General features: G+C 39.9%; 3 protein-coding genes and 1 long non-coding RNA gene across 4 annotated transcripts; 2 read left to right on the top strand and 2 right to left on the bottom strand.

Annotated features, from left to right (window-relative positions):
- Positions 1 to 9,814: 9,814 nt before the first annotated feature.
- LOC117503141 (NF-kappa-B inhibitor alpha-like) lies at positions 9,815 to 12,222 on the top strand. The gene is made up of 6 exons (XM_034162317.1): positions 9,815 to 10,099; positions 10,722 to 10,827; positions 10,931 to 11,138; positions 11,235 to 11,323; positions 11,435 to 11,695; positions 11,788 to 12,222. Exons 1-6 carry the CDS (start codon positions 9,867 to 9,869, stop codon positions 11,815 to 11,817), a joined length of 927 nt encoding a protein of 308 aa, XP_034018208.1. The 5' UTR covers positions 9,815 to 9,866; the 3' UTR covers positions 11,818 to 12,222.
- Positions 12,223 to 13,295: 1,073 nt separating this feature from the next.
- On the bottom strand, positions 13,296 to 20,315 carry LOC117503281 (proteasome subunit alpha type-6). Its single transcript, XM_034162496.1, has 7 exons — positions 20,144 to 20,315; positions 17,887 to 17,981; positions 17,599 to 17,680; positions 16,672 to 16,827; positions 15,560 to 15,738; positions 14,705 to 14,799; positions 13,296 to 13,485 (listed from the first exon to the last, which is right to left on the bottom strand). The coding sequence occupies exons 1-7, from the start codon at positions 20,217 to 20,219 to the stop codon at positions 13,428 to 13,430; spliced, it is 741 nt and encodes a 246-aa protein (XP_034018387.1). The 5' UTR covers positions 20,220 to 20,315; the 3' UTR covers positions 13,296 to 13,427.
- A 6,364-nt stretch (positions 20,316 to 26,679) lies between these two features.
- LOC117503472 lies at positions 26,680 to 41,292 on the top strand. The gene is made up of 3 exons (XR_004558573.1): positions 26,680 to 26,691; positions 32,645 to 32,646; positions 40,720 to 41,292. It is a non-coding gene; the product is annotated as an uncharacterized LOC117503472 (long non-coding RNA).
- A 14,999-nt stretch (positions 41,293 to 56,291) lies between these two features.
- LOC117503294 (protein FAM177A1-like) lies at positions 56,292 to 58,919 on the bottom strand. The gene is made up of 5 exons (XM_034162506.1): positions 58,776 to 58,919; positions 57,624 to 57,833; positions 57,339 to 57,399; positions 56,579 to 56,676; positions 56,292 to 56,480 (listed from the first exon to the last, which is right to left on the bottom strand). The coding sequence occupies exons 1-5, from the start codon at positions 58,842 to 58,844 to the stop codon at positions 56,301 to 56,303; spliced, it is 618 nt and encodes a 205-aa protein (XP_034018397.1). The 5' UTR covers positions 58,845 to 58,919; the 3' UTR covers positions 56,292 to 56,300.
- Between the last annotated feature and the right edge of the window lie 4,339 nt (positions 58,920 to 63,258).

The raw sequence follows: 63,258 nt of genomic DNA, 5'->3' as shown, positions 1-63,258 counted from the left end.
ATATAATCAACCCAGATGGCGGGAAAAAATGATTGAGGTCATTACAGCCAGTAATGTGAACGTTTTGCCAGAATGTGAACAGACTCATTAAGAGGCAAAAAAAAGATACATTATATCTTGAAATTCATGTATTCACACTGTAAAAATACATAAAAAATATTAAAGATACACTGTAAATGTACCCAATATAATCAACCCAGATGGCAGGAAAAAATGACTGGTCATTACAGCCAGCAATGTGAACGTTTTGTCAGAATGTGAACAGACTCATTAAGAGGCAAAAAAGGAGATATATCTTGAAATTCATGTATTCACACTGTAAAAATACATAAAAATATTAAAGATACACTGTAAGTGTACCTAATATAATCAACCCAGATGGCGGGAAAAAAAATGATTGAGGTCATTACAGCCAGTAATGTGAACGTTTTGTCAGAATGTGAACAGACTCATTAAGAGGCAAAAAAAAAGAGATATATTATATCTTGAAATTCATGTATTCACACTGTAAAAATACATAAAAATATTAAAGCTACACTGTAAATGTAAATGTACCCAATATAATCAACCCAGATGGCGTGAAAAAATGATTGAGGTCATTACAGCCAGTAATGTGAACGTTTTGTCAGAATGTGAACAGACTCATTAAGAGGCAAAAAAAAAAAAAAAAAAAAAGATACATTATATCTTGAAATTCATGTATTAGACACTAGAGAGCAATAAAGTGCTGTGCATGTAGGAGATAAAAATCTGAGTTGCACAATAGCAATAGTAAAATCCATTTAAACAAAAGGTTAAACTCGGTCAATAATTGCATTTAACAAACACTGTTAATCTGTGCAGGTTTTTTTTTGAAACATTTTTTTGTGCAGAGTTTGGTAATTTTTCTTAAAATAAACGTCATAGAAACTACTTGAATCCTTTCAGTAGGACAGGCGGACGTCATCAAACCTTAAACATTAAAAAATAAATACATAAAATAAAATTTGCCTTTGAAATATATTATTTAATTAGCTGTGGTTTGTGTTCCAGCCTCATTGTTTCTGTACTGAACACCGATACACAGTTCACACAGCTGGAAGTGGGTCAGGAAACTTTGCACATTTGCATTTAAAAGAATACAGTATTGTGAGAAATCTTGACACATTTTCCCATGAAACTTCAAAAAACAAAGTAAGAATTCAATGAAGAAAGAATTAAAGACAAAAGGCATGCAACAAAAACAGCATGGTGTATGATGCATTTGTCATTTTAAAAATGTGCTTCAAAGGTGGAATTGCAATTTGGTTTGCAAAATAATTATAATAATTAAAAATAAATTTCTTCTCACAGCTTGTTTTTCCCTTCATGCATGTGCACCCACATGACAGTCACTGTAATATAATGTTGATCCATGACCCCGCGCTTGCATCCACAGGCTGCTTGATGACTCTTTTTGTCTTTTTCTGCTCATACTGATTCTAATACGTCTCCCAACCAAACTCGACATCAAAATGAGGCCATGAACCAAAATAAATAAGTTAAGTTTTTATTAATTATATTCAATTTTATTGGTTATTTCTCTTACAGCATCCAAGCCTTTCCAGCAAGTTTACTTATTTATTGAACACGGTTACTGAAATGTATTTAATAGTTCATACAAAAGCCTTTGTTGGTAATGAAGCTTTAAGATGCCTCCTGTGTGGAGAAACTAGTCTCACGCATTGCTCAGGTGTGATTTTGGTCCCATTCTTCCACACAAACAGTCTTCAAATTGTGAAGGTTCTGTGGATCTCTTCTATGAACTCTGATCTTCAGTTCTTTCCATAGACTTTCTATTGGATTCAAGTCAGATGATTGGCTGTTTCATTATAGCAGCTTTATTGTCATTCTCGGATTGAGATCATTGTCTTGCTGAAATGTCCACCCTCATTTCATCTTCATCGTCCTGGCAGATTTTTTTATTAAGAACATTTTTCCATTCATCCTTCCTTCAGTTATACAAAGTTTGCCAGTGTCGTACGATGAAAAACAGCCCCAGTCTCATCTGACCAGATTATATTCTCCCAATGTTCCACAGGTTTGTCTAAATGTTGTGCAGCAAACTTTAAACGAGACTCAACATGCTTTTTCTTCAGTAATGGAGTCTTGCATGGTGAGCGCGTGCATACAGACCACGCCGGTTGAGTGCACTACTTATTGTTTTCTTTGAAACAATTATACCTGCTAATTCCAGATCTTTCTGAAGTGCATAGTCCTTGGCTTTTGGACATCTCTTCTGATAATTCTTCTAATAACTCCTCTGTCAGAAATCTTGTGAGGAACATCTTGTGGCCAGTTTATGATGAAACGATGTTCTGTCTACTTTCAGATTATGGTTCCAACAGTGCTCACTGGAACATTCAGAAGTTTAGAAATTCTGCTGTAATCAGAAAGGAGCATGAGAAAACAGAGAAGTACCAAAGGCTGAAGGAGCAACTGGAGCAGATAGGGAAGGTAAAGTCCAAAGTGGTCCTAGTGGTAATCGGAGCACTAAGGAGCTGTAACCCCCAAATTGGAAGAGTGGCTCCAGGAGATTCCAGGCACAACATCAGAGGTCCCTGTCCAGAAGAGTGCAGTCCTAGGAATAGCTAAGATACTGATAAAACTTCTGGTAGAGGACCTTGAAGAACACACATACCATCCTCCCCAGGGGTGAGAGGGATATATATATATTATATATATATATGGAGCAAAAACAGTGAAACAAATGTGACTTGATGACACTGAGAGGTCCTCTGCTACAGTAGTACAGAGGAACCACTCATCATATTACAAACATCATGTAGGATTTCTGAGTGTGTGTGAGAAACCCAGGGAAGGAAATTAAGGTATTACCCCTTCTCCGAAAAACACCCACGCTTCCCTGAAATATATGTATATGCACATTCACCACGAAAGCACGGCGTCTCTGAGTACCTCAGCATTTTCACCTCAGTTTCAAAGTTTCACTCACTAGCTTGTGTCACAGATGCAGTTATTCACTCAATGCTTCCTTTGAACCAATGAGAAGAAGTGATGTCATAAAGGTTTGCATCATTCCATCAGGTACTGACCTGCTTCATCAGCTTATCATTTTATTGGAAATCAATGAAATATCACATGATCATCAAGTGTGTTTGAGATGAATCAAAGCACTACGTTCCTCTGGAGACAATCTGTCCTGCATGTTTTCTGAGTCTACCAGCTCCACTCACTGCTAATAAACCATAAGTCAAATCTGCTCAGACGGCCAAGAGCAAGGAAATACCAGACTTGACTCATCAGCTGTGGTTGCAGCAGCTACACATTAAAACTATATAGGGCAGAGGTGATCTCCAGCAGGAGGGTTTGTAGCATAAATCATCCTGTGTATCCAAAAGAAAATGTTTCCACGTGTACCTGCTGAACCCATAGCTGATTAGTTTTGCTCTTGGTTGGCTGAGCACAGCAGACTTATTTAATTAGCAGTGAGTGGAGTCAGGAGAGTTGGAAAATATTCAGCACAGGTGATCTCCAGAAGCAGAGTTGGTGACCCCCTGATCTAAACCTACCGCTCCTCCTGCAGGATGAGGGGTTTCCTTCTCTGGTTGGAAGGAGTGATGACCTGGATGACAGCAATCACGGAGCTCTCTGTGCTGTGCAAGGTTCATTCTGAGCAGGATTCAGCACCGTAGGCTCGCTACTCAGTAACCAGAGCAGGAGTCAACCATCAACCGCATCCTACCTCTGTGAGGACTCAGTGAATGCGAGTGTGAATAATAGCAGAGATTCTCTGTGGCCAAAGTTGACTCTTGCAAAATGCTTGAGTCAATTGACTGGGCTGGTTTTTGGGGCATTCTCAAAATTTGAAAGATCCCCGATAAGGTGCAGGGCATCACAGCCGGCCTATGAACAGGTACAGAGTGGACTTCTGGTCATTGTCAGGGAGGTGTCCTGGCTGGGACTCTGTTCAATGCTTGCATGGACTGGGTGTACCTTGACTTTGGAGACTATGCTGTGAAACAGATGTCATGACTACACCACTTGAGAAGCTGAGTGAATTCTTGGACTGATTTGCATCAGTTGTACATCTGTATATGTTGAAAATGTCAAACCTGTTGATAGATTCACATTTCTTCTCCAGTGACATTCATGCGTTTGTGATCTCAGCCTATGAGGTTGAGAGATGCCTGGTTAAACCTCATGAAGTCATAAGGTTTCTGGACTGAGGTTTTGAAAATTCCACTATCTGCAGCACAATGAAGGTCCAAGTCTGCGGGGTACTGTTGCTTCCAGTTGTGAGACTTGAGACTCTAACCAGTCAACCAACAAAATAACTGGATGTCTTTTATATGAAGACTCTTTTAGAGACGCTTTGGCACACCGACTTTATGTCAAATGTGCAGTAATTTTCATTCATTTTCTTTACCCGCTTACTCAAACTACAGGCTGCTGTCAATTTAAAGTTTCCAGTTCACCTAAACTGCATGTCTTTAGATGTGGGAGGAAGCCGGAGCACCCAGAGGGAACCCATGCAAACACGGGGAGAACACACAAATTCCACACAGAAAGGCCACAGGAGGGAAGCGATCCCATGACCTTCTTGCTGTGAGGCAACAGTGCAAACCAATAAACCACTGTGCTGCCTGTGCAGTAACTTTGGGAAAAGAAAATGAGGCCTACAACGTGCTAGGTGAGGGAGCAGCTGCTACGGCACAATGACCTTTACACAATCCACAGTGCCTCAGTGTTGAGGACTCCATCATCTAGAAAAGACTAAGATGCCCAAGTATCCCATGGATAAAACAGCCAGATGGCTACTTCCAGGGGTTGGCCAAGTCATCTGTCTGGGTAGTTGCCAGTCAGGTCCTATGGTGGTTTCTTAGTGCAGTGGTTGCCACAACGCACAACACTGGTGCATACACCCAGAGCTGACGCAACATTTACTGAATGAGATCATTAAATTTGGTCAAGAACATAAAGGACCTTCAGGTCAGATAACCTGCTTGGCTCAGATGGAAATCAGCTGAATGCCTTCTTTGTCCAGCCAAGATGTTTTCAAAATGCTGTCATAAGCTTTCGATTATATCTATGCTTTGGTTGCATAATTGAATGTGAGTGCCAGTGGGTTATCATGTGAGCTCTCTGTGTTTGGTTAAAGTCACAAAAATGCAAGAAGTTGCAACTTTTTTCTTAGCACACATGCCAACCTCCGCCAACAATTATTTACTTCAAGACAGCCTGACTGAACATTAAATAACTGCAAACCAGAACAAAAATTAGGCAAAAGCACACGCGGCTCACACACACGCAAGCAAGCTACAGTCTTACACGCCGGGCCTTTACCGCCAACTGTCTAAGGATAGTTAATAAATCGAATCCAGGGAGGTAATCTAGAGCTGTTTAATGTATGTTCAAGTAAATCTATATTGTATTATTATATCTGTATCTTGTCTCCAGCTGGGAATATCCCAGCTAAGCAAACACACAGAACCCACATTCTAATTTGTTACTAATTTTGCCTCCACTTAACAAATGCTGTACCTCTCTTAAAACATTTCCTGGTGTGTTTGACAAATTTTCTGATATTTCTCTGCACACCATTATGAGCAGTTTGAAATTAACAGTTTCCCTTAACCAGTCATGTGTCAGCAGTGGTCGTGGTGCTGAAGACAAAGTTATGATACAGGGTTTGCAGATTTAAAAAAATAAAATGTATTTATTTATGTTGTTGACCAAATTCCACTCAATAATATCCAATCCAGTAAAGTTCACTGTAAAAAGAAAGCTCAACAAACTTTTCTATTCCCATAAGTAGAGAATTCTTTGCATTTTTTGTTGTGCTGTCCTGCACATTTTGTCTGTTTCAGATGAACGCTGCAAGCACCATAAACATCTTTAAAATCTTGCACTGACTTGTGTTTGAAATCAGGTCAGGTGTCGGCACCACTAGTCAATGCATGCAAAACACAGTGGTGTTGCCTTGGGTTCTGGGTGGTAGATAACCCGTCCATCTCTAAACTAACCTGGCCCAGCCAGGTGACACATGGACGTCCCCATGACCTTCTCCAACCAGTGAGGTCCTCACACAAACAAACACGGGATCATGCTCAGAGAAATGCACCGCATGGCCAAACTGTTATAGCTGATGTTCCCACACCATGAAAGTGATACTCGTCATCTGAGTCTCCCTCAGTAACTGCTCATTTGACACAAAGTCATTTCAGTGCCTAAAGAGATGTAGAACTAAATGGTAAATGGACTGCATTTATATAGAGCTTTTCCACCTGATTCAGAAGCTCCAAACGCTTTACAGTGATGCCTTATATTCACCATAGTCGCACAAATTCACACGTGCTGTCATGCAAGGCACTCAACTGCACACTGGGGGATATGTAAATATACACAGTGCTGTGCAAAAGTTTTAGGCACATTTAATGCATCATAAAAGCATGAAAAAGTATTAAAACCTGATAAATATTTATTAATAAATGAAATGTGTGATGAATTTCATGTGATTTTTATGGTATATAACTTACACTAGAGTATAAGTCATAGGCCCTTAAAACTATTTTAAAGATAATGCGACTTAATGTACGAGTAATTGTGTTTTACAGTAATTGAAGTAATGCAAGATTATTTGCAAATGTGTTTGTGTGCTCCAAACGCTTTACAGTGATGCCTCACATTCACCCAGTCGCACAAATTCACACGCTAATGTCAGGGTGCTGTCATGCAAGGCACTTAATGGCACACTGGGGGATATATAAATATACACAGTGCTGTGCAAAAGTTTTAGGCACATTTAATGCATCATAAAATCATTAAAAAGTATTAAAACCTGAAACATATTCATTAATAAATGAAATGTGTGATGAATTTCATGTGATTTTTTATGGTATATAACTCACACTAGAGTATAAGTCATGGGACCTTAAAACTATTTTAAGGATAATGCAACTTAATGTATGAGTAATTGTGTTTTACAATAATGTAAGTAATGCAAGATTATTTGCAACTGTGTTTGTGTGCTATTCTACTGGTCAGTACACTTACAAAGAAATTATTGTGCAACAAAAAAAAAAAAAAAAGGAAGAAAAATACCAATTTCGTGTTGACATGCCAATAAAAAGGAGGGTGGAGGGCATCAAATGCCACTTTTCTTATAATTCTGGGATGCCTAAAGCTTTTGCACAGTACTGTATATTTTATATATTTTTTAATGTTTAAGATTTGTACATACATACCTGATTTATGCATTTGAGCTTCTTTAAAGTTCAGTGGCATATGGAATTTTAACTCCTCTAAATAAATACATCATTTTGAAAGGAAAGCCGGAGAGCAGAAGAGCCTGTTTGGAATAGTTTGTGAGTACAGGTTGTGATAAACCCCATGAGGGCTGTGCAGTGACTCATGTACCTGGTGCTTTACAAATATGCAGACAGAGGGCAATGTCGCTCAGTGACGCTGAAAATGGCGTCTGTGCTTTCCCAGTGGTTGCTGCCCATGGCAACCATCAGCAAAACACAAGACAAGTGGAGGCCTGAGCGCTTGCAGAGTTTTACACAAATTTCTCAAGGATGTAAAAAGTGGAAGTCCCACTATTTCTTTGTCACATCTGAATGTCTGGTTATCTTTACACACAGAAATGTTATCTGCGCAGCAGAGGGGAGGAAACCAGGCCGTCTCTGCGAGGACATTTTGTCCCCAGACGGCTCATTATGATACTTGGAGGCGCTGAAAGTATGTGTGGAATTCATGAGCTGGTGCAGGTTGTGTGTGGTGCACAGATCCAACACTCCTGCTGGGTGTGTTCCCACAGTGTGTCATCTCACGCCACAGAGGTGTGACAGTGTTATCGCCCTTGGAAGCAGTTGCTATGTTCCTACCAAGCCTGCTACCTTTTGTCGTGCAAACAGAGGTGATCCTGGGTTTTTCTTTACGTCAAATGTCAAACAGGTAGGGACAGTCATGCACTTTGTCACCTTGCTAATTGAGGAGTTTCCTTAGTTGAAAGATTCCCAAATGCTAAAAGACCACACAGGAAACTTCAACAATCCAAAAATCACTGAACCCACCCAGAAGGAAGGACAATATCCAAAGTTTCTGACAAAAGTCTCATTACAACTGTACATTTTCTGCATGTACTTCACACGGTTGCTTCCTGGTTGCTTTATTCAGGATTCCACAACCTTTAATGGCATGTTAGGCCTTTGCAATGCTTTGTGGGTAAGTATGGAATATCCCATTGTGGAACATGCAGGGCTGCTTTCACAAGGGAGGTATCATGAGGAAACTTTAGAACATCCCCCCCCCCCAATGTACCCACATTGTACTCCAACAGTAGTGTGAGAAAACATGTTTGATCCTGAAGTGCGCGACCATGCATGTGGCATTTAAAAATAAACACATTCATACCTCAGACTGATAACCACACATTTGGCAGCCATCAACGCCGTCTGTCTTGACGGTGTAACTGAGAAAGTGCATCTAAAGTTGGACTACAAATATAAACAGTATATTTAAAAAGACAGTAACGCGATGCAGTACATGTACTCATATGTTTTTAGTCAGAATTGCAGGAACTTAGCCAAAACATTTTTTCAGCCTTCACCACTCTGCTGCACGTACAGTAAGATGATCCACCAAGCTCTATGAGCGACGTAGCTGAAGCCTGACTGACACACATGGGAGGAATACAAACTTTGAAAAATATTCAATAAGCTTGAATTTTAGAGCAGAATGCAGTCATGCAGCAGTACTTCAAAGTCAGACTGTAAAAATAGTGGCACACTTCATCGGAGAGCCTGCTTGGGTTTTCTGGAAAAACTGGCAGTAAAAATCAATGAAAAATGGATCATAAAGATGAAGAAATTCACCAAAATGTATCTGCCAGAGCAGAGAGAGTTTTGTTCCATGCTGATTTTGGATATTGCAATCTGGTTCTGTGATGCATGTAAATTCTAAGCCCAGTGTGTCAAAACTTAAATGCTGGTTTCTCAGAATGCAAAATACAGAGAACCACAAAATACTTTATCTGGGTGGGGCTCAAATCTTCTCAATCGGTCCTTGTATGTCTCTTGATTTGAAGCATTTTTCGACAGGAGGTTTTAACAAACTTTGCAGGAATATAGTCTTGTCTCTATGGCAACCACAAATTTCAGTAATTCCTCTTCAATGTAAGATTTGACCTCTTGCGATATTTTGTTTGAAACCCAATGAAGCACAACAAATTTATCTCATGAATGAATAAATCTGAGTCTCTTCTGGCAAAGATTTGTCATCTCCGTTTACTGCAGAGAAGCTTCTGGAAGTCAGTAAGAGAACAGAGAATAATGTCAAGAACAAACTGCAATTCTGTGAATGAGATAAATTTTGCAGATTACAGATAACCCAGAAACGTGAATGAAGGAAGAGTCAAATTAATAAATCTTTTAAGCGGACAGAGCCGAAAGACTCATCTCTGTAAAAAGAACCATTTTTACCACAGATTTGTCTAATTGGGGCAAAAGTTTCAGAGCACAAAAATGTACTTGGTTAGCCACTTGAAGCAGATAATTCCCCCACGCAGAAGGGAATTCTTCACAATGACTGCCCTTCATTCATGCCAATCATGTCTCATTGACAAATAAATGCCATGGTCCCTGTAACCTACATTACAGGTGAAAATAGGTGTCTAATAGGAAACTACAAGTTTTCACTCTGAGTCTCTTTGGGGGGATTTTTTTTCCTCTCACAAAAGCACAGCTCGATGTGATTTCCCTTCTTTTTCAAAGATAACAATTGGAAATCCCCAACGAAGCTCCGCCCAGCGAGCGCACAAAATTCAAGGCGCCTCCTCTCACAGCAGCATTCTGAACTCAGCCTCGGACGCATACACACACACCATGGACGCACACGGAGTGTCGAAACGCAACCAGATGGATTACAAACCGGGCAACATGGAGCCAAAACAGGGAAAAATGCTCCCATGCATGGAAGACCGCTTTGACAGCGGCTTGGATTCGCTAAAAGACGACGATCTGGTGAACGACTTCGAAGACATGACTGTGACTACGAAAGAGGAGTTTCCAAAGGAGTACGAGCCCTGGAGGAGCGCCGTGACGGAAGATGGCGACACGTAAGTGCGATTTTTTTTTTTCCCCCTACAGCAGTGAAAGCGCAAAGTCTGCAGTGAGTCGGTGGAAACTGCGCGATTACGCACAAGAAAGCAGCGGTATGCGCAATTACGCACGAAAAGACTGGAGTAGCACACGAATAAGTCTTTTAAGTGTTTATGCAAACAGTGTATGGAACAAAGTATAAAACTGCACACGAGTAAAGATCGACGTGCGTAATTACGCACGGGGAAAAAACGTTTTAATAAACTTGCACAATTACGCACGGAAAAAAGTGTGGAAAAAGGTCTGAGTTGCACACAAACAAGTTTCTTTCACAGTATGTGTGCGTGTGTGCGCGGCGCGTGCACAGTGTGTGTGTGTACTTTGGCTGAGAGCGCAGTCTGGGCGGCGCTAAAGCCCTGCGCGTTCAGGAAAGTCCCTGGCGCACTGCCAGTAACTGATAAAGCATCAGATGTGTCAAGCCACAACTGGTGGAAATAACCCGACAAAACTCCATTCTTGCGAAACACTCCACTGCTCAGGCTTTGTTCTTTCTCATCTGGCTGAAAATGCTTCCTTTTATGTGAAATTAAAAATTATTGTAACATACCCTTCTATCTTTTCTCTGTTCTTCCACAACAGGCTTCTCCACTTGGCCATCATTCATGAAGCTCACGAACATGCCCTCCAGATGATCCGACTCTCTCACAAACACCCCTTCCTAAACATTCAGAACCACCAGAGACAGGTAACGCCCAAATCAAGCTGAGGAAAAAAAAAAAAAAAAAAACCCACTTTGAAACACACAGCACCTTCATATTCACTCACCGCTTGTTTCCTTCACTCTCCAGACTGCACTCCACCTCGCAGTGATCACAGAGCAGCCCCAGCTGGTGGAGAAGCTCCTGAAGGCCGGATGTGACCCGCAGCTGGCCGATAACAGTGGAAACACGGCTCTCCACATCGCCTGCAAAAGAGGCTCACTCGCTTGCTTCAGCGTCATCACGCAGAACTGCCAGCATCATCTCGCTTCCGTCATTGCCTTCCCCAACTACAGTGGTGAGGATCAGATCCTTAAAAGTCCACAACCACACTTTGGAAGTATCTATCCCGAGTTTGCTTAACTGATCATTGCTGACTCTTTTGTCTCCTCAGGACATAACTGTCTCCACCTGGCATGCATTAATGGCTACATCTCATTGGTGGAAAACATGGTTCAGCTTGGTGCAAACATAAATGCACAGGTAGGCATTTAAACCCATGTCAAGAAGTCATTTTACGTGATTATTTAAGGAGAAAATACAAAAAAAACAAAACCGTGCCCAATCTAACTCTATCCCTGTGTTATTCCACAGGAACAGTGCAGTGGACGGACAGCACTCCACCTCGCTGTGGACCTCCAGAACCCAACACTGGTCCGTCGTCTACTGGACCTGGGTGCTGACGTCAACAGCCTGACGTACGGTGGCTTCACGCCATATCACCTAACCTACGGGCGCCATAACGAAGAGATCCGCTCACAGCTATATGAGAGGACGGCGCAGGAAATGAGGGCGCTTCCTGAAAGCGATTCAGATGACTGCGACATGGAAGACCAGAGCATCTCTGATGATGAGGTCAGTCTGATTAACAGAATCCCATTTTCTGTGGTGACGAGCGATGGCTCATACAGTCAAGAATCAGGATTAAGTGTCTCATTTTTTCGCAGATGTATGACGACATAAAGTTCGGGAAGTAAGAAGAAAATCCCCTCTACTGGTGGCGTAAATGAACAGTGAAGCTGCTACTGGGATTCCCAGCAGGGCCAAGTGGTGCACCTCCAGTTCAGGAAGTTCACAGGTGCCGCCCGGAAGTGTGGAGCTGGTCCTGAGATCTCATTCAGGAATGAAGATGGCGCCAAGTCAGGGTCACTGAACTTGTGATTTTTTTTTTGGGGGGGGGAAATGCCACCCAAGAGATCCAGAACCACAACACGGCAACACCTCTGCAGCCCTCCTCCATATAAACTATATACTGCTGTGTATATATAAATCATGTAAGATAATGTAAATAAAGAGATTTTTGTACCTGTAAATATGCTGTGTGAATTTAAACACTATTAAGAAAAGACATTTGGGGAATAAAGAGAAATCTAAATATAAAACCCATTCTGTGTCTCTCTCTCTCTGCTTCCACCAACAAACTATTTTTAAAGTCTTGATTGTTTCACATAGTCATTTCTAAGTACGAGGACGTATTATCACCCTCGGAACAATCTGGGATTTCCTTGCTGGGGCGAGGTCACCAGGTCTGAGTCACTGTACCGAAAGTCCCTGAACTGCACAAGAGGAACATGGTACACCAAAGATTCCACTCTAGGCTGTGCCGCCTCCTGATTTAACAGCTACCAAAGTGCTTGTGCTGGAAAGTTTGTAAGGAAACATTCTTAACACAGGAATTCTGGATTCTGCAGGAAGCTGAGCTTAAGTGTTGTGTCACAATGACCTGGAAAGTACAGCACTTCTCCATCAGCTGACCCTATAGAAATGTCGGGAATTTCAGCTTATGAGCAGTTTGAAAGAACTGCTGTGCTTCCCTGTCTTAAATAACCAGAAGTTAACCATTGTTGCCAAGGAAGCCTGTGAGAGCTCATGTTCCAGCTACACTGTAATTACCCAACAGGCTGTAAACATTAACCGGCTTATAGACCAACATGGAACTCTGTGGGAATTCTCCAAATCTTCCTCTTACTCAGGTGACCTGGTTTTGACTAGAAAAAAAAAAAAAAAACTTTATGGAAATTAGATGAGTCTGACTTAATTGTGAATCACAAGAAGCACGTAAGAGTTTAGTCTAAAAAGCCCGACTGTGGCAAAAGTCAACACCAAGCTGTTTGGGGTCACTGACTAAAATATGTAACCACCATTCCCCCCCTCAATTAGGAGGAAAAAAATGATTCCACATTAGCTAAATGAAGCATCCGCATCACAGGAAACCCTTTCTGCCTCAAAGAAACCACTGGTTGTTGTAGTTTCTGAGGTAAGCTCTAAAAATGCACGCACCTGTCACAACAGGAAACGGAGCGACAGCGCTGTGCGTGGCTCCGGTTAAACATTTTCCCCTGCTGTTAAATCTGACACACGTGAGCTACAGGAAATCAAAGTCCACCTTTACCACATGTAGATTTGACAGAGTAAAATCTGTGTGAAAAGAATAAATAAGAAAAAAAAAGCCACCTTTTTCTCCAAAAACTTTTTTTTTTTTTTAATTGTTGAATCAAACAGTGGGGTAAATATACAGCAAACAAAGATAACACCAGCTTCTTCCATCTCGCTCTCAGGTGATGGAACCACAGACGCCGCTGCTCGCTCAGTCCCGCTCCGCCAGAGACATCAGGTGGGCATCCACTTCAGTCTCCGCCAGAATCCTGCAGACACACAGGATTTAAACATCTGTCCTTAAAGATACACCAGCAGCTTCCTAAATGTTTGACTGCAGTATGAAGTGAATGCACACAAAAACCTCACAGACTTTCCTGCTTTCTGAAGAGCTGCAGATTGTGTTTCGTTGACACACTGACATTCAATAAACTGCATTGTTGCAGTAGTTTTTTTGGACTAAATCGCCCACAGATGCTTTGTTCAGGTGGGTGAGGCGGAATACGAGCACTGTACTTCAGCTGATGAACTTCAAAATCTAGCAAATATCCAACTTTGCAGGAGACGTGTGTCCGACCACAATTGTGGTGATTAACACGAGGGACGCGTGTAGTGCATTCAGGAACTGGACCATCAGGCCAGTTTTTATCCCCGGATACTCGGAATGAATTATGGTTTCAAGGTCACAGTGCAGCTCAAATCACAATATAATCCTCTCAGATTTCCTCACACAGATGAAGAATAAAAAAAAAATTAAAAGATGGAATAATATTACTTTGAGAAGTTAAAGTTTCCACAGCCTCAAGATTCTGTCTGAAGAGTTGCAATTTGTTTAATCACATTTAAAATCATGTGCTTACTGTGATGATGTCATTCATAGTCAATGTTGCAAAACTTTGTTACTTTTTTGAAACAGGACACAGACAAGTCACCTGAGGTACAGACCTGGAATCGATCCAGGTCGTCAAACTCTGATTTCATCTCACAGATGATGTCACGGGAGAGAACTGGCCAATACCACTAGTAGTCTACTGCATCATCACCGAGAGTGTGGCCATTTGAGATCATGTCACGTAACACCATTTCCCAAAATATTACTGTAAATAAAACAATAAAAAATGTGCTTTATCCACCACTGGCGTATGTGACACGGGTCTCTCAGGTCAGACGCCATAACTGTAGTTAAAGTCAGATAGTCTCGGATTAGTGGAGGATTCTCATGTTTTAAAATACTGAGAAGCGATAAAAAGCCCTCAGAGATTTAATAAAGAAAAGAGGGGTCAGAATGAGAGTTTGTCAGTTGATGCCAGGTATGAAATAATTTATTTCCTTTTGAACTCCTTTATGAAGCAATACAAACAAGTTGCATAAAACCACTGTGATGTGGTAAGTTTAAAAAAAAAAAAAAAGAAAGATTTAATCAATTAATCAGAGCTCTTCTCCGCTGCCCACCATCATTCCTGTTAAAATGTGTTTCTGCTCTCTTACCTGAATTTGGGGTCCTGTGTTGTGACAACACCCACTTCCAGCTCTGAGGGCTTGAAGTCAATGGAGAGGACAGTAGACAAACATGAGATCGCCGTCTGAGGACAAAACATTTCTTGTTAAAAAAAAAAAAAAACATCTTGTTCATCATCAGACAGACAAAAGGTTTATAAACCCAAAACTAATACACAGAAAGAGCAGACGCTGGTTCACAGCTTCACTTAATTACATCTTAACAACTGCTCCACATCCCTACGATCTGTAAACACCCGGCGCTCCACATCCCAGCAACCGCAAAAGATCCGGCAACCACAAAACCTCCTGTTCTCCCAATCCAGTTGCCCTCAAAGCATCCAGGGCTCAACATCAGGCAACTTCCACTGGAAATTACAGCAGACATAATTTGCAGCAGCCTAAAATTCAAAGTAATTTCTTCACAAATACATGGATGAAGATTCTCAGTCTTCCTGTTAGGAGATATCAGTAAATGTTTCTGAAGAGACATATTTATCTCTACAGAAACTAAAGAGAACATGCAGAACTCCAATCAGGATTAATTAGATGGTCTAACACCGATTGCGGCTACTGTCAAGCTAACTGAGCGCAAGAGTCCACCTGCTGTGGGTAAGCAAGCTAGTGCTAGTTACTGTAATTAAACAGGACAAAACAACCCTCACACCCCCAAATGTAATCTTCCTCCAGTCTGCATATAGCACTGGCACTGTCGCTTCAATCTGCAGCGTTACAACTTTCACATATACAGTCGTCTCTGGTAATGGCTATAAAATTAGCACGGAGCTGGAATTCACCACAGTTCAGAGGTTAGTTTCAGATTCATACTCCGTGACATTTTCATACCTCAACAGTTTGTTCAAAGGTCCAGTCTAGTTTCTTTTTCACTTTCTTTTCCAGAAAGCTGGTGGCTTCTGTCTGCTTGACTCCGGCGGCGGTGGCCTTGAAGCCGCAGTAGTACCCTGCTGGGTCACATTTGTACACCTGTGGGCCGTACTCCTCATCAATGCCGATCACTATCATACCTGCACGTAACGGAGAGGACACAGAAACATCTGAGTTCATCACAACTCAAGAAGAGCTCAATAATGACCACAATCGTATTATAATTACAGCATAACTACAGCAATGTTTGTTTGTTCGTTCGATTACTCCTCCGAGGTCCTTCAGCTGATTTCTACCACACTTACACCAAGTATGTAGGTGTAGCTTTTGTAAGGGATTGCCCTTACAAAAGTACCTTTGGCAAAGATCAAGGTCACTGAAGTCAACAAATTTGATTTTCAACTTGACATGGACGATACGTCGCACAGGAGGGTTTTGAAACTGCTCAGGTTGGGTCAAATGACAAAGGTCAACGTTATGAGTTTTTTCCACTCGAACTCAGTCAAACTCAGACAAAAGGTCACATCTGTGTTTTTGGCGTATGCCTCAGATCCTTTGCTTGACTTCTACAACACTTGGCATATGGATATATGTTGACCCTAAAATTGCTCTTAAAGGGTTTATTTTGGCAACGGTCAAGGTTACTGGGGTCAAGAAATGTGATTTTCAACCCACTTTGGATCAAACCTGGCATACAGATGCAAGTAGATTCTATAACTGCCCTGTCCAGTTCAGCTGAAGGTCTGTCTTTATCACTGGGGTCAAAGGTCAGGCACTGAACTGTGTTGTTTAGAAGGAAATTCCATACTAAACAAGGTGATCACATCCTTATTGATGGTGTACTAATTACCCCACCGAGCTGCCAGTGCCATTCATGGCCACAGGTGCTACTGCAGGGCACTAAATGTTTCTTCAGATAAATCCAAACTCAGCACTGAGGCTACACTTGAAATGTGAAAATTATATATCGTAATTAGATCAGTTAAGACACGAAATGTGTGACCTTGAGGTGAAATAAGACATTCACATATTTATAACCAACAGCAAATAAAAACGTCATGACGAGTACTTACAGCATCCCAGTGGCCGCATCTCAGCATTCTGTGTGTAGACTTGTGAGATATCAGCAATTCTCTTGCAAAGCATGTCCACTGGAATCTCATAGCCGTACTTGTACTGCCAGTTGGCTGCCTCGTAGCGAGCTCGCTGGACTTGGGACCTGCTGTCAGCTGCAGGATGCAGACGGACAAAAACGTTCTTAAATTGCTACAAAGCGTTCCACTAAACCATCCACTCAGCAGCTGTCTTACAAGTTTAAATGGTATGCAGAGAAACAGCTGTTTTTAAAATTATGGCTGCAGAGCACAAACGTCTCAAATTACTTTTTGCTGGACTGACTTGAATAAATGAACCTTAAAATAAGGGGAGGGGGTGCCTCCAAAGATAAAAAATACAAGTAAAATAAATAAATAAATAAAATTAAATTTGGTCACTGCTCAGAATAAAGTTTACGACATTTCATAAGCACCCACTGAATCCAAATGCTTTGTTTGCTGGCTGTCAAACACAAAGCTTCCAGCAAATTCTAAACCACGAAACAATGTAAATGATTATCTCAACTCATTCCTACCACACCAGAAGGTCTGTTGCAGCTCACGATGAGTTTACAAAATGAGCTAAGTGCCCCCTGTGTGCTCCTCCCATTTGAAGTTATTGTGCAGTTTATAAAGCATCTCGAAATAAGAAATATTTAGAAAATTCCTTCTAACTGGAAGTGACTCTTTCACAAAAATGCAGTTGAATAGGTAAATGTTCAGTGTTGTAAATTACATATGGGGGGGGGGGGGGGGGGGGGGGCGCTCAAATCTGCCCTGAATATCTTAGAACAAAGGTAATAAACCATAATCATCAATGGTGTAAATGTCTGCCAAACATTTTTTGTATCTCCACAAACTATATCACAAAACTTCAAAGAGAGGTCTTTTATTATTATTTTTTACCTGTCATTCCAGACATTACACATCCAATATTATCTGTTATTCTGAAGAGGTGGGTCACTGTGGAAGCATCCAGAAGCTTGTCCTGTTGCAAAGAAGAAAAAGTTTCACCACAAAAGTGACAGCTGTTTTTTGTTTTTACATTACAGCTGTATCCAAGGCTGGATTTGACAACACTGTGTCCTGGATGATGGTTTTATGCTGAAGAAATGACAATTCATTAAACTGGGGGGAACCACATGGAAGACACGCAACATCTGAGGTCTTACAATATGTATGTGTATGACTTACCGGCACTTTTTTCTGTGTTACAACAACGGCACAGTCCTTCCCCCTGACTGCGACAGATGTGAGCCCTCCTTGATTTATGGCCTTAAAAGCATATTCTGGAAATGAGAGAAAAGTGGATAACTATGTGACTAACATGACAAAAATGACAAAAATTTAAATTAGCTCTTGCAATGATTTGTGCTTTTTTTTTTTCAAAATAATAAAGCCATTACAGTCAAAATACAGTACATAGCCCCTCAAGAAGCGGGGGGTCGTCAAATTGTTTTTCAATGCATAATTTGAAAACAAACTGATGAAATGATGTAATATAGTATACGGGTGATTCTTTAACTACGGGCACTATTGGCCTTGCAAATGTAATTTCCACCACACCATTGCCTTACAATATAAAGTGCCTTGGGGCAACTGTTTGTTGTGATTTGGTGCTATATACATGTGCTCTGATGTCACTGTTTACCTCCATAGGAACTACCCAAACAATCTTTCATACAAACTGTTTAAAGGGACATTACAGTGTTGTGGTGGAAATTACGGCAATAGTGTGGGATAACTACATTTTGTTTAAAAAAATCACAACAGTTGTATGACACTGAATACCCCAATTATGTTTTGATTATTTTACTGATATTTTATTCAGAGATATCTTAAAACATTAGAAAAAAATGTTTCTTTACCATTCATTTTATCATTGAAGATCAAAAGTCTGGGTGTGGGACAAGCACAAAACGGCAATATTTGCATATAATGATGCTGAAAAAAGGTGAAAAAGTCATCATAGACTACTAGAACAAATTTCTTAACACACTTTCATTGTAAAGATAAGTATAAAAGTGTGACATTTCCCCTTTTTTCTGTTTTTCATACAGTATGATCAAAGGACATAAGTGCCCGTAGTCTAAGAATCACCCATACATTTACCATCATGGACTTGTATGTATTGGACTTGGGGGAATTGGATTCAGAACATAGTCTGCTTCTGTGCATCCTGAAGTCTTGTTCAAATTTGCAGACTTTTCACTCATTTCAGAGAAATAAAATCTAAACCTGAAGGATTTTAAGAAGCAGTCAGCTGAAAGACTGCTGGGCAGCTGAGGTGTCAGTTTCGAGCCTTGCTATGAATCTAGACACACACACACACACATACACACACACACACCCCTTCTGGAAATGATGGTCAGTTTTAGAAGTGCAAAATATTCAGAGGTTCTTCACCTTCACCTGCCGTGAAGAACATATATACTTCAAGTCAGGTCATTCCACAAAAAAACCGCTGTTCCACCATTTGTGAAGTTCCAGTTATTAAAAATAAATAATTTTGTTCAAAACAGAGGATAAAAATACAATTAAAATTTCTAAGAATCCAACAGGAGAAGATGTTTAAAAAAATATTTTGCCCAACCAACAGTCAAGTTTATCCAGTTAAAATATACTTGAAATTGGTTTACAGGTGTGAAACAAGTGTATTTGATTTCAAATAATTACAAAGTGGGGATGGTCTTGTAGTTTAGCGTTGGGCTGGAGACCAAAGGATCTTCGGCTCAAACCCCAGCCTGACTGAAAAATCAGTAAGGACTCTTAGGCAAGGTCCTTAACCCCCCAGCTGTTCCCATTGTGTGGTGAGCCCCTTGCATGGCAGCACCCTGACATCGGTGTGTGCCTGTGTGAATGGGCTTTACAATGAGACATCACTGTTTAGCGGTTTTGATGTTCAGATGGAAAAGTGCTATATTTACCAATTTTTTAACACACTTGAAGTTAGTTCATTCTTCAAGAAAAGATTACACAAAACTGAATTCATCTCAAATTAGAAATATTTAAACCAACTTTTAGCCATTTGCCACTGCTTTAAAGAGGTATAACAGTTCAAATCTCTCTTTTTGCAATATCTTATCTAATAAAGGACGGCAGGATAATAAAATGGTCACAAAGTTCGTTATTTAATAAGTTTTACAGAATGTTTAGCTGAGACAATGAATCAGCTTGACAGCAACACTAACGAAGCTAGCTGCTGGCTAGCCACGTAGCACGCTAGGTGTTGAGATTTAAGAACAGCGTTAAAAAGTAGGCGTAAAACTAAAAGTCGCATGCAAAAAGAGAACGTTTCAGCGTTCTTTAAAAAAAAAAAATTAATCCTACTTTGGCTTTGCCGGCGAGCAGTTTTATCAGAGACAAGCTAAAGTGAAACGAACCATGACAGAGCATTTAGCATGCAGCTAGCACAGCCAGCTACTGTGTAAGTTAATGCGATTGTACTGACCCACTTGATAGAGTCTTCCTTCAGGAGAAAAGATGGTGATGTGTCGATCGAACCCTGCACTTGATCCCCGAGACATTTTAAAACGTTAAATCGAGCGAAAAGTTCGTCTAAACCAATTTCCAACAGATGTTTTACTTCATGCACAATATCTACACCGGAAGCGAACGGCCGAAAAAGCAAGTTCTTCCGGTGCAAAGTCAAAACGGTCAGCGCAACGCTGAAAAAACAAATAAAATGAAATAAAAAATATTAGTAATAATATGTATGAGCATTTTTACATAACTTATTGATGAACACACAAAATACAAATAAGGTACGTTCATTAAAAACCATATAAAAGGAAAATGAAAGGTTAAAAATAGAGCATATTTTATACAATGAAAAAGAAAATGTGTGATTAATCAATAAAAATAGGAAACGCATGGATGCTTCCTGTGTGTACCGTTATGTCTTCTGAAATGTATTTTTTTTTTTTGTTAACGTCAAATTTATGACTATAATAAGGCCATTTGTAAACTCCCAAACCGAGTAACAGAATTTACAGATCAGATATTTGCACATAGACAACAAAATCTGAACAGAAAAAAAAAAAGCAAACTTGAAAATGTACTAAACAATCATAACAATTAAAAAAAAAAATCTATAAATTAAAAAGAAAAACAAATGTGTATTTGTGCAGTTGATTACAAAGCAGCATAACTCAGACTTACAGTACATTACATTTTTCTCAAGGCTTTGCAAAGCCTTGTGGGAAATCCTGAGCATGTACACTGTAAGATGCAGCAAGTCCATCCACTCCACTTTATTCACATAATAAAAAATAATAAATGTAATCATATGATAACTCACTACATTAAAAGAACATATAATCCAAAAAGCAACATTGATTTTCCTATGCAAACAGCGGTTGGTGGATGGATGGATGATGGACATTAGGAGCAGGTGTGGTTTTGTAATTACACATAGCTTCAAATTACTGAGGTCTGGTGGCCACCAAAAGTAATATTGCTCTGGAACATTTACATTCAAACCGTTTTATGGAAACTTTTTCTCAAATTTGACACCTGAGGTGTGATTAAGATAAAAAAAACTTCATCACTTTATTAAATTCAGATTCAGAGAATCCCTCCCAGAACTTCTAAATGTGACAAAATTTGTGTTTTTTAAAATAAGTGCATGAACAAACAAACTGATTCATTAAATGTCTTCAACTCATCAGATTTATGTCAAATTTCCAGCAAAATATTTGCAGAAACATTCCTCACATTATTGGTTGTTGTCTCATTTAACATTCCACAACATGACTTCACATGATCCTGTTGAGTCATTTATTTCTTTTTTATGAAAGTAATCAAAGCTGACTTGAAAACCTAAGGACTAATGTAGAGCGTCAAATATATAATGTGTGTGTTACATTTTGGTATTTTCTGTTTTGTTTTAAGGTGTTACAGAAAATGATCGTGAAACCAGATGATCAGGTTACCAGCAGCAGAGTGTTATGATATTCCACCGCATGTACCTTATTCCTCCTCAGGTAACAAGCTCACTGACAAACTGATATTAGGAGGTTATATTTTTAACAACATTCTATAAACTCCCGACTCCTGTTTCTGTGTTCATGAGAAACCCTGCAAAACTGCATGCATCATGGTGGGAATTTTCTTTTTCTTCCAGGTAAATAATACAGCTGGATACATGCTGTTTATTTCCTCTTGATGAACACATGCTGATGATTCATGCAGCCACTCAGCATGTTGTCACCATCAGGCCAGCAATTAAAGCTCAGATTTGGTGCCAGGAAGCATCATCAGAAAACTTTTATGGTTTTATGTCAGAAAGTCCCAGATGTCTTCTTATCGTGTTGCACACATGCAGTCAGTGATATAATTACAGGTGAAGCACAGTTGCTGCAACTGCTGCAGCATGTTTCATTAGGCAGCAAATATGACATTTAACACTAATGACCTTGACGTTCACACAAATTAATGACTTCTGGTTGACCTTATGAGGGCAGTTTTGGAGTTCACAAAAGTGTGTGTCACATTTGGCTCAAATCTGTTTGAACATGAAAAAATAATTCTTTAAAGGGCAATTTTGGGGTCAACCCTCACCGACATGCCAAGTTTTGTAGAAATCAACAAAAGAACATTTGGAAGAGTTGACCAGCAAACAGAGAAGAAGACGTGACCTCCTCCTGTGACTGACCTTTGACTATTTTGACCTTGCTGGGCAACTGGAACCCATTTTTGGAAATGTTATATTTTGCCTTTCGACCCCACGACTGACATTTGGCAAATTTGCCCTTGCTTGGCCAACTGCACAATCCATCTTTATACATTTACTACACTAGATGACAATTGAACTGAAAAACTTGAATTTTGACCTTTCACCCAATGATTCACACTTGGCAAATTTGACCTTGCGGGGCAGTTCCAGAACCGCTCTCCATATGTGTGCCAAGTTTGGTGATCCCAGTGACCTCAACCATAATGAGTGACCTTTGGTAAATTTGATATCAGTGGCAAAATTGACCTTTAATCCATGTGAGTTTAACCTTTACCTAAACAAATTTGATAAAGCTAATCCTGGGCTTGACCATCACATAACAGAAAAAATATTATAAATTATCCTGAATTAACATCTAGTAAACTATTAAGTCAATTTCTGCTGATTCAAATTTTTATTACTATTTTTTATTTTTGCAGGGAGACATCCTGACAGGTCAGGCTGAAAAAATGAATGATATATTATGCAATAAGACACTTTAACTGCAGCAAATTATAAAAATAAAATCAAAAATTTGTTTTGCAAAGAAGCGTCTCCGTTCTTGCACAACTGCCAGCTTTCCTTCTCTCATACATACAAAATCCATCTCATACATGGATTTTGCAACACTGAAACTTTCGGTGAAACTCTTTAAAAATGGAAAATTCAAACATCTTGCATGCACACGTGTCCACTTTTGCAGAATGTTTGACAGTCAATGTGCACGATCTCAGCTGAAAGTGTGAGACATAAAATCAAGTTTTAATGTTTCAGCTTTGGATTGATGTTTTATTTCTGCATCCCCCCCCCACACACACACACACAGGCCCCTCCATTGTGATACCTCTCACCTTCCTCCCCCTTTCCTCTTCCCCACCTCTGCTGTTCCTGTCTGGGTGAAGACGTGGCTCGTTCTTACTTTAGCAGCATTGTCAAAATGCAGTCACATGTTAAAGCAGAAAGACCCCCACCTCCACATCTGCTACCAGAGGTGTGGGCCACAAATCTAAGAGCTGGGGGTGGGGGGGTTTCTGTGGTATCCAAAAAGACCTTCTGAAACTGCAAAAAGAACACTTTTGGCTCACATTTTCCAAACACTGAAGTTTAGATGTTAGACAATTCTTTGAAATATCAAAATTAAACAGTCTGACTCATTTTGTGGGAAACACTTTTGTGATTGTGTGTGTGTGTGTTTTACTGCAGGGGTTGCGTGTCAAAGACAAAGCTTCAAATGTAGCAACACAATCACCAAGAAATGAGACTTGAACAACTTCTAAGAACATCGTGTCTCCAACACAAAAGTGATTCAAGCCCAAAAACCACATCTACAGTAACACTGTTAGTTTATCTTAAACTGCAGATATCATCTTCAGAATGCTGCTGTGTGTAAATGATCCAATCATGCCATGTCTGTGTTGCAATCTGTGACTTCACCAATCTTTGAAATATCTTACTCTGTTATGCAACATGAAAATATTTGTTAAAACAACTTGAATCAGAAGTGGTTGGATCTTCCACTGGAAACCCAGAGAACCAGTATAAGGGCAGTAAAATATTAGGTTCTTCATATAGCCAGTAGGGGGCAGTAAATATTCAAATCAATATTTACAGTATTGAATTTAAGGGCCCTATCTTACAGCAGGAGCAAAGCAGTGCAACATGTGGCACAGTGCACATTTTATTTAAAAGAAACCCCGCTCATCTCTGCACACATGGGTGTGTCATTCTTAAAATAGGGTGTGGCCAAGCTCAGAATTGGTGCATTGTTGTTGTGATGCACACACACATACACACACACAAAATAAAAGGAGAAGAAAAAAGACAACCTACCCTAAAGTTCAGCACACAAGGTTATTTTTTATTTATTTTTTTTTTGGGGGGGGGGGGAGTATTTTTCTCAAGCAGTATGCAAATACGCCTTACACAGGTGGGTTTGCCAAGCATGCGTACTCTGTTTACACACACAGAGATACAAATTATCTTATCAAACTGCAATGAAACTTTATTGAAAACAACAACAAACGTTGACAAAAGTAAACAACCACTGACAAAAAGTAAGCTCCCTGCTTCACCTCAGGGATCTTTGGTGGCTGCTCCCATAATTGATTTGTTTGTGTACATTGACACTTTGCACATAGATCTCTTTCCTCGTGAGAAAGCCTCTCAGTTTAGTTCATTTAAATGGTGATGTGCCAGTTTCCAGCACAATCGGCTCTGAAAGGAACGATGACATCAGACAAACTAAATACTTGTATGAGGAATATTTTTTCCACAAGTCCGGGGAACGCTGAAATATTTTTTGGACTTTGTTGATCAAGAAACAAAAGCAAGGTGGTAGAGTGGTAAATCTGTCTAAATAGACAGTTCTCAAAAACTGAGTGATTATGCAAGAAGACTAGTGAGGAAAGCCATCAAAACACTAGTGACAAATGTGTCTGGAAATGGTTGTTAAAAATGGCTGTAATTGCTAAATGGTCATTGTAATAGTTTTGTTAAAGCAATTGAATTAATGGTTATATTTGACACTATGAGAAGACTGTGCAGAATTCCACACATCGTATCATTGTCCAAATACTTATGGACCGGTCTGTATTGTTCCAACCCAATCAGTGTGACACGGTCAGTGTTAAATTAATTCTGTTTCAGCTGATTTTTAAAATTCCTGACTCTTAACTTGGTCGACTGTAAAATGCAATAAAAATTATTCCAAGCAGTTTCACAAAATTACATCAAATAAAATTCTCAATCTGTCATGATTTTTTTTTTTTTTTTGTAAAGTTCTGGATCCACCCCTTTATTCAGATCTGCTTGGAAATTTATTGGTTTGCGTTCCAGATCAGATGTTCTTACTAATGTTTGTGAAAAGCTTCAGTTCTTCACAAATTCTGTTTATAATCTCACAAATTGACAACAGGCAACAGACTGAGAGAAAAGCTTCACCTGTGCAAAGCTCATTTTTTCCTTTACAAAAAGAAAAGAAAAACTGAAACAGATCAAACCTGGAAAACAGGATTCCTCCCAACAGAAGGTAGAACACAACCCAAGACTTTGCACAACGGCTGCAAATTCAATCACAAAACCACAGCCAAGTGTTAGAACACAGAGAGAGAGAAAAAAAAACTAGACATTCCTTCATCCAGGTCAAACAATCCCAAACATCAGCTTTGTTGCAAGTTTATCCAACAATATTGAACCAAAGCTGAGCGTTTGTGGGTGATTCTTAGACTACGGGCACTTATGTCCTTTGATCATATTGTATGAAAAACAGAAAAAAGGGGAAATTTCACACTTTTATAGTTATCTTTACAATGAAAGTGTGTTAAGAAATTTGTTCTAGTAGTCTATGATGACTTTTTCACCTTTTTTCAGCATCATTATATGCAAATATTGCCATTTTGTGCTTGTCCCACACCCAGACTTTTGATCTTCAATGATAAAAATGAATGGTAAAGAAACGTTTTTTCTAATGTTTTAAAATATCTCTGAATAAAATATCAGTAAAATAATCAAAACATTCATGGGGTATTCAATGTCATACAACTGTTGTGATTTTTTTAAACAAAATGTAGTTGTCCCACACTATTGCCGTAATTTCCACCACAACACTGTAATGTCCCTTTAAACAGATTGTATGAAAGATTGTTTGGGTAGTTTCTATGGAGATAAACAGTGACATCAGAGCACATGTATATAGCACCAAATCACAACAAACAGTTGCCCCAAGGTGCTTTATATTGTAAGGCAATGGTGTGGTGGAAATTACATTTACAAGGCCAATAGTGCCCGTAGTTAAAGAATCACCCACAAATAAAAGTGTTTTATAAAATGTCTGACAGAACAGATGAGAGAATCTTTTGGAGTGAATGATGTGAAGGAGCAGGTGTCTGTGGTATCACTGAAGCCTGCGTGCAGGCGGGGGTATCCGCGGTTTTAACCAGAATCCACCATAAATGTCTCATTTCGAAGAAAAAAGCTTGAAATAACCTTTGCTTTGAGATAGACAAATTCTAGTCACAGATGGCAAAAGGTCTCCAAAAGCACTCTGTGACAACAAACACGACCTAAACTCCACATTTGTGAAATAAGTCGACCAGTGGAGGAAGTAAACATCTCTGAGCCTGCTGTGCCACAGGGCAGCAGGAAACCCCAAACCTCTTCTTCTTTTTCAAACGCTTTGGAGGCTGAGAATTTTTTGCAGAAAGTCTGCCAACATAGCAGACATATCGTGGCAGGTCCGAACAATCAGCTTGTGCTGGCGAGCCTCGTCAGGTGTGCATCACGCCGTACTCATCACCATGAGACAAACTCTGGAACATCTCATTACGTTGGTCTTTAAAACAGCATTTGGAAGCAGCCTGCAAACCAGACACACTTGCTTGACCTCAGGCTCTCACACAGCTGAGCTCAAAGTTGGAAAATAATTAGGGCCCGAGTAGGCAACGTCCTACGAGGACCCTATTGTAATTGCGCTGTTTATTATTATTATTATTCTCACTTTTGAAATCGAAATTTCGGCTTCTTCCCATGCTCAAAAACTCAAACTTTCCAAAGTCGTCCGGCAGGATCCGAAATTCGATATTTTGGGGGCGTCGCACATAGTCACACAAAAATTGCGAAATAGCACCCCTAGAAATGTTCAAAAACCCCTCCGCATTGGGCTTTTTTCGTCGTAGCATCACGAAATTCGGTACACATATTTACCATGCCAGGACGCACGAAAAAGACTCTTACTGTCATGGTGAAATATCGACAGGAAGTCGGCCATTTTGATTTTAACTTTCGATTTTGAGCAAATTTTTGCTATTTTTGGCTATTTCCACTACTTACATTTGAACGAACTCGTCCTAGGGATTTCATCCGATCGTCTTCAAATTTGGTCAAACTCATCACAACACAATGGTGATCAAAAGTTATCCAAAGATTCTAATTAAGTCAAAAGGTGTGGCTGCTAGGGGTCATCAAACTTTGGCGAGCTTTTCGGAGCACGCCATTTCACTTCGAACGGCTGTCACGCCCACATACTTCATCGTAGATCCTTGAATGTCTACATATCCTAAGTTCCCACCTGCGCCATAGCGCCCCCCCGGTGGTGGCGGGAAATGTCCTATTTTTACTTTAAGAGGTCCTGATGTTACATACTTAATCCAATCAACTTCATTCCACTTCTAAAACATGCAGAACAAATTGGTGAATGTAGGCGATGAACGCCGTGAAGTTACGAGTAATGGCGTCTGTGTGGCAGTGTGCCGAATATTGCCCATTCACCATGAAATTATGTTCTTCCTTTTGACGGCTTTAATTTTGTCACATCATCATGAAAATTGATACACAGGTCGAGCACGACAACCTCTTACAATTCATAGGGGCGTTGCCCATGGGTGGGGCAAAATGCCTCAATAGCGCCCCCTTGAAACTTTCAAAAACCCCTCCCCATAGGGTTTTTTTTTTTGGAGTAGGGAGATGAAAATTGGTACACGTGTGACTTGCATAGACGTACAAAAAAGTCTCTTGCACCATGGGTCTACTCCAAACAGGAAGTCAGCCATTTTGAATTTTCTTCTCATTTTGAAATGATTTCCACATGTTGTATTTGAACGAACTCCTCCTAGGGATTTTGTCCAATGCACTTCAAATTTCTTTGACAGCATCCAAAGATGATACTGACCAAAAGTTATCAAAAGCTTTTCTCTATGTTGAAGGGTGTGGCCGCTATGGTGCCGCCATTTTGACCCTTTGCCATGGAACATCAAGTCATGATAACTCCTTCATGCTTTGCCTGATTGACTTGAAACTTCACATGTATGATGACGGTTGGCCCCTGAACACACCCAGCCCCTCTGTTTGTACACTGAGCGCCCCCTAGTGGATGAACAATTAACATGTCATAACTCCTTGATGCATTGTGTGATTTAAAATTTTAACTGTGTGATGAGTGGTTGCCCCTGCATGCACATGCCCACATGTGGTCACAAGGGCACCCACTGGCCTGGGTAGGCGGTTGCGCAGAACAAGGGCCCGTATATGACTGCTTGCAGTCCTAGTTTGAGTTTGTAACTTGTGCATTTGTTTTATTGATTATTAACATGCAATGGAATTAGATTTAACATGGATGAATGAATCAAATGGCTCATTTTGAAATATAATCTGCGTTAAAGCTACAGCTGCAGATTGCGCTGTGCCGTCGCCAATCACGATTTTGCTTTCCTTCACATTTTTGCCTCTTTGACGACCAGGAATCCTAGCAGCAGTCACCCATGACGCTCTGTGTATTTTAGCCCAATCTCGACCAACTGATAGGTGGTGCATCGTATCATGAAACATGTTCTTTGCTCCGGGTTACCAGGTGCTACAGGGAATAAATAACCGCGCAAAGATTTTCAAGCGTAAGGAGACATGAAGCTCGAAAAGTCCATCTCTGGAGGTGGCAGCTTTCCGGGTGGCTTCAGTAATAACAGAGCAGAGAAGAAGGAAACACCCTGCTGCACGGTATTGCTGCCAACCATCGAAAGCAGCAGCAGCAGCCAAACCCGCTGTGCTTTTGGACCGGCACATCCCCAACGATGAAAGTGATGCATAAAACCAACGTGTCAGAGTCCAACCCCAACAAACATAACACTGTGTCCAACAGACATGTTGCTGTAGGAGGGAAAGTGAAAAAGATCCGACACACCAAAGAGTGTGACTCATGTGCAGAACACTACTGTCCGCCTATAAAAATCCCCATTTCATATATTTATTGATGCATTAATTGGGTGTTCACACTTTCTGCAACAGGAACAAAATGCCATCGTTTGCCGAAGCTTGGAAGTCAAACAGGATAAGAAATAAGTTCATTAATAGAAATTCTAGGGGAATTTGGTTTGAGGAAGCTCTTCCTCAAAATTGCCGTAAGTGTTTAAAAATCATTTGTCATGATGATATTTTATATTGTGGGATCAGACACCAAACTGGAGGCTGTATTTAAGGGGAAAACTGAGTTAATGGTTAACAAAGTCAACTCCTGTATCTGGAGGACCTTTTTCCTCGTGTACTCCTGCCTGGAGTTTCCCTAAACACATTCCCAAACAGAGCTGCATTCAGGAAATCCACCAGGAATATAACCTTACATGCAATATTCTCCATCTTGGAAGATTTATTGCTTGCTCGAGGGCACTCAGGATCTTCACAACTGCTCAGCAGCTTTGCTTAACTTTCATTTTCCCAGTGAGATGTTATGAAAAACGCAGGAATGTGTGCACAGTGGGCCGCTGGAGTGGAATTTTGCAGGGAATTTCCCACTAGCTTGTGCACATGTGGGGAACATGTCTCAGGCTTATGAGGAAGGCCTGGAAGACAAAACTGAATAAAGACAATTAAAACGGGTTCAGGTGACACACGAGACAGTAGCCTCACATTTACTTCCTTGTCCCTCTGTGCACATCTCAGTTTCAAGGTCATTCTGGATCTGCCTTTAAAAGGTGGAGAGCCTTTTGATGTTTTTCATATTTAATCAGCTTCTTCAGCACCACTGTAATTTTAGTCCTTAGTGTTCAAATAAAGGATTTATAATCTCATGTCAACAGTATGATCAAAATTCCCCTCGTCTGGAAATGATATACACTTTTGACCCATGTGGGTTAAAATAGACAATGCGTGTGTGTGGGTGCTCAAATGGCATAAACCTGACCTTTAAAACTGGGAAAAAAAGGGAGGTTTTTGAAAAATTATGATAAACAAAAACAAAGAGCACAATAACAAGGCTGCAGAAGGGGGGAGTTGATAGAATTAGTTATAACAAGAACTCTTGGCAAAATTCAACTGTATCTGCATTAATGGTAATGTCCACCAGGTGGAGAAATTGCTCCATTTCAAGAACCTTGGGACACGATGACAACTAACCTGTTGCTTATAGTAGCAGATAGGGCTGCTCGCAACACCCAGTTTGCACCCCTCTCCACCCTGCCAATTATTTTTAGGTCTCTTAGATGACCCCAAGACACAATTATAATTTTCGCCAAAATCAAAAGTGGTCTCAAATCAGATATGATGACACATAAAGGGGTACTGTATTTTCAGAAATATTCCAAAATAAGGTTTTAAAGCAAAATAAGTATGTGTGCTTAAATGAGTTAATTCTTGACATTTAAGTTCAAAATATCATTCAAATTTGCGGCCAAACGACTACATTAAAATGCATAATAACTTTTTTGGCAGCCAATATTGATGTTATTTTGCATATCTGGTTTGAGGCAGGTTGTTAATTTTTGGGGAACATCCTGTGTTTTAAGGCCGAATAAGAAACCCAAAAAGATTAATAGTTCCCAGAATTTACAGCTCAGATTCCCTTGTAGAGATGCAGATTTGAAATGCATCAAATGTGAAAATGAAGTTAGCTGAGTCGGTAGCTCAGGGGGATAATGTAGACCTGTCAGGCTACCCTGCAAATGCGTAGCGCTCTTGGATGGGGATGTAACCTGTTTCAGTCCATAAGACTCTCACCAGCTGCACAATGTGGAATAAGCATTGAGACAAACGGCCTTTGAGCCAATATAGGATTTATTTCTTCATTTTACTCAAGTGGCATTTACATGACCTTACTCCCAAAAGGCTGGTCAAGCTTGTTCTCACTTTGCTTAAGCAGACGATTGTAACAATTGCAGCAGGAGCAATTTGTAGTAATTATCAGTTAGGTGACACTTAACTGGAAACACAAAGAGACGATGTCCTGATAAAGATCATGTAAGACAATTCAGGGAAAAGTTCACATTTACCGGTTCCAGGTGTGACCCATGTTGGGAGGAGGGTCTTTATGAACCTGTTCTGAGCGGCTTTCTGACTGGATTTTTAAACGCTCACCTAAAGTGCATTTTAGGGGCGATAACGTGCTTCTCTCTAGTTTTTAATTTGCACTGTCAGAAGTCCTGCAGCAGGGGCAAATGATTTATGACCTTCAGCAGCACTTAGTGACGCGGCAGCTCGCCCTCCTGAAATCCCCTAAACTTTCCCCGCGCCAAACATCTCCCAGGCACCAGATAATGGACTTTTCAGCCGTGGCGTGATGCACGTTCTGCTGTGGATGTGCTGCAGCTGGAGGCCGGCCTGCCAGCCTGGAAGATGAGGGATAGTTTACACTGTGATTTTCTAAATCGTTTTTCCAGGAGAGAAAGAGAGAGACGAGACGTGGACGACTGCGAGACGGAGGAGGAGGAGGTGTGGAGGGAAGATTTGCTGCCCAGATGTGTGCAGTAGCAGTTGGCCTTGCACACATCTGCAACTGTTAGAACTTACTGCGGGGAATTCCTCATTCACTGTGCAGTTCCACAGGAGTCCACCGAACCCCGACCCTGAGACAATGAGCTGCTTGAGCGCACGTCTCTGATCTCATTGTTTCCTTCATGGAGCATTTCCCTGCAAACACTCAAAACATCCAAACAACTCCATCAGTGAGGACAAACAACAGATCCCGACTCTGGGAGTAAGCAGTGGGCACGAAGCAGAGACAGCAGAGAGCGTGCGTGCAGCTGCTTTGCAGGATCGCGTTCGGCTCCAGAGAAGTAAAGCGCCTGGTATACACGGGATAATTTTAACAAAAGGGCTAAAAATATCTGTTGTGCCGTTGCGTGGGTTGGAAGCAGCACAGCTAACGCTGGGAATTTCCTCTCGGGCGGGATGTTGGGAGTTTTCCTTGTATTTACATTTCAGGACAAGATGTTCTGACAAGTGACACATACTTCAGTGTTTGACCTCCTCAGAGACGCAGCGTTCTTCACATTCTTTGGGTGACATGAAAGGTCACAGTCTCATAACGACACACAGCGATGTGGGTGGATCATGGTTTAAAGCATTTGTGAAGCATTATGTGAAACAACATTCTGAGGTGTGTCTGATTTTTGAAAGGCCACATCTTACCTTTGTGTCCTCAAACTCTGAGACATGAGGCAGGACACGGTCACTCCCTGATGAGTCAACACTCACACCTTCTCCTTTGACCTCTGCTCACGCATGACTTGACTTAATGTACATGAAGTACATTAAGTCACATCATCACCACCACCAGAGGGGAGTATTGCAATCGTTTATGTCCATCTGTTCACCAAGATATTAAGATAAATTAATAAAATAAAGACACTCGTCTCAAATCAAAATCACTTGGCAGCTTGTCAGGTGGCAGTTAAAAAAAACAAAAAAACCCGGCAAGAATTAAAATTCTATCAGTTAAGATTCTTGACCTTAAAAAAAAATTAAATAAATAAAAAGTTGTTTTTTTGTTCTTCCTCATTTACCCATGATATTTCACAGGCAGAAGTCTAGAAATTTTTAATACCAAATTCATCCAAATGGATTCCAGGTTGGATTTCAGTGTTTCTTCATCCATCCAATAAGATATCTCAAAAACAGAAAAATATGTCAACTCTAAAAGAAGATCTGTGCAGAGTATCAACTCAAACTTTATTTCTAGAGCCCATTTAAAATGACAGCAGTCGACCAAAGTGCTGTGCAGAAGTGGGCACCAGGTTACGCCCAATAATAAGTAAATAAACAAATAGATTAAAAAGAATAACATGAATGACAATCAGTAAAAACAATAAAAAGTTTGCATTTGCTCATTTAGGAACTGCCAGGAAGAAGTGGGTTTTTAAAGGATTTAAAAGTCTCTATGGTCTGGGACAATCTAATGAACCTCTGGACTTTTTGGCATCTCCAACAACAGTTGGGCAGAAGACCTTAAGGCTCTAGTTGGTGTAATGAAGCAGGAGGTCATAGAGGAACACAGGAACCAATCCATGAGGGGCTTTGAAAACAAAAGAAGTTTAAAATCAATGCAATATTGGACCAGCAGCCAGTAGAGGGAGGCCAAGACGGGTGTAATGTGGTCACGCTTTTTCTTTCCCGAGAGGAGACGAGCAGAAGCATTCTGAATGAGCTGAAGGTGGTTGAGAGAGGACTGGTCCAAGCCCACGTACAATAATCTAACCTACTTGTAATGAAGGCATGGATAACCCTTTCAAAGTTGATCTTAGAAAAGTAGGACTTGGTCTCAGCTAAAAGACGGAGTTGGAAAAAGAGTTGTTTTAACAACAGCACTGATCTGCTTATCAAATTTCAAATGGCTGTTAAAAATCATCGGGTATCAGGTTCATCAGCAAAACAACTTCTTGTGTTGACGCCACTTACATTGTGTTGTGGCTATTTGCAACATGTCTGCATTTTTTGGGTACTTTGTGTGAATTTGCTGCAGCCATAAATTATATTTGTGTTTGTAAGCATCCCCCCCAGTTTGCAGAATGTTTTTAATGCAACTCCGTTTGTGAATTGAGGCAGGTTCCCCCCCCCCGGGACATGTTGGCATCTTTTAATATAGTGTAGAATTACTCATTTATATATTAGTTTAAATGGACAGTGGACAGTATAATAATAATAAAAATTATGCTTATAGGTTTTCATTTTAAGTTTTGTAAAGAAAAAAAAAATTAAAAACTGAGCATAATTTGAATTTTTTGTTAATTTTTCTAAGACACCCATCAGAGTTCTGACTTCCTGACTGCAGATGAATGCTTTTATTATTTGCAATTACTTAATGAAATAAAAAGTACAATCAGATTTGTGGTTCCTGCTATTTTGTTATTTGTGTCACCATAAAACTAACAGCCATAAAAGTGCTGGTGAGGCAGAGAAGCTTGACGTGTTTCCTGCTTCCTTGTTTCAAAGCTAATTTGTACCAGTGTTCGTTACTGAGGAAAGTACCTAAAATGTACATGTGGACCTCAGTGTCCTTTCCACCGCCACACTCCACCCAGACGCATTATTTTGCAGAGGATGTTTCACTACAGTTTTACTCTGACCAACACTTACATAAGCCACTGTGAAAAATCAGCAGGCCTCCACCCTGCAAAACAAAACGCCCAGCGAACAAACCAATGTCCTCAACAGGCCAAAATAATCACAAAGGCATTTGTTCCAATGCCGTGCATGCAGCCTGCACAGGAATTGTACATTTAAAAATTTATATTCAGCCTTTTTAAATATAATTATATATAGAGATAAAAAAACCCCCAGAAATGAACAATATAAATGTTACTTTAAATTGAGTATGTGCTATCGAAAGCCAACTGACTGATGATGTAGCTGAAAAGTGCATCATTTTGTGTTTTATGTTTTTAGGTGAGATTATGTTGCAGAGACTTGCATAAAATGTCTAAAATTGAAGAAAGAAAGAAGCTGGAAGATAATTTTTTATGTGACATCCTATCAAAAATATATGCTTTTAGTCATCACCAGATGGCTTATATTTTTATTTAATTTAGATCATGTTGTAATTTGTTTTAAATGTGAGATCAAATTATTTGTATGAAGAAACATGAATAGAAATTTTATGATGTGATGTCCGAATTAAAAAAAAAAAAAAAAAAAATCTACCTTTAATTATCAGTATGCATTTTATATTTTAGATTTGATCCCATTTGAAATTAAGTAATAGAATCTTTCTAAATTCATCTTTTATATGCAATGTCATAAAACAAGGCAAAACGACAATTTTTTTATTAATTTAAAAATAATTTAATCTCAATATACCTGTAAGTGAATAAAAAGTGCAAAGTACTGGAGCAAAACCTACTGAAAATTTTTTTTCATATGTGTCACATATGGGAGAAAAAGTATTCCGGATGTTTTTAAAATGGGAATTTTTCACACCACCCATCATGCATGAGAAGCGTGCATGTGAGGACAGACTGTCACAAGCATCAGCAGACTTCCTGACTGATATGAGACAAATCATGATGTGCTGGCAGTCACTGGACTCACTGATAAAGCTGAAAAACCGTCAAAAAGAACAGACTCATACATTCCATTTAGTCTGCTTTTTTATTGCTGTGGAAATTCTCAAATTTTCTGCAAGCCGATGCATTTCTGCTTTTTAAAAACAAACTGGCCACATTCCCATTAGCTCATATTGGTGCACATTTTACATGCATTTTGTACACATTCACCAAAATGCACAATGAGTTTATTTGAATGTGTGTGAATCCAGCAAAGGAAAACAAGATTGATTATATGATTATTCTGAAAGGCTCAGACAGGATTACAATGATTGACAGTTGGGAATGTGGGACCTATTTTGCGATGTATCTCGATATAAAGGTGACATGTCTCACTTGAGAAACTGAAAAGGCACCAATCAGCTTCATTACTTATTAAAAGTTTTCCAAGGAGAGAAAACATGATCACTGAACTTATTTTAAATTTTGGTAAAATATTTTAAAGCAGGTTAGCTCTCCAGGATTCAGATAATGAAAACTCTTCAGCTCATGTTTTGTTTATCTTTGTATTGTAAAGTCTATTTGAGAGACGCTATGCTTCAAACACGACTTCCTGCTGGCAAACATTTGCTGCTTCCTCCACGGGAAAAGGCTTTTATTGTGAAATGCAGTTTTTTTTTTTTTTTTTTTTTTTTTCATTCAGCTCACTGTCTTCAACAGAGTCTGATTTCCATTGGAATAATGCAAAAAGTAAGATTTCAGTGACATTTGACAGAAATTTTAACCTTGGTTAAAGGAATTGCCAATTAAAGCTTGAGGATGATGGATAATTGTGGCCATTTTTTAAATTTATCCTCCACACCTTGTGTTGTAATTGCAGGCACATGTCTGTGTACATAATAACTGGGAAACGGGCAAACAGATTTTCACCAAATGCAGCCGGAATATTTTATTTTAACATTTGGCGCAAAGTGGTCAAAGGTTACGGATGTCAAAAATACTGTTGGAAAAATGGAGTTACTAGAATATCTACACAACCAATAGGGCTCATTTGTCATTATGCAGTATAAAATACCACTAAAATACTCCTCACCCCCACCAAAACCCCGCCCACAGCTATCATGTACCTGCAGGTTATACATCACCCCTCCAGTGCCTTTCATTTGAGACCCCACACACTCTGGACACAGCCGCTTTCAGCATCTTCCCTCTGGGTGGCGCTACAGATCACTCAAATACTCCTCTTCAACCGCTTATTCCAATTAAGGGTCAAGACCTGCATGTCTTTGGACGTGGGAAGAAGCCGGAGCACCTGGAGGGTGTGGAGAGAACTCCACACAGAAAGGCCACAGGTGGGAATCGATTCCCATGACCTTTGCGCTGTGAGACAACAGTGCTACCCACTAATCCACTGTTCTGCCCTGTGCTACAGATCAGAGTTCTTTCCACAGGCCGTCACCCTGATGAACATCTTATCACTGTAAATAACACAAAAATCACATGGAAGTACATCACTCAATAACGATTTGTACTTCTGTAGCACCTTTTGCACAAATATGCAGAGCAGCTGACTGTGCACGCAGACACAACAAACACACATCGTTTATTACTCTATGCTATGGTTTGTTTTTTTGTTTACCATGCAAGCGTGACTAAAACGATGACAAACTGGAATCAAATTCCCTGTATGTGGCAATAAAGCTGATTCCAATTCATTTCTAATTGCTCCTGTTGAATTTCATGCTGTTTGAATTATGTTGAAACAGCGCCCCCTATCCCTCCTGCAATTCAATTCAGTTAAGTGCAGATAAACTGAAGACTGCTCGGCTCCTCGTGGCCTCCAACACTAGGATTTCAGCTGCTGTTCGCCACCTCCAACGCTGCGATGTGCACACGTATGTGCGTGTTACACCGCCACTTTAACACCCAAACACCTGAAAATCAACATCTGGATGCCGCACTTTTGAGCCACAGGCCAAATTAAGCATCATCAAGCTATTTTTGCCTCCAGTCTTAAAGTTATTAACTTAATAATCCTCATAATTCAGATGTATTTAATCTGATTTTTTTCCAGACAGGCAGCAGCACTGTGCAGATTCACAGCTTGCATTTTCTTTTTGAGCAAACATGCAGCACACAACCAGGGCCTTTCCAGAGCCCCCGTGCATGTGCTTAGAATGTTTTTGACAGCAGTCAGGTGTGTTTGTGTACGTTTGTAGATTTAAAACAGTAAAGGCCATTGTGTGCAGATACTGTGCACACTGGGTGAGGAACAATGCAAAAGGAGCTTTTGCAGAAATGATTCACATGAGGTGCTCTAGTTTCAAAAGAGATTGTCGGATGCAGCAGTGAGTCGATTCACACGGGTTTTGCAGGAGTTTTTTTTTTTTTTTTGCTGAAATGACGTAGCATGCAAAGTGAAAGAGAGAAATAAAAAAACCTATCAGGTGCTGCAGCATCTGACATCCTCCACTATACCTGCAAGTGATGTGGTAAAGGTGTTTTATCTCGAAAAACAACACCGAGCCGTCCCACAGTGATGCTCGCAGCTGCAGAGGCAGCCTGAGGAGGAAGTACAGGCTATGGGGGTGAGACAGGAGACCATGCAGTGCTGGAAAGCCCCTTTGCACTGCAGGCCGGCCGAGTCTCAGGGCCCCACATCAAAGGAGCGGCTGCAGTTCTCATCAGCCTCCCTCCTCCTGTATTTGTAGACGGCTCAATCCTCACATCTGTTTGTGTGCTTCCTCGCCCCCCCAGAGCAGCCAATCTTTGCAAATATTGAATGTTCTGCCCCATAAATGGGTCCTATTACACCTTTTCAGCACGCCACTACAGCTCACCAGGTGCATTTAAAACCCATATTAAAGCTGCAGCAAACCTCCAAGATGTGAGAGCACATTACATATGTCATAAATTAAAAAATGAGCATTTCAAGCATAAAATTTCTCATGTCAGGAAATTTCTACATGTACTGTTGCAGAAATGTGGCACTCTGGATTTTTTAACGAAACTCCAAGCCAATTAAAACAAATGCAAATGTGACGCATTTTCCACAAAGTAATCAGGTTGTTCTGCACCACGTGTGCATCTACAACACGACAAGCACATTAAGTCATTGGAACCGAACAGGTGACAACCGATTGCATGAGTTATTTGTCTCACACACACATAAGGACGTCGTGTGGCACTCGCGTGTGGTGCATGTTAAAGACATGCAGTACGATACACGACCAATTTGTTAGTGAATCACAATTTGAAATGCTTGCAAAACCGGTCAACTGAGAACCAACGCATCCCGTCCCCACCCATGTCAATCAACGCCTCTCTCTTAGCCCACAAATATTTCAGCAATGTAGAAGCAGTGCATGGCTCGAAGACGACACGTGGACCTAAAGGTGGAGAACCGTGCACAATGCAGCCAAGCGGAGCGAGCGCACGCACACACACACACACACACACACACACACACACACACACACACACACACACACACACACACACACACACACACACACACACACACACACACACACACACACACACACACACACACACACACACACACTTACGGCTGCACTGGTAAACACAAAGCCTCAAAGAATGGCTGTTTGGTCGCCTCGTGAACCTTGACTGGAGTAAGCCAGGTAGAGAAATTAATGAATGAACCCAGATGTGTCCCAGATTTCCCAGAAGTCTCTCCTGCAGCACCAAGACAGATTGTTGGTTAGATACACAACTGACTATCAGGTATTTTATAAGAAATGTTTCCAATTGTGTGCATAATGACAATTTCAACAAAGGAAATTGATTTCTGTAATAATTATTTTGTTGCGCTGCCCCCCCCACATAATGTTATAATCCAGTGTCATTCTGGAAACAATTAAATAAAAATTAAATAAAGATTGCAACCCTTCATGTTCTACATACTGTTAAACACAGCACTGCCCTCTACTGGATTTACTCTGCAATTTCTAAAATAAAGCAAATGGTAAGTACCGGTGGAACAGCATGTGATTTAGCACAAATTTTTATGCCGGAAGCAAATCCACACTACATGCAGAATGGGCAGGGTTGGCCTTGAACCAAGAACCTTCTGCACTGGAACCAATTGCACTTAACCACAGCCCTTTCGAAAATATAGTAACTATATAAATAATAATAATAATGCTGCAAAAATAAGTCTTGCTCTGTGAGGCACAGAATTAGAAGGGCTTAAACACAAATTAGTCAATATTAAATATTAAAAAAGCAATCAGTGTGACCCCCCTTTAATTACAATCAAATTTAAAACATTTTGGGTGAACCAATCAATGATATTTAAAGAGCATCATGTTGTTGAATTAATTATTATTCCATTTGTTATCTTTGTGGAATCAAACACTGGGCTGTAAATGAATTAATCAGGTTTTTATGAACTGGAAAAGCACTTTTACACTCATCTATTATGTGATAGTATAATATAAACAAAATGCATTATTATTATTACTTTCTTTAATAAAACAGATACTATATTTTTTAAATAAATGTCTAGAAATTTCCAACTGGGTTTCTTCAGAGAGAAATCAAAAACCTACATTTACTCAGAAAAAACAAAACAGATTTTTGCACTGTGGCTTTCAATCCAGAATCAATTTCACCTAATAAGTGATTTTGATACAAGGTTTGGGGTCACGACAACATCTACCAGCAGTTTAACACACGACTGGATGTTAAAAAGGTTTTACACATTTTCAGAATTTTACACATTCATAAAGTTAAAGTAACTTCACCATCATTCAAACAACTAATGAGGTGTCTCAAAATATAAACATTTTACCGTAATCTGCTTCAAGATGTCAGTTTTAGAAAGTCAGAGAATTTTGTGTCTTAATTTAGGAACTGAGTCTGAATCTGTTAAAATCCAAACCCTGCCAGAAGATTTAACAGACGGTCAGTGACGTGTGGGTTCTGCAGCCTGACTGACATTAACTAGCTGTTCAGTGCAGGTCACTCCAGGTCAGGCTGTGGAGGCGGGTGTCAACCACAGAATGGACACATTGTGCAGCCAGATGACGGGTCCTTGACTGCAGACCAGTCTGGACACAGACTTCTTGTTCCCAGTCACAAAGATCAGAACTCAAACTGGAGCGAACTGAAAGGACTGACTGATAACGATGTGTCCTCTTTTTTAGTTTCTCTCCAGTGCTACTTTCAGGATTTAAATCTTAACCTTCTATTAATATTTTTACATGGTCTCTCTTGTTTTTAACCAGTCTTCAAGCCCCACCCACCACCCCGTGAACAGTCTCATCAATTCGCAATGCAGCAAACTGAGGTTGCCTGTGCTGGTGAGAAACATGCAAACAAACTGTGCGACCCCGGAGACACAAATAATAATAAAACCGTTTTTTTTTTTTAATCAACACTTACAAAACTGAATACAAAAGTCAGACATTAACCAGGACTTTATTAACAGCACTTAATGTCTTATAAATATTATCACCTAACTCAAATTAAATGTTTACAGATCAGTTTAAATACATACATACATACATAAATATCTGCTCGGTGGTTTACACGAGCGCAACACAGGAGTTTTAAGCACTGACAGCAAACATACAGGTGTGAAAATGCTGAGCCCTTAGGTTCTGTTGGTTTTTACCAAGAATGCATCATTTTCACCAAATCTGGCAACACGGATGTTGATTTTGCATCAAATTTTTGAAATCCTGATGCAACTGAATTATCTAGAGTGGAGCTCACTGAAACTCTACCGAGCTCCCAGCCTTCGTAACTGACACAACGTGGCACTGAAGGTGCGTATGGTAGTGATGATGATGTCACAGTGTCCGGTCTATCAGAGGGACAGAGAGGCAGAGTTTAACAGACAAAAGCTTCACCTGCTGCAGTGACCCATGAGTGAAGCAAAATGTAAGAATAATCATAAATAGTCATAGTCATAAAGGTGCAACTACCAATCGAATACTTGTTTAATTCATCAACTAAGTTCTTGCTGCAGCCAGATTCTGCAAGGTGCAGCTCTCTTCTCTAACAGCAGGGGGCAGTGAAGCAAACACAGACTGAGGCAGCAGCAGTGAGGGGAGCCAACAAATATTAAATCTGATTGCTGCAGACCTGAAATCTGCTGCAAGAGATGGCCAATAAATATATATATATATATATATATATATATATATATATATATATATATATATATATATATATATATATATATATATATATATATATATATATATATATATATAAAATAGAATTAAAATACAGGCAGCAGACATCCTGGGAAAAAAAAAAGGTCTGGCTATGTTCAATCAGGAACCAAAAACCAAAATGTCTCAAATTCACAGTGAGAGAAGAAAACAGATAAACAGCAGCTAACATCTGAAAAGCTGGAACCCTGTGATATGTTTTCATTCATAAGTTAATGAAAAGACTAATTAAATATTAAAACAGCTGCCATTTAATTCAACTCTGGATAAAATATTACTGCTTGTTGAATGTGGATAAATTTTGCTAAAAATATTGTCGTATTTAGTGTTTTTTTTTTTTTTTTTTAACATTACACTTCTTGCCATGAAAGATCGAAAGATGTGGCTCCATTTGGCCGATGTTTTTAATCGATTTTGCTTCACCAGTTGGTATTTTGCACCTGACAGACATAGCAGACAGACGATCGCTGTACAAAAACTAAGGGCCCCTTCACACATACCGCAGATTTGGTCGATTTGCACATAAATAAAGTGGGCATGAAGCAGGAATCGTGTGCAAAACGTGTAAAATTGTAGCTGCCTCGTATACCTGTTGCCACGACTATTTGCGCACACCAGTGGCTGAAAGAGAGAGTGTGCCCTGTGAGAGCCCATCGATCCCTCTCACGGCAGGTGTCGGCCAAATTCCAGGTGACACACAAACATCTAACACCGCTCGCATGGCACTTAGAAAATGTGTGGCCATTCGCACTGTTAACATGAAAACAGTCAGCAGACGATCACTGTTGAGCTGGCAGTGAAATTTATCTAAGTGCCCCACATGTGTAAGTGTGGTTCGCGCACTCCCACAGGCGAGGCATCTCTCATCTGATCACAGTGACATTTTGGTCTGCGCGCTGACAGGACATGAAGTGTGGCTGGCTGCCCACACCTGTTGAGACATCTCCGGTTCTGGACATCACAGCTGCAGCACACGTCTTGTATTTTGACGGACACGCGTGTGCGTGCGCGCTTGTGTGGAAATACATAAAAACCTATATCGCTTTTGTGATGGGAGGAGAAATGGACCATCAGTCCGTTTGGATACGCAGCAGGCGATCTGAATGTCGCATCTGACTGAACACAGGACCAGGACAACCCAACAGTATGACAAATACGCCACTTTCAGTCACATATCAGCAGAAATCCGCTGTACCAAACGCCGTTTGGTCAGTTATCACAGCGCTTTTTTTTTTTTTTTTTTAGAAAATGTGTTTATCTGCTTGTTGATTTTAGCCATTTCACGCTGCTGTTACAAGACAGTGATTGTAGAACAGTGGTAAAGTTTCCATCTGGTAATCAGAGCGTGCAAGTTCAAATCCCAGCATTTTGATGTTTTTCATATTTAATCAGCTTCTTCAGCACCACTGTAATTTTAGTCCTTAGTGTTCAAATAAAGGATTTATAATCTCATGTCAACAGTATGATCAAAATTCCCCTCGTCTGGAAATGATATACACTTTTGACCCATGTGGGTTAAAATAGACAATGCGTGTGTGTGGGTGCTCAAATGGCATAAACCTGACCTTTAAAACTGGGAAAAAAAGGGAGGTTTTTGAAAAATTATGATAAACAAAAACAAAGAGCACAATAACAAGGCTGCAGAAGGGGGGAGTTGATAGAATTAGTTATAACAAGAACTCTTGGCAAAATTCAACTGTATCTGCATTAATGGTAATGTCCACCAGGTGGAGAAATTGCTCCATTTCAAGAACCTTGGGACACGATGACAACTAACCTGTTGCTTATAGTAGCAGATAGGGCTGCTCGCAACACCCAGTTTGCACCCCTCTCCACCCTGCCAATTATTTTTAGGTCTCTTAGATGACCCCAAGACACAATTATAATTTTCGCCAAAATCAAAAGTGGTCTCAAATCAGATATGATGACACATAAAGGGGTACTGTATTTTCAGAAATATTCCAAAATAAGGTTTTAAAGCAAAATAAGTATGTGTGCTTAAATGAGTTAATTCTTGACATTTAAGTTCAAAATATCATTCAAATTTGCGGCCAAACGACTACATTAAAATGCATAATAACTTTTTTGGCAGCCAATATTGATGTTATTTTGCATATCTGGTTTGAGGCAGGTTGTTAATTTTTGGGGAACATCCTGTGTTTTAAGGCCGAATAAGAAACCCAAAAAGATTAATAGTTCCCAGAATTTACAGCTCAGATTCCCTTGTAGAGATGCAGATTTGAAATGCATCAAATGTGAAAATGAAGTTAGCTGAGTCGGTAGCTCAGGGGGATAATGTAGACCTGTCAGGCTACCCTGCAAATGCGTAGCGCTCTTGGATGGGGATGTAACCTGTTTCAGTCCATAAGACTCTCACCAGCTGCACAATGTGGAATAAGCATTGAGACAAACGGCCTTTGAGCCAATATAGGATTTATTTCTTCATTTTACTCAAGTGGCATTTACATGACCTTACTCCCAAAAGGCTGGTCAAGCTTGTTCTCACTTTGCTTAAGCAGACGATTGTAACAATTGCAGCAGGAGCAATTTGTAGTAATTATCAGTTAGGTGACACTTAACTGGAAACACAAAGAGACGATGTCCTGATAAAGATCATGTAAGACAATTCAGGGAAAAGTTCACATTTACCGGTTCCAGGTGTGACCCATGTTGGGAGGAGGGTCTTTATGAACCTGTTCTGAGCGGCTTTCTGACTGGATTTTTAAACGCTCACCTAAAGTGCATTTTAGGGGCGATAACGTGCTTCTCTCTAGTTTTTAATTTGCACTGTCAGAAGTCCTGCAGCAGGGGCAAATGATTTATGACCTTCAGCAGCACTTAGTGACGCGGCAGCTCGCCCTCCTGAAATCCCCCAAACTTTCCCCGCGCCAAACATCTCCCAGCCACCAGATAATGGACTTTTCAGCCGTGGCGTGATGCACGTTCTGCTGTGGATGTGCTGCAGCTGGAGGCCGGCCTGCCAGCCTGGAAGATGAGGGATAGTTTACACTGTGATTTTCTAAATCGTTTTTCCAGGAGAGAAAGAGAGAGACGAGACGTGGACGACTGCGAGACGGAGGAGGAGGAGGTGTGGAGGGAAGATTTGCTGCCCAGATGTGTGCAGTAGCAGTTGGCCTTGCACACATCTGCAACTGTTAGAACTTACTGCGGGGAATTCCTCATTCACTGTGCAGTTCCACAGGAGTCCACCGAACCCCGACCCTGAGACAATGAGCTGCTTGAGCGCACGTCTCTGATCTCATTGTTTCCTTCATGGAGCATTTCCCTGCAAACACTCAAAACATCCAAACAACTCCATCAGTGAGGACAAACAACAGATCCCAACTCTGGAAGTAAGCAGTGGGCACGAAGCAGAGACAGCAGAGAGCGTGCGTGCAGCTGCTTTGCAGGATCGCGTTCGGCTCCAGAGAAGTAAAGCGCCTGGTATACACGGGATAATTTTAACAAAAGGGCTAAAAATATCTGTTGTGCCGTTGCGTGGGTTGGAAGCAGCACAGCTAACGCTGGGAATTTCCTCTCGGGCGGGATGTTGGGAGTTTTCCTTGTATTTACATTTCAGGACAAGATGTTCTGACAAGTGACACATACTTCAGTGTTTGACCTCCTCAGAGACGCAGCGTTCTTCACATTCTTTGGGTGACATGAAAGGTCACAGTCTCATAACGACACACAGCGATGTGGGTGGATCATGGTTTAAAGCATTTGTGAAGCATTATGTGAAACAACATTCTGAGGTGTGTCTGATTTTTGAAAGGCCACATCTTACCTTTGTGTCCTCAAACTCTGAGACATGAGGCAGGACACGGTCACTCCCTGATGAGTCAACACTCACACCTTCTCCTTTGACCTCTGCTCACGCATGACTTGACTTAATGTACATGAAGTACATTAAGTCACATCATCACCACCACCAGAGGGGAGTATTGCAATCGTTTATGTCCATCTGTTCACCAAGATATTAAGATAAATTAATAAAATAAAGACACTCGTCTCAAATCAAAATCACTTGGCAGCTTGTCAGGTGGCAGTTAAAAAAAAACAAAAAAACCCGGCAAGAATTAAAATTCTATCAGTTAAGATTCTTGACCTTAAAAAAAAATTAAATAAATAAAAAGTTGTTTTTTTGTTCTTCCTCATTTACCCATGATATTTCACAGGCAGAAGTCTAGAAATTTTTAATACCAAATTCATCCAAATGGATTCCAGGTTGGATTTCAGTGTTTCTTCATCCATCCAATAAGATATCTCAAAACAGAAAAATATGTCAACTCTAAAAGAAGATCTGTGCAGAGTATCAACTCAAACTTTATTTCTAGAGCCCATTTAAAATGACAGCAGTCGACCAAAGTGCTGTGCAGAAGTGGGCACCAGGTTACGCCCAATAATAAGTAAATAAACAAATAGATTAAAAAGAATAACATGAATGACAATCAGTAAAAACAATAAAAAGTTTGCATTTGCTCATTTAGGAACTGCCAGGAAGAAGTGGGTTTTTAAAGGATTTAAAAGTCTCTATGGTCTGGGACAATCTAATGAACCTCTGGACTTTTTGGCATCTCCAACAACAGTTGGGCAGAAGACCTTAAGGCTCTAGTTGGTGTAATGAAGCAGGAGGTCATAGAGGAACACAGGAACCAATCCATGAGGGGCTTTGAAAACAAAAGAAGTTTAAAATCAATGCAATATTGGACCAGCAGCCAGTAGAGGGAGGCCAAGACGGGTGTAATGTGGTCACGCTTTTTCTTTCCCGAGAGGAGACGAGCAGAAGCATTCTGAATGAGCTGAAGGTGGTTGAGAGAGGACTGGTCCAAGCCCACGTACAATAATCTAACCTACTTGTAATGAAGGCATGGATAACCCTTTCAAAGTTGATCTTAGAAAAGTAGGACTTGGTCTCAGCTAAAAGACGGAGTTGGAAAAAGAGTTGTTTTAACAACAGCACTGATCTGCTTATCAAATTTCAAATGGCTGTTAAAAATCATCGGGTATCAGGTTCATCAGCAAAACAACTTCTTGTGTTGACGCCACTTACATTGTGTTGTGGCTATTTGCAACATGTCTGCATTTTTGGGGTACTTTGTGTGAATTTGCTGCAGCCATAAATTATATTTGTGTTTGTAAGCATCCCCCCCAGTTTGCAGAATGTTTTTAATGCAACTCCGTTTGTGAATTGAGGCAGGTCCCCCCCCCCCCCCCCCGGGACATGTTGGCATCTTTTAATATAGTGTAGAATTACTCATTTATATATTAGTTTAAATGGACAGTGGACAGTATAATAATAATAAAAATTATGCTTATAGGTTTTCATTTTAAGTTTTGTAAAGAAAAAAAAAAATTAAAAACTGAGCATAATTTGAATTTTTTGTTAATTTTTCTAAGACACCCATCAGAGTTCTGACTTCCTGACTGCAGATGAATGCTTTTATTATTTGCAATTACTTAATGAAATAAAAAGTACAATCAGATTTGTGGTTCCTGCTATTTTGTTATTTGTGTCACCATAAAACTAACAGCCATAAAAGTGCTGGTGAGGCAGAGAAGCTTGACGTGTTTCCTGCTTCCTTGTTTCAAAGCTAATTTGTACCAGTGTTCGTTACTGAGGAAAGTACCTAAAATGTACATGTGGACCTCAGTGTCCTTTCCACCGCCACACTCCACCCAGACGCATTATTTTGCAGAGGATGTTTCACTACAGTTTTACTCTGACCAACACTTACATAAGCCACTGTGAAAAATCAGCAGGCCTCCACCCTGCAAAACAAAACGCCCAGCGAACAAACCAATGTCCTCAACAGGCCAAAATAATCACAAAGGCATTTGTTCCAATGCCGTGCATGCAGCCTGCACAGGAATTGTACATTTAAAAATTTATATTCAGCCTTTTTAAATATAATTATATATAGAGATAAAAAAAACCCCAGAAATGAACAATATAAATGTTACTTTAAATTGAGTATGTGCTATCGAAAGCCAACTGACTGATGATGTAGCTGAAAAGTGCATCATTTTGTGTTTTATGTTTTTAGGTGAGATTATGTTGCAGAGACTTGCATAAAATGTCTAAAATTGAAGAAAGAAAGAAGCTGGAAGATAATTTTTTATGTGACATCCTATCAAAAATATATGCTTTTAGTCATCACCAGATGGCTTATATTTTTATTTAATTTAGATCATGTTGTAATTTGTTTTAAATGTGAGATCAAATTATTTGTATGAAGAAACATGAATAGAAATTTTATGATGTGATGTCCGAATTAAAAAAAAAAAAAAAAAAATCTACCTTTAATTATCAGTATGCATTTTATATTTTAGATTTGATCCCATTTGAAATTAAGTAATAGAATCTTTCTAAATTCATCTTTTATATGCAATGTCATAAAACAAGGCAAAACGACAATTTTTTTATTAATTTAAAAATAATTTAATCTCAATATACCTGTAAGTGAATAAAAAGTGCAAAGTACTGGAGCAAACCTACTGAAAATTTTTTTTCATATGTGTCACATATGGGAGAAAAAGTATTCCGGATGTTTTTAAAATGGGAATTTTTCACACCACCCATCATGCATGAGAAGCGTGCATGTGAGGACAGACTGTCACAAGCATCAGCAGACTTCCTGACTGATATGAGACAAATCATGATGTGCTGGCAGTCACTGGACTCACTGATAAAGCTGAAAAACCGTCAAAAAGAACAGACTCATACATTCCATTTAGTCTGCTTTTTTATTGCTGTGGAAATTCTCAAATTTTCTGCAAGCCGATGCATTTCTGCTTTTTAAAAACAAACTGGCCACATTCCCATTAGCTCATATTGGTGCACATTTTACATGCATTTTGTACACATTCACCAAAAATGCACAATGAGTTTATTTGAATGTGTGTGAATCCAGCAAAGGAAAACAAGATTGATTATATGATTATTCTGAAAGGCTCAGACAGGATTACAATGATTGACAGTTGGGAATGTGGGACCTATTTTGCGATGTATCTCGATATAAAGGTGACATGTCTCACTTGAGAAACTGAAAAGGCACCAATCAGCTTCATTACTTATTAAAAGTTTTCCAAGGAGAGAAAACATGATCACTGAACTTATTTTAAATTTTGGTAAAATATTTTAAAGCAGGTTAGCTCTCCAGGATTCAGATAATGAAAACTCTTCAGCTCATGTTTTGTTTATCTTTGTATTGTAAAGTCTATTTGAGAGACGCTATGCTTCAAACACGACTTCCTGCTGGCAAACATTTGCTGCTTCCTCCACGGGAAAAGGCTTTTATTGTGAAATGCAGTTTTTTTTTTTTTTTTTTTTTTTTACATTCAGCTCACTGTCTTCAACAGAGTCTGATTTCCATTGGAATAATGCAAAAAGTAAGATTTCAGTGACATTTGACAGAAATTTTAACCTTGGTTAAAGGAATTGCCAATTAAAGCTTGAGGATGATGGATAATTGTGGCCATTTTTTAAATTTATCCTCCACACCTTGTGTTGTAATTGCAGGCACATGTCTGTGTACATAATAACTGGGAAACGGGCAAACAGATTTTCACCAAATGCAGCCGGAATATTTTATTTTAACATTTGGCGCAAAGTGGTCAAAGGTTACGGATGTCAAAAATACTGTTGGAAAAATGGAGTTACTAGAATATCTACACAACCAATAGGGCTCATTTGTCATTATGCAGTATAAAATACCACTAAAATACTCCTCACCCCCACCAAAACCCCGCCCACAGCTATCATGTACCTGCAGGTTATACATCACCCCTCCAGTGCCTTTCATTTGAGACCCCACACACTCTGGACACAGCCGCTTTCAGCATCTTCCCTCTGGGTGGCGCTACAGATCACTCAAATACTCCTCTTCAACCGCTTATTCCAATTAAGGGTCAAGACCTGCATGTCTTTGGACGTGGGAAGAAGCCGGAGCACCTGGAGGGTGTGGAGAGAACTCCACACAGAAAGGCCACAGGTGGGAATCGATTCCCATGACCTTTGCGCTGTGAGACAACAGTGCTACCCACTAATCCACTGTTCTGCCCTGTGCTACAGATCAGAGTTCTTTCCACAGGCCGTCACCCTGATGAACATCTTATCACTGTAAATAACACAAAAATCACATGGAAGTACATCACTCAATAACGATTTGTACTTCTGTAGCACCTTTTGCACAAATATGCAGAGCAGCTGACTGTGCACGCAGACACAACAAACACACATCGTTTATTACTCTATGCTATGGTTTGTTTTTTTGTTTACCATGCAAGCGTGACTAAAACGATGACAAACTGGAATCAAATTCCCTGTATGTGGCAATAAAGCTGATTCCAATTCATTTCTAATTGCTCCTGTTGAATTTCATGCTGTTTGAATTATGTTGAAACAGCGCCCCCTATCCCTCCTGCAATTCAATTCAGTTAAGTGCAGATAAACTGAAGACTGCTCGGCTCCTCGTGGCCTCCAACACTAGGATTTCAGCTGCTGTTCGCCACCTCCAACGCTGCGATGTGCACACGTATGTGCGTGTTACACCGCCACTTTAACACCCAAACACCTGAAAATCAACATCTGGATGCCGCACTTTTGAGCCACAGGCCAAATTAAGCATCATCAAGCTATTTTTGCCTCCAGTCTTAAAGTTATTAACTTAATAATCCTCATAATTCAGATGTATTTAATCTGATTTTTTTCCAGACAGGCAGCAGCACTGTGCAGATTCACAGCTTGCATTTTCTTTTGAGCAAACATGCAGCACACAACCAGGGACTTTCCAGAGCCCCCGTGCATGTGCTTAGAATGTTTTTGACAGCAGTCAGGTGTGTTTGTGTACGTTTGTAGATTTAAAACAGTAAAGGCCATTGTGTGCAGATACTGTGCACACTGGGTGAGGAACAATGCAAAAGGAGCTTTTGCAGAAATGATTCACATGAGGTGCTCTAGTTTCAAAAGAGATTGTCGGATGCAGCAGTGAGTCGATTCACACGGGTTTTGCAGGAGTTTTTTTTTTTTTTTTTTGCTGAAATGACGTAGCATGCAAAGTGAAAGAGAGAAATAAAAAAAACCTATCAGGTGCTGCAGCATCTGACATCCTCCACTATACCTGCAAGTGATGTGGTAAAGGTGTTTTATCTCGAAAAACAACACCGAGCCGTCCCACAGTGATGCTCGCAGCTGCAGAGGCAGCCTGAGGAGGAAGTACAGGCTATGGGGGTGAGACAGGAGACCATGCAGTGCTGGAAAGCCCCTTTGCACTGCAGGCCGGCCGAGTCTCAGGGCCCCACATCAAAGGAGCGGCTGCAGTTCTCATCAGCCTCCCTCCTCCTGTATTTGTAGACGGCTCAATCCTCACATCTGTTTGTGTGCTTCCTCGCCCCCCCAGAGCAGCCAATCTTTGCAAATATTGAATGTTCTGCCCCATAAATGGGTCCTATTACATCTTTTCAGCACGCCACTACAGCTCACCAGGTGCATTTAAAACCCATATTAAAGCTGCAGCAAACCTCCAAGATGTGAGAGCACATTACATATGTCATAAATTAAAAAATGAGCATTTCAAGCATAAAATTTCTCATGTCAGGAAATTTCTACATGTACTGTTGCAGAAATGTGGCACTCTGGATTTTTTAACGAAACTCCAAGCCAATTAAAACAAATGCAAATGTGACGCATTTTCCACAAAGTAATCAGGTTGTTCTGCACCACGTGTGCATCTACAACACGACAAGCACATTAAGTCATTGGAACCGAACAGGTGACAACCGATTGCATGAGTTATTTGTCTCACACACACATAAGGACGTCGTGTGGCACTCGCGTGTGGTGCATGTTAAAGACATGCAGTACGATACACGACCAATTTGTTAGTGAATCACAATTTGAAATGCTTGCAAAACCGGTCAACTGAGAACCAACGCATCCCACCCATGTCAATCAAAGCCTCTCTCTTAGCCCACAAATATTTCAGCAATGTAGAAGCAGTGCATGGCTCGAAGACGACACGTGGACCTAAAGGTGGAGAACCGTGCACAATGCAGCCAAGCGGAACGCGCGCGCGCACACACACACACACACACACTTACGGCTGCACTGGTAAACACAAAGCCTCAAAGAATGGCTGTTTGGTCGCCTCGTGAACCTTGACTGGAGTAAGCCAGGTAGAGAAATTAATGAATGAACCCAGATGTGTCCCAGATTTCCCAGAAGTCTCTCCTGCAGCACCAAGACAGATTGTTGGTTAGATACACAACTGACTATCAGGTATTTTATAAGAAATGTTTCCAATTGTGTGCATAATGACAATTTCAACAAAGGAAATTGATTTCTGTAATAATTATTTTGTTGCGCTGCCCCCCCCACATAATGTTATAATCCAGTGTCATTCTGGAAACAATTAAATAAAAATTAAATAAAGATTGCAACCCTTCATGTTCTACATACTGTTAAACACAGCACTGCCCTCTACTGGATTTACTCTGCAATTTCTAAAATAAAGCAAATGGTAAGTACCGGTGGAACAGCATGTGATTTAGCACAAATTTTTATGCCGGAAGCAAATCCACACTACATGCAGAATGGGCAGGGTTGGCCTTGAACCAAGAACCTTCTGCACTGGAACCAATTGCACTTAACCACAGCCCTTTCGAAAATATAGTAACTATATAAATAATAATAATAATGCTGCAAAAATAAGTCTTGCTCTGTGAGGCACAGAATTAGAAGGGCTTAAACACAAATTAGTCAATATTAAATATTAAAAAAGCAATCAGTGTGACCCCCCTTTAATTACAATCAAATTTAAAACATTTTGGGTGAACCAATCAATGATATTTAAAGAGCATCATGTTGTTGAATTAATTATTATTCCATTTGTTATCTTTGTGGAATCAAACACTGGGCTGTAAATGAATTAATCAGGTTTTTATGAACTGGAAAAGCACTTTTACACTCATCTATTATGTGATAGTATAATATAAACAAAATGCATTATTATTATTACTTTCTTTAATAAAACAGATACTATATTTTTTAAATAAATGTCTAGAAATTTCCAACTGGGTTTCTTCAGAGAGAAATCAAAAACCTACATTTACTCAGAAAAAACAAAACAGATTTTTGCACTGTGGCTTTCAATCCAGAATCAATTTCACCTAATAAGTGATTTTGATACAAGGTTTAGGGTCACGACAACATCTACCAGCAGTTTAACACACGACTGGATGTTAAAAAGGTTTTACACATTTTCAGAATTTTACACATTCATAAAGTTAAAGTAACTTCACCATCATTCAAACAACTAATGAGGTGTCTCAAAATATAAACATTTTACCGTAATCTGCTTCAAGATGTCAGTTTTAGAAAGTCAGAGAATTTTGTGTCTTAATTTAGGAACTGAGTCTGAATCTGTTAAAATCCAAACCCTGCCAGAAGATTTAACAGACGGTCAGTGACGTGTGGGTTCTGCAGCCTGACTGACATTAACTAGCTGTTCAGTGCAGGTCACTCCAGGTCAGGCTGTGGAGGCGGGTGTCAACCACAGAATGGACACATTGTGCAGCCAGATGACGGGTCCTTGACTGCAGACCAGTCTGGACACAGACTTCTTGTTCCCAGTCACAAAGATCAGAACTCAAACTGGAGCGAACTGAAAGGACTGACTGATAACGATGTGTCCTCTTTTTTAGTTTCTCTCCAGTGCTACTTTCAGGATTTAAATCTTAACCTTCTATTAATATTTTTACATGGTCTCTCTTGTTTTTAACCAGTCTTCAAGCCCCACCCACCACCCCGTGAACAGTCTCATCAATTCGCAATGCAGCAAACTGAGGTTGCCTGTGCTGGTGAGAAACATGCAAACAAACTGTGCGACCCCGGAGACACAAATAATAATAAAACCGTTTTTTTTTTTTTAATCAACACTTACAAAACTGAATACAAAAGTCAGACATTAACCAGGACTTTATTAACAGCACTTAATGTCTTATAAATATTATCACCTAACTCAAATTAAATGTTTACAGATCAGTTTAAATACATACATACATACATAAATATCTGCTCGGTGGTTTACACGAGCGCAACACAGGAGTTTTAAGCACTGACAGCAAACATACAGGTGTGAAAATGCTGAGCCCTTAGGTTCTGTTGGTTTTTACCAAGAATGCATCATTTTCACCAAATCTGGCAACACGGATGTTGATTTTGCATCAAATTTTTGAAATCCTGATGCAACTGAATTATCTAGAGTGGAGCTCACTGAAACTCTACCGAGCTCCCAGCCTTCGTAACTGACACAACGTGGCACTGAAGGTGCGTATGGTAGTGATGATGATGTCACAGTGTCCGGTCTATCAGAGGGACAGAGAGGCAGAGTTTAACAGACAAAAGCTTCACCTGCTGCAGTGACCCATGAGTGAAGCAAAATGTAAGAATAATCATAAATAGTCATAGTCATAAAGGTGCAACTACCAATCGAATACTTGTTTAATTCATCAACTAAGTTCTTGCTGCAGCCAGATTCTGCAAGGTGCAGCTCTCTTCTCTAACAGCAGGGGGCAGTGAAGCAAACACAGACTGAGGCAGCAGCAGTGAGGGGAGCCAACAAATATTAAATCTGATTGCTGCAGACCTGAAATCTGCTGCAAGAGATGGCCAATAAATATATATATATATATATATATATATATATATATATATATATATATATATATATATAAAATAGAATTAAAATACAGGCAGCAGACATCCTGGGAAAAAAAAAAGGTCTGGCTATGTTCAATCAGGAACCAAAAACCAAAATGTCTCAAATTCACAGTGAGAGAAGAAAACAGATAAACAGCAGCTAACATCTGAAAAGCTGGAACCCTGTGATATGTTTTCATTCATAAGTTAATGAAAAGACTAATTAAATATTAAAACAGCTGCCATTTAATTCAACTCTGGATAAAATATTACTGCTTGTTGAATGTGGATAAATTTTGCTAAAAATATTGTCGTATTTAGTGTTTTTTTTTTTTTTTTTTAACATTACACTTCTTGCCATGAAAGATCGAAAGATGTGGCTCCATTTGGCCGATGTTTTTAATCGATTTTGCTTCACCAGTTGGTATTTTGCACCTGACAGACATAGCAGACAGACGATCGCTGTACAAAAACTAAGGGCCCCTTCACACATACCGCAGATTTGGTCGATTTGCACATAAATAAAGTGGGCATGAAGCAGGAATCGTGTGCAAAACGTGTAAAATTGTAGCTGCCTCGTATACCTGTTGCTACGACTATTTGCGCACACCAGTGGCTGAAAGAGAGAGTGTGCCCTGTGAGAGCCCATCGATCCCTCTCACGGCAGGTGTCGGCCAAATTCCAGGTGACACACAAACATCTAACACCGCTCGCATGGCACTTAGAAAATGTGTGGCCATTCGCACTGTTAACATGAAAACAGTCAGCAGACGATCACTGTTGAGCTGGCAGTGAAATTTATCTAAGTGCCCCACATGTGTAAGTGTGGTTCGCGCACTCCCACAGGCGAGGCATCTCTCATCTGATCACAGTGACATTTTGGTCTGCGCGCTGACAGGACATGAAGTGTGGCTGGCTGCCCACACCTGTTGAGACATCTCCGGTTCTGGACATCACAGCTGCAGCACACGTCTTGTATTTTGACGGACACGCGTGTGCGTGCGCGCTTGTGTGGAAATACATAAAAACCTATATCGCTTTTGTGATGGGAGGAGAAATGGACCATCAGTCCGTTTGGATACGCAGCAGGCGATCTGAATGTCGCATCTGACTGAACACAGGACCAGGACAACCCAACAGTATGACAAATACGCCACTTTCAGTCACATATCAGCAGAAATCCGCTGTACCAAACGCCGTTTGGTCAGTTATCACAGCGCTTTTTTTTTTTTTTTTTAGAAAATGTGTTTATCTGCTTGTTGATTTTAGCCATTTCACGCTGCTGTTACAAGACAGTGATTGTAGAACAGTGGTAAAGTTTCCATCTGGTAATCAGAGCGTGCAAGTTCAAATCCCATGAGCACCATTTTCTTAAATTTAACCAGGGTTATTTAACCACGAGGTTCTGTATTGCATCCCCTTTTATGTATTATTTATATCAACCAAGTGATATTCACTAATTAGACAGCTGGTTTTTATTTTATTTTCCTCCACATCAGCAGCGTGATGTGGTGCACAAGCTGCTCGCACTGTGTTCATGCACGCCCGCCCGTCGGCACGATGTTTCGTGGTGTGCTCATACAAGCTCTACCGCCATGAGTCACCCTGAGCTGTACATATTCGCACAATGTGTGAAGGGGCCCTAAGCACCGCCCGCCTAAAATCGTCACATGAGAAACTGGCAATGCAAATTTTATCCAAAGAAACGAGTGTAGCTCAAGATCAAGAGTGCAGTTTTTGAACTGCCTGCACACTAACTAGCCTTCGTAGCAACTAGGCTAAGCTAGGCTAGCGTTCCACTAAACTGCTCCCTGAATAATATTTTAACAAATACTTGACTAATCGCACTACAACAAGCTGTAAGCTACATTGACCTGATTTTGAAATGGTATATACAAAGCTAGCTTGCGTGACCGCCTCCTCCATTTTCATTGCCTCATACGTCTGGTCTGAGACATGACAACGGGTTGCGACTGGACATCATGTGGGTTTTCCAGTTATATTTCACCACCACTGGACTGAATGTAAAACAACCATGGAGGTTACGTGAATATTTTGCTAGCGGAATCTACTGGTACCAGCAAACTACAACCACAGGACTTCACGTTCATTTGAAACATTGTTGCCAAAATAAGAATGTAACCAACTTCTCTCAGTGTGTTACACAACACAAACAAAAGGGTGTTTAACAAAACTCCTGTTTTCAAAGACGTACATACAGACATTAAACCTCCCACTTCTAGTGCTAGCTAAGTCACAGTGACCAAAGCAGGAACTCTGATCGTGCTCGAACACGCCTTGTTTTCATTCTCAATCTGATTCGTCATGTCAGTTTGACTGTCGGTTGGTTCGTGCTCACTTTTCTGCGTCTGTAGGTGTTGAGAGGATTGTTCCGCCTCTGACAAACGGTTTTCCTCCTCTTCCTCCTTCTGATGAAGGGACACCAGAAGGAATTTGTAGAGTGTTAGCAAATTCTATTAACGCAACTTTGTGTCAGCAAACTAAGATCCTGAACAAAAGCGCCTACCTCCTTCTTCATCCTGTAGTATTCATCGATGGCGTATTGATACTTGGCTGACGTGATGCCAAAGAGAGAGGCCATCTTCTCCCCGAGGTAGTCACAGGCTGGGTGGACATTTATTTGCAAGGAGTACAAACAATAAACACTAGAACAATAATAATAAAAAAACAATTTTATATAATAATAATAGAGTTGTAATTTATCTTGTAAACAGAAAACAGAATAATGGACAAGAACAGCAGCTAGCAGACTAAGACATGCAAAACAACTTCTGGTCAGAACTTTCAGAATAAAATCAAGGAAAAAACGAGATGCAGGAATTTGTGAGTTGGGCATTTAACCTTGAAAAGCTTTATAATTAGGAAACCACATAGTATTAACAACTACTCATGTGATCACAAGTTCAACCTCAACTAGTGTGTCAATTTGCATGCAGATGGGTGCCTTAAAACAGTGGGAATAGGTGATTTGAAATAGTGGGAAATCTGGCAGAAAACTTTAGCTGCTGAACAAAAACAGTGTAGATCGTACCAGCAATAAATGTTCCTTTAATCATCATTATTTTGTGTGTTAGTTGTTGCATTATATTAAAAAGTGGATTATACATCAGTTATTTGACATCCTATTCTCTAAAACCAGGCATTAGTTATAAAAAAAAAAAAAAAAATCATTTTTTGACATAACATGTGACTTTTGTGACATCATCATCATTAAACATTTTTAAACATAAATTTTTATAACGATCAAAGAGAATTTTTGAACAAACCTGAGATTGTGGACGTGGCAGCTCTCCACATGTGGAACCAAAAGTATGGACCCCAGGACATCTTTGAACACAACAAATATGTTCACTGTTAAACACAACATTCACCCCCAAAAAAACAAACTAGTATTAAACTACTCAGCACCAGGAAATGACAAATGGTTAAACAGAATTTAATCTGTCTACCCAGAACTGATCTGGATTTAAGTGCCCTTAAACTAGCTACAGGTTGGTGTAACATGAATGTGACTTAATCCCGTTCAGTTCCTCCTCCGTCACTTTTCTCACCGCATCAGCGGGGAAGGCCAGCAGGTCCTTCCTCTGTTTGTCCTTGTCCTCTTCGTCTTCTTCGTCAGTGCTGTACTCCTCCATCGTCTCCCCGCTGGAGAAGTGGATGATTCGGCGAGGAACCTTCTCCTTCTGTGGCTGCTCCTCTTGATTGTCCACGTCCCCCAGCTCCACACTCTCAAAATCCTTAATCTGGTTTGGGTTTGAAATCTGGAAAAAGTGTCCCAAACAAACAGGCAAATCTGGGAATGTTCAACACGTTTTATGTTGAGGTTCTTTTTTTAATATATATGTATTTGTGTATGAGGTTACGCTCCATGAGGTTTTGCATGCACAGATGAATAAGTGCATGTGCTTTGCACAGTGTTTTCAAGTCTTAAGTATTCCCGAATTAGACCTGGACCAAATCGGACTTGTGCTGCTCCACAAGATTCCCAGGAGTAAAAAAAGCTGGGATTCAGAAGTGGAAATATTGTTCAAATTTCCAATCTGTTAATGGACTTCACAAAAGTTAAAACCTAAACCTCATACTAGGTAGCGGAGACTAGCTTAGAGCTTCATTCTGACAATGGCCTTCCAGAAATGGAGTTCAAATTCTGGAGTAAAAACTTCTGCAAAGTTTTTCCATGTGACACGTTTGAAGATCTTTACAATACACACACATAAAGGCAGGGTGCTGCTATGCAAGATGCTAACTGCACACAGGAGCAACTTGATGATGAAAGACCTTGCTCAAGGGGCCTTAGTGATTTGACCATCTGATGGGGACTTAAACCATGAACAAGACTTCCCAAGTTGGAGGTACCTTGGGATTTAGTGGATACATAGTGATTATTTTTATTTTCCCTCATCAGTAGGTCAACAGAGAAATCAAATGTGGCTTACTTATGATATAAGCAGACATGGCAACACTCCTATTTGGCCAACGAGATTAACTAACAACCAGCCCCATCCCCTATTATTGGGTATTATTTGGACAGTTTCGTTTAAAGCCTCAAGGTGGACATGTGCAAATGCTGGAAAAAAAACTTACAAAACTAGATTAAATTTACTCCTGTTTTTCGGTAAAAGCTGAAACACCGTGAAACAGGAGCGACGTCATTCAGTTTACAGAAAACGGAACAAGAAAACCTCATAAACCGATTTACCGACCTGCTGTCCGTCCATGTGACAGACTGTGGCCGCATTAACGTGAGTGAGACACGGAGACACACTGGACATTTGTCCTTTTCTCGTCCTGTCCTGTCCAGCTGTGGATGCCTCCGCGCGCCTCCCGGAAGAAGGTGTGAGCCTGCGACCAATGTTGCCAGATCTCACTGCAGGAACAAGCGTGTGTACCAACATCTTTCCAATTTCAGGATAAAGTGTGGGGAAAAAATAAAATAAACGTTGAACTCTTCTACTATAATCATTCCATCTAAGAAGAAAACAGCAAGAAAAGCTGTTGTGTGAAATAAATTACTTACTGTCTGGTTTGTTTTGCTTGTCAGCTTCATAGTTTTACCAAACACAAAAAGACTGAGGTTTTATGGTTGACAACAAAAATTCTAAGGTCTCATGCATTGGCAAAAACAAGGTTTTTCTGCTTCATAACACGATTTGGTGTTTTGAAGCACTATGACAGCCAGTGTGGATTAGTTATCATTTATACCAACATGTGTGCATTTGTTATTTTTAACAAGATGAGGTATTTTGTTGCACATGGTTCGAGCACTTGCCTCCCAAGAAGGTCATCATTCTCCGTGTACATGTGGATTTACATCAAAAAGGGCATACGGTGTAAATTTGGTGCCAAATCAACATGCAGATCCATAGGGGAACCACCGTGGTGACCCCCAGCAAAAAGGGAGAAGAAAAAAAAAAATCACTAACTCAGCAGCATTAATCACATTTTTTTTATTTTGCAATTTAAATATTTAACATTTGCTTGAATTTAAAAACAAACAGCACAATAGATATCCAGACTTCAACCAAAAATGTGTTTGGTTTTTTTTTAATTAACATATTGGTGCAAAATGGATAGAAGGTTGAATTTAATTATAAGTTTACCAACCGTGGCCACTAGATGTCAGTAGAGCTCCAGCAGGCTCCGCCTGTGTGTGAGTGAATTATTCAGGTCGGACTTTTGATTTATACAAATCACCAGTGGAAACCTGTATATTTCTCAAACTGTGCTATCATCAGTTACTACCGCGCCTCAAAAAAAAAAAAAAAAAAAAAAAAAGATTTTACTGGAGGCCACAAACCACAAAAAGACATCAGATGTGGTGTCTCCACATAAAAAAATTACAGCATCCTCATTTTGTGGCTTGACAATGTTTTCTTGAGGATCGTGAGAAAACGAGCTTCAGTTTTAACAGTGTTATTCTGAAGCTAAACATTTCCTGTTCTCCACAAAATCCAGACACTTCTTTTAACATCCTTCGATTCCTACAGCTATTAATTTTACGCTACCCTTGGGTTTATGATTCCACGGCTTCCCATCGACTTTATTTGGACAAAATCAGGCACCGTGATGTCGTATTTCACTGGATCTAAATTGTTTCGCCATTAATGGCAGAAAACAAGTGTTGGACGCAGTCAGTCATCGAATTTCTCTGATCAGCCGTTAGCTCATTTAAACATTGATTGCTTTTCAGCTGTCGAACTATTGATTCCTCATAATGGAAAAAAAACAAAATTAAAATTAATGAAATGACTGAAATGTCAGCTTTACATACATTCATATATACATGACACTAAATGTAGGCAAATATATTTTTTGAAAAAATTGCATACATTTTGTTGTGAAGATTGGTTGTTTTAGTTTAGTTGTTAATCATTAATTATTAATTATGTTGTTTTTTTCTACTTGTATTTCAGATCATGCTGGAGCATTAGCACAGATTTAAGGAGAATACACAAATCTGTAAATAAAAGGCAGAGTTTTATCATTGGCTTGATACATAAAACAGAGGAATCTGCAAAACTTTATTAGCATGTAAATGGATTCCAGGATTTGATCATAAATGTGCTTAAAAGGCTAAAAGTTTGTAGCCTACATCCAAAGCTAGCATCGCGCACCATAGTAGCAGCTGGGCTAAGTAGTTAGCAAGCTAGTGCAGTCACTATTGTTTCTCCAACTGTTCAAATTACTGCATATGTTTGGGTTTGTGTAGCAGTCTACACATCGGTTGGTCATAATTTTATAAAATGGTAGTTGTACTATGTGACGTGATGAGCTAATGTGATAGATGCCACCATTTTGGACGTTATTTACGTCTGTGACCTCAATGGGAAGCAGTAGGAGCACAGATTGTCATCATCATCATCATCATCATAAGATAAAAATTGCTGGATTTAATTATTAAAGGATTATTAACTGACTGTGAGGTCTTTACGGGGAAATATCAGACTGACATGTAGTCAGTACGGCCCAAGTGAAGCAAGGCCCGTGCGAAAAACACGGAGGTCTGATATACAGTAGTGTTCAGAATAATAGAAGTGCTATGTGACTAAAAAGATTAATCCAGGTTTTGAATATATTTCTTATTGTTACATGGGAAAAAAGGTACCAGTAGATTCAGTAGAATCTCACAAATCCAACAAGACCAAGCATTCATGATATGCACACTCTTAAGGATATGATATTGGGCAATTAGTAAAAAAATAGTAGAAAAGCGGGTGGTCACAATAATAGTAGCATCTGCTGTTGACGCTACAAACTCAAAACTATTATGTTCAAACTGCTTTTTTAGCAATCCTGTAAATCACTAAACTACTATTTAGTTGTATAACCACAGTTTTTCATGATTTCTTCACATCTGCGAGGCATCAATTTTATTGGTTTGGAACCAAGATTTTGCTCATTTACTAGTGTGCTTGGGGTCATTGTCTTGTTGAAACACCCATTTCAAGGGCATGTCCTCTTCAGCACAAGGCAACATGACCTCTTCAAGTATTTTGACATATCCAAACTGTTCCATGATACCTGGTATGCGATATATAGGCCCAACACCATAGTAGGAGAAACATGCCCATATCATGATGCTTGCACCACCATGCTTCACTGTCTTCACTGTGAACTGTGGCTTGAATTCAGAGTTTGGGGGTCGTCTCACAAACTGTCTGTGGCCCTTGGACCCAAAAAGAACAATTTTACTCTCATCAGTCCACAAAATATTCCTCCATTTCTCTTTAGGCCAGTTGATGTGTTCTTTGGAAAATTGTAACCTCTTCTGCACATGTCTTTTATTTAACAGAGGGACTTTGCAGGGGATTCTTGCAAATAAATTAGCTTCACACAGGCGTCTTCTAACTGTCACAGCACTTACAGGTAACTCCAGACTGTCTTTGATCATCCTGGAGCTGATCAATGGGTGAGCCTTTGCCATTCTGGTTATTCTTCTATCCATTTTGATGGTTGTTTTCCATTTTCTTCCACGCGTCTTTTTTTTTGTCCATTTTAAAGTACTGCAGATCATTGTAGATGAACAGCCTATCATTTTTTTGCACCTGCGTATAAGTTTTCTCCTCTCCAATCAACTTTTTAATAAAACTACGCTGTTCTTCTGAACAATGTCTTGAACGTCTCATTTTCCTCAGGCTTTCAAAGAGAAAAGCATGTTCAACAGGTGCTGGCTTCATCCTTAAATAGGGGACACCTGATTCACACCTGTTTGTTCCACAAAATTGACGAACTCACTGACTGAATGCCACACTACTATTATTGTGAACACCCTGTTTTCTACTTTTGTTTTTTTTACTAATAGCCCAATTTCATAGCCTTAAGAGTGTGCATATCATGAATGCTTGGTCTTGTTGGATTTGTGATAATCTACTGAATCTACTGGTACCTTGTTTCCCGTGTAACAATAACAAATATACTCAAAACCTGGATTAATCTTTTTAGTCACATAGCACTACTATTATTTTGAACACTACTATAAGCTTCTGGTTTGTAAAGAAAATGCGTGTTTTGAACCGATTGTCATGGACACCGGTCCGATATGGGAAAATATCCAACCGGTAATCAGCCAATCGGCGCACGCGTAGTGTTGCAGTCATATAATAAAATAACATATTGACTGCCAAACTGTAAATATTCCCAGTTTTGATTTCACTAATCCGTTCACCTTTTTATGATTGCGTATGCACACAACCAAATAAATGGTTAGATGGGAAAATCTGAAATAAATGAAAATTTGTAATGTAATTTGCTGGTAAAAATTCAACTCCCGGCTAATTTTATTAAATCTGTTTTATTCACACAAATTTCCGTGTACTTAATGCTGATGTGATTACAAACTCCATCTTACATGAAAATTTTTTGGATTTCACAGCAAGAAATTGGATGGTTCTTCAGAGCTGTTATATCTTGTGTATTAAGGTGAAACTTTGTGCACAAAGTCACCTCACTAAAACCTCACATATTTGATGTTTGGCCCAGTTCATTTCTAACTGTGGCCACTGGGGGCAACATCTTGCATATGATACCTTGATAAAAGACTTTGTATAGCAAGCTTGAAATTGGTGCACAAGGCTGTTATGAAAAGCTTGGACATGTTTCCAGAATTGTCTCAGTGCACGGCAGAACATCAGAGCTCATGGTCACGCTTCCTACTGTAGATTATACCTTGCTGAGACTTTGCAGAAG

The sequence above is a fragment of the Thalassophryne amazonica genome, chromosome 21 (assembly GCF_902500255.1).
Source record: "Thalassophryne amazonica chromosome 21, fThaAma1.1, whole genome shotgun sequence".
In the NCBI taxonomy this organism is placed as follows: domain Eukaryota; kingdom Metazoa; phylum Chordata; class Actinopteri; order Batrachoidiformes; family Batrachoididae; genus Thalassophryne; species Thalassophryne amazonica.
Note: the sequence above shows the minus strand (reverse complement) of the source record. Positions and strands in the feature narration are given on the sequence as shown.

Excerpts from the sequence above, each read along its gene's own strand:
- LOC117503141 (XM_034162317.1), top strand. The coding sequence starts at position 9,867 with ATGGACGCACACGGAGTGTCGAAACGCAACCAGATGGATTACAAACCG. Across the intron at positions 10,100-10,721 it reads GTGACGGAAGATGGCGACAC|GCTTCTCCACTTGGCCATCA; the intron begins GTAAGTGCGATT and ends CTTCCACAACAG. Across the intron at positions 11,696-11,787 it reads AGAGCATCTCTGATGATGAG|ATGTATGACGACATAAAGTT; the intron begins GTCAGTCTGATT and ends ATTTTTTCGCAG.
- LOC117503281 (XM_034162496.1), bottom strand. The coding sequence starts at position 20,219 with ATGTCTCGGGGATCAAGTGCAGGGTTCGATCGACACATCACCATCTTT. Across the intron at positions 17,982-20,143 it reads AGGAAGACTCTATCAAGTGG|AATATGCTTTTAAGGCCATA; the intron begins GTCAGTACAATC and ends TCTCATTTCCAG. Across the intron at positions 13,486-14,704 it reads ACACAGGACCCCAAATTCAG|GATTCTGGCGGAGACTGAAG; the intron begins GTAAGAGAGCAG and ends GTGTGTCTGCAG.
- LOC117503294 (XM_034162506.1), bottom strand. The coding sequence starts at position 58,844 with ATGTCCAGTGTGTCTCCGTGTCTCACTCACGTTAATGCGGCCACAGTC. Across the intron at positions 57,400-57,623 it reads TGGCCTTCCCCGCTGATGCG|ATGTCCTGGGGTCCATACTT; the intron begins GTGAGAAAAGTG and ends TTGTGTTCAAAG. Across the intron at positions 56,481-56,578 it reads ACTACAGGATGAAGAAGGAG|AAGGAGGAAGAGGAGGAAAA; the intron begins GTAGGCGCTTTT and ends TCCCTTCATCAG.